Source organism: Curcuma longa, chromosome 17, assembly GCF_044706935.1.
Source record: "Curcuma longa cultivar G26 ecotype Majalengka, Jawa Barat chromosome 17, ITB_CL_G26_1.1, whole genome shotgun sequence".
Taxonomy (NCBI): domain Eukaryota; kingdom Viridiplantae; phylum Streptophyta; class Magnoliopsida; order Zingiberales; family Zingiberaceae; genus Curcuma; species Curcuma longa.
Genome location: NC_133877.1, coordinates 4120458 through 4175086, shown reverse-complemented (window position 1 = coordinate 4175086; position 54629 = coordinate 4120458). Strand labels below are relative to the sequence as shown.

At 38.1% G+C, this 54629-nt stretch overlaps 8 protein-coding genes and 2 pseudogenes across 10 annotated transcripts; 3 read left to right on the top strand and 7 right to left on the bottom strand.

Moving 5' to 3' along the window:
- The first annotated feature begins 9973 nt into the window (after positions 1 to 9973).
- LOC141811407 (uncharacterized) lies at positions 9974 to 11405 on the top strand (annotated as a pseudogene).
- A 1353-nt stretch (positions 11406 to 12758) lies between these two features.
- LOC141811765 (protein SOSEKI 2-like) lies at positions 12759 to 15190 on the bottom strand (annotated as a pseudogene).
- Positions 15191 to 16102: 912 nt separating this feature from the next.
- LOC141848211 (uncharacterized) lies at positions 16103 to 22150 on the top strand. Its single transcript, XM_074736273.1, has 9 exons — positions 16103 to 16357; positions 16506 to 17566; positions 18228 to 18286; positions 18464 to 18533; positions 19272 to 19359; positions 21119 to 21279; positions 21363 to 21506; positions 21582 to 21710; positions 21795 to 22150. Exons 1-9 carry the CDS (start codon positions 16159 to 16161, stop codon positions 21957 to 21959), a joined length of 2076 nt encoding a protein of 691 aa, XP_074592374.1. The 5' UTR covers positions 16103 to 16158; the 3' UTR covers positions 21960 to 22150.
- Positions 22151 to 23480: 1330 nt separating this feature from the next.
- LOC141848210 (uncharacterized) lies at positions 23481 to 29417 on the top strand. 3 transcript variants are annotated; one of them, XM_074736272.1, is made up of 7 exons: positions 23481 to 23530; positions 23772 to 23806; positions 23943 to 25233; positions 26333 to 26530; positions 26624 to 26775; positions 28651 to 29106; positions 29208 to 29417. In XM_074736272.1, the coding sequence occupies exons 3-6, from the start codon at positions 23961 to 23963 to the stop codon at positions 29101 to 29103; spliced, it is 2076 nt and encodes a 691-aa protein (XP_074592373.1). In that variant the 5' UTR covers positions 23481 to 23530; positions 23772 to 23806; positions 23943 to 23960; the 3' UTR covers positions 29104 to 29106; positions 29208 to 29417. The 3 variants fall into 3 exon arrangements, with proteins under 3 accessions (XP_074592373.1, XP_074592371.1, XP_074592372.1); XM_074736270.1 differs by having other exon boundaries at positions 28651 to 29417; XM_074736271.1 differs by having other exon boundaries at positions 23482 to 23530; positions 23951 to 25233; positions 28651 to 29417.
- Positions 29418 to 31026: 1609 nt separating this feature from the next.
- LOC141848208 (small ribosomal subunit protein uS9) lies at positions 31027 to 31716 on the bottom strand. Its single transcript, XM_074736269.1, has one exon. The coding sequence runs from the start codon at positions 31692 to 31694 to the stop codon at positions 31257 to 31259; it is 438 nt and encodes a 145-aa protein (XP_074592370.1). The 5' UTR covers positions 31695 to 31716; the 3' UTR covers positions 31027 to 31256.
- Positions 31717 to 32324: 608 nt separating this feature from the next.
- LOC141811406 (ent-kaurene oxidase 2) lies at positions 32325 to 36534 on the bottom strand. Its single transcript, XM_074699458.1, has 8 exons — positions 36390 to 36534; positions 36133 to 36293; positions 34408 to 34569; positions 34180 to 34320; positions 33421 to 33675; positions 33168 to 33326; positions 32896 to 33090; positions 32325 to 32817 (listed from the first exon to the last, which is right to left on the bottom strand). Exons 1-8 carry the CDS (start codon positions 36487 to 36489, stop codon positions 32488 to 32490), a joined length of 1503 nt encoding a protein of 500 aa, XP_074555559.1. The 5' UTR covers positions 36490 to 36534; the 3' UTR covers positions 32325 to 32487.
- Positions 36535 to 36894: 360 nt separating this feature from the next.
- Positions 36895 to 37936, bottom strand: LOC141811788 (universal stress protein PHOS32-like). The gene is made up of 4 exons (XM_074699843.1): positions 37718 to 37936; positions 37526 to 37635; positions 37295 to 37413; positions 36895 to 37136 (listed from the first exon to the last, which is right to left on the bottom strand). Exons 1-4 carry the CDS (start codon positions 37893 to 37895, stop codon positions 37064 to 37066), a joined length of 480 nt encoding a protein of 159 aa, XP_074555944.1. The 5' UTR covers positions 37896 to 37936; the 3' UTR covers positions 36895 to 37063.
- Positions 37937 to 39772: 1836 nt separating this feature from the next.
- On the bottom strand, positions 39773 to 40572 carry LOC141811559 (transcription factor ILI6-like). The gene is made up of 2 exons (XM_074699580.1): positions 40193 to 40572; positions 39773 to 40099 (listed from the first exon to the last, which is right to left on the bottom strand). The coding sequence occupies exons 1-2, from the start codon at positions 40316 to 40318 to the stop codon at positions 39947 to 39949; spliced, it is 279 nt and encodes a 92-aa protein (XP_074555681.1). The 5' UTR covers positions 40319 to 40572; the 3' UTR covers positions 39773 to 39946.
- A 2825-nt stretch (positions 40573 to 43397) lies between these two features.
- LOC141848496 (myb-related protein 306-like) lies at positions 43398 to 48511 on the bottom strand. The gene is made up of 6 exons (XM_074736528.1): positions 48108 to 48511; positions 47814 to 47964; positions 45703 to 45935; positions 44503 to 44669; positions 44264 to 44393; positions 43398 to 44133 (listed from the first exon to the last, which is right to left on the bottom strand). Exons 4-6 carry the CDS (start codon positions 44633 to 44635, stop codon positions 43554 to 43556), a joined length of 843 nt encoding a protein of 280 aa, XP_074592629.1. The 5' UTR covers positions 44636 to 44669; positions 45703 to 45935; positions 47814 to 47964; positions 48108 to 48511; the 3' UTR covers positions 43398 to 43553.
- A 116-nt stretch (positions 48512 to 48627) lies between these two features.
- Positions 48628 to 54389, bottom strand: LOC141848495 (defective in cullin neddylation protein AAR3-like). Its single transcript, XM_074736527.1, has 9 exons — positions 54175 to 54389; positions 53424 to 53508; positions 52819 to 52870; positions 52657 to 52732; positions 52480 to 52562; positions 50793 to 50889; positions 50628 to 50673; positions 49266 to 49357; positions 48628 to 49036 (listed from the first exon to the last, which is right to left on the bottom strand). The coding sequence occupies exons 1-9, from the start codon at positions 54230 to 54232 to the stop codon at positions 48714 to 48716; spliced, it is 912 nt and encodes a 303-aa protein (XP_074592628.1). The 5' UTR covers positions 54233 to 54389; the 3' UTR covers positions 48628 to 48713.
- Between the last annotated feature and the right edge of the window lie 240 nt (positions 54390 to 54629).

Here is a 54629-nt window from a genome sequence, read left to right as displayed (position 1 = left end):
GGGAGCCAAGGCCATAGAAGGAGTTCTTTTTTCCTTCGACCGACAATGTCATATATCATCTAGTACATCGTCTAATGGAGTCTGTAACTCCTTTCCCTCTATAGCAGGCTGAGATGTTAAAGCAACTTGATCAGTGATTTCATCCTATGTAAAAAATATTATTAATATCTAATTAACAAAACTAGTAATTGTTAAATGTGACCGGTAATTAAGTTTATATTTTTACGTCTATGACCTTTGATCAAGCATCGACAATAGTGTCATCCTTCTTCTTGTGTGTATTGCAAAATGCCTCAACAAGTGAGACGTACGTCTTTGTAAAGCATCAACTTGCATACACAACTTTTTTTATAAAATAAAAATAAGTTTACTAATAATAATAAATTTCTAATATAACTTTATGGTAGACTTATCAAGTCTATTGCATGATCTACAATAAATCGTGATCTAGACATATGTTTTGTGGATCAGGTGTTCGGGCCAGCAACCTCAGTATTCCTATTGTTTCGAGCAATCGATGAATTTTGCTATCATTTTTCTACAACCCAAATGGTCTTCTATTCATTCCAATTCTCATCTAGTACATGTGATGACCTTGTTCCCTTCCTTCTCCACTTGTATAGTTTGGCACAATAATTATTCTATATTTTTTGAAATTGTGTCTCATGTCCTAGCTCTCAAGTATATTTTTTCTGCAATAATATTAAAAAAATTAGTATAAAAGGATATAAAAGTATACAGTATCAATAATATTCAAATTACTTAAAAAAATTTTGATACTAAAATTCTTTCACATCTTGCTTTTATACACATCCATATAGTTATACCAAAAGTGCACTGACATTCTCTAAATTTTTTACTTATATAAACAGCTACACTATGACCATCGGAAATAAAATTGCATGAAAAAACTTTCATTTATCAAAATAATAAATAAATGATTAGATGTATTTGAATTACTAATTAATAACATCAATACTTACCAATTTCCAACAATTCTCAAAATAATCTGACCAACTACTGCAATATTTAACATGATGCAAGATATGTAAGATAGCATTATAACACATACACATACTAAATAATAATCAAATTAGAACATTAATGGCTTACATGGTAAAATTAGTGAGATTTTTATGTAAAAAGCAAGATTGTACCTAAAATTTAATCATTATTACAATTTGAATCATTAGCAACATTAATAGTTTCTAAGTCTTCATTGATAGACTCTATTAGTACATCAAACTTCTCATTGCTAGACATTTATATCTACAAGTAATTGGGATGTAAATTGAATTTGTGAATCAACTAAATATATCTCCACTTTCTCATTTTGAAATGCATTATAGTTTTGGTTCGTGATGGAGTTTGATATTTTTATGGTGGAGCAAGGCTTCATTCTACAAACTGCTAACTATTCACTATATCTTATTCCCTTCGTACTATTTCTTCTTTTCTCTATCGGGTATTCAAGATAGAAAACTTGACCAACTTGTACTGTAAAAAATGAAGGGTTCAAACTTGTTAAATCTAATTTATTTTCATGAACCTCAACTAAATTATAGTTTGAATGTATTCTGGTACCTATTCTTGGAGTCGGATAATACCATGAACATTTGAATAACATATACTTTTTCATGGATAAAGTAGGATATTCAACCTCAATAATTTTTTGTCAAGTCTTCCATAGTAATCATATTTAGTGTTAGTGTTGTTGATAGATCCTTTTACACAAACACTAGAATTATATGTTAGTGTGTGTGAATTGTGTTGTGTCATATGAAATTTGAAGCAATTAACATAGTAACCAGAGTAGACTCTTATATTACGGAGAGGTCCTGATGCAAGATCCATTATCCTTTCATCTTATTGGATTTTATAGTTATAGTTGTTATTCGTATAAGCTGTCAATGAAGTTAATTTTAAGATATATAGTATAACAAAATAAACATAAGGGGATAAATGTTTGAATATAGAAGTTAACTCATTTTATGCAGGATTAACCTCCTCACATTTCAGGAGTATATATGTAATTGTTGTATGATATTCTTTTGGATTTAACTATCTATAAACAGATGCACCCAAATACTTACTAAGAAACTTAAAAATAGAAAGCATTTCTGGGTCTATCGGTTGAGTATCATTAGAATTTTGAGGGCACTTGCGATGTCTAATTTCATATTATCAGCAAAATAATATGATAAAAAATAAGATACTTCGTGCCTCGTAAGGAAAATGAACCGACAGATGATCCATTGAAGAAAAAAATTAAGTGGGAATATACACTCAAGTTTATATAGTATTATAAGAGAAATGCCTATTTCTAGTAGAAGCATATCGACCATCATAATAACTCTCGATGTCAAATCTCTGAACCCCCAAAGAGACTTAATTCTGTAAGTGTTTGTCAAACATTATTTGAAAGTAGGTCATAGAAAGGTATAGGAATAAGTCTTTGCATGAACACATGACAATCATGACTCTTCATTTCAAACATTTCATATCCATATATCGAGTTTAAGGTATACCCATCAGGAAATTTGATTTCTTTCAATCAACTATATAAAGTTTACTTACCTTCTTTGTTTAATGTATAACAAGCCTTTGTAAATTTATTGGTTGTTTCATTTTGATGCAACTCAGTTCTACTAACTAATTCTTTCAGTTCCTCACGTAATTTTGTTGTCTTTAGTTTTTCCAAGAACATTCATCACAGTATTAAAAATATTATCAATTTTTTTTAATATGCATCACATCTAAATTATATCGAATGAGTAAATACTTCTAATATGATAGCTCCCAAAATATGATTCTTTTCTTCCAACCACACTTGCACACCTTAACAATGTATGTATTTAAATCATTAGAATTGATATGAGTTACTAGTACGAATCCATAGTTGTGTATTTTCTCAAGTATTTACTCTCTTAATTGGATTATAGGTGGAAGTTTTCTGACCACTTCATTTTTATGAATTATTTCTCATTATGTCTAAAAGAGTGCTCTTTTGGTAAAAATTTATGATGATTATCAAACCATGATATCTTCCCACGGTAAGGTAATGAAAATGCATCAAACTCTATCATGCAATGTGGAGAGCTAATTACCAAATGTGCTCCATCTTGATAATCTTGAGTATGCTGAAAATCACTAATCATCCATAATAAAGCAATATGCAATGTAAAATTTATTTTACTTACAAGAAAATCGGTAATTAACAACACTCAAAAGACATCGATTTTATGTCAAAACCGATATCTTTTATTTTTTTACAACGATTTTAACAAAAACCGATGTCTTTGAGAGGTTGATTGGAGCCTACGACAACGATTTTTGGAGGCTACAACAACGGTTTTAAAATTGTTGTCTATGTCCGTTATTTTGGGACTACAACAACGATTTTTGAAGACTACGACAACGGTTTGAAAATCGTTGTCTATGTGCGTTTTTTTGTAACGACAACAACGGTTTTGGAAGCTATAACAACGATTTAAAACCGTTATATATTTTCGCTTTTTTCTTTCCCTCTCTTCCCCTAAACCCGACTTCCACTGCGTGCTTCCAAAACCCCTTAATATTTTTACATCCCGCTGATCTTCCACTGCGCACTTCCAAAACTCCAAAACCCCTAAATCGTTGTCATTATTACTTATGTTTATATAAGCGTTTTTATTATATTTATAAATTAATAAATGAATAAAAATTCTCTTTATATAAATATAAATAAATATTTATAAATTAATAAAAATTTTGTTTATGTTTTTAAAAATTTTATTTTCATTTACATTTTATAAAATTATTTTAATTAAATATTTTATAAATATTTAGTTTATAAATAAATAAATAAATAATTTATTATAAGTTTTACCTAATTATATTTTTATAAATCAAATACTAAATAACATTTACCCTAATTAACTTCCGCACTGCATCCTTCCATGCCGCATCCTTCGACGGCGTCTGCTCCTAGCTTCCCCACCGCATCCTTCCACGCCTGCTCCTTCTTCTGCACCGCATCGCCGCACCACCGCACCACCGCCGCTTCACCACCGGCTCTGAAGATAAGAAGCCTGCTTCACCACCGCCGCCTATCACAGCAACAAGCCGCCTCTTCACCACCGGCTCCGAAGATAAGCAGCCTGCTTCACCACCGCCGCCTATCACAGCAACAAGCCGTCGCTTCACCACCGGCTCCGAAGATAAGCAGCCTGCTTCACCACCGCCGCCTATCACAGCAACAAGCCGCCTTTATTTAGGGTTAGCAATTTCACTGTGGTGTCTACTCCAAAGTTGTGTTTATTTAGGGTTTACCAATGTGCAGGTGTAAATAGGGAGCCATTCTTTTACCTTTGATCATGTATATGGGAGTACATGTTCTCCATCCTCTGCCATGTTTGATGAATGTGTTGCTCCACTTGTTGATGGATTGTTCGATGGCTATAATGCTACTGTTCTCGCATATGGGCAGGTTCAGTAGAACAATACCTAAAGCTACTTACTGTTTTCAAAGATGAAGTGGCATATTAGAATGCATACTTAAGATGTTAGCATTTTGATATTTTTTATGTGCCACAGACTGGATCAGGGAAGACATATACCATGGGAACTGGATTCAAGGAAAGTTCTCAAACAGGCCTTATCCCCCATGTCATGAATGCACTGTTTAGCAAGATCGAAACCTTGAAGCATCAAGCAGAATTTCATCTTCGTGTTTCATTCATTGAGGTAAAACAATAGCTTGTTTATCTGCTTTTAAAGCGAGGCTTAAGCCAGCTAAGAATTGTTTTTCCAGTCGATAAGATCCCACTTGCTATTCTCACTGACATGTATTGTGTTTGTGCCAATAGTTTTACTTGTTATTGATTGGTAAACTAGTTGTTCCTCTACACGAGGTTACCTTCATGAATTTGTACACTGTATGCTTGTTTTCCAACTTCCATTTCTGTTTAAAATTCACTTGCCTATTAATTAAGATATCTGTCATCTTTAAAATATTATAAATGATTACAGAGTCTATTAATTAAGTTCTTTAATTGTAAATTGTCTTGATTGCTTCTTTTTCCAACATTGTAATTATCATTATTGTTTCCTTTAACGAGTGTAATCTAACTTCTTTTCGATTTGCATGAATATATCGAGTAGCCTTTCATTACTGATTTAACTTTGAAGCACACTTTCATTTGATATCATAATTTTGACTTGGATTCTCAAGATTCAGAAAGAAGAAGTGCGAGACTTGCTAGATTCTACAACTGTATGCAAAGTTGAGGTTTGCAATGGACACACAGGAAAGGTGGCAACACCTGGGAAGTACTGGAGTACAGACAAATTTCAACTATATTGATACTACAAATTTCAACTATACAGACAAATCATTACTAATTTAACTAAATGATTTTGTGTCTTGCTAAAATAGACACAGACAAGAATGAAATGGAAATACAAGTTTAAGAGGGTCCTGATTACTACACCGGTAAATAATTTCTCTGATTTTGTGTTTATTTTGTATCATTTTTTATTGAAAAACTTTGTGGGGCTTAGATAAAGCTTGATCTAATACATTGCTTTAGTTTGATTTGATATATTTCACTGTTTTGTTACACTAAAGGCTTCATCCTATGTTCAATCGCATTGTTTCTTTTCAGATGGTGGCTTGAGCAAACCTTCAAGAAAAACCATGAACTAATATGATACACTCCACTATTTTGTGACCCTAAAGGCTTCAGCTTAAGTTAGACTATATTGTCAACACAATGGTCAAGAAAATGTATTGTGTGGCATGAGCAATGGATGGTTTTTCCTTGCATGGAGGATGCATACATTTTCATGGAATGTAATTTGTGGATATTGACTTGATGTGTATTTCTTATTAGCTTTTTTCATAGAATGTGTAATATGTTGCAAAAAGAATATTTGTGTTGATTACTTTTGGTTATTTGTAAATATTGAGGTGATTAAATACATCGGTGCTTTTCTATTTGTTATTTGTTGGGTGAATTTATAATATTATGATAATTTTGTACTATTGAGAATTAGATTGATGTCACTCTTGCTCGATCATAATTTACAAAACAACATAAAAAAATAAGTGTTATTACAACAGTTTTAGATTCAATGACATCGGTTTGGAAGCGTTGTCGTTAAGTATTATTACAACAGTTTTAGCATCAATAACATCGATTTGGAAGTGTTGTCGTTAAGTGATATTATATCGGTCGAAAATCGATTTGAAATCGATGATGTTAATTGATACTACACCGGTTATAAACCGATGTCTAAAATGTCAGACCTTTTACAGCGCCTTCATAGACAGCGGTCGATTTCTATAGGCACCGGTGGAAAACCGATGTCTATGACTATTTTTCTGTAGTATATCTATCATGCAATGTGGAGAGCTAATTACCAAATGTGCTCCATCTTGATAATATTGAGTATGCTGAAAATCACTAATCGTCCATAATAAAGTAATATGCAATGTAAAATTTATTTTACTTGCAATATTATAAGTTTCCGATCCTACATTCCATAATTTATTCAGCTCGACAATCAAAGGTTACAAAAAAATATCTATTTTCTTTTTTAGATTCTTTAGACCTAGAATAAACACAACTAGGAACATGTGTTTGATCTTTCATGCACATCCATAACTGCAAAATATATGATTTTAATATAATTGACCAAGATGAATATTACTATCCAGATTGATCAAATAGTTGAAATCCATCCACTTAAAATCTCAATCTTATATTACATTGTTCCATTATAAAGAAGGAAAAGATTGTATCAAGATCTTTCCATAAGGGGAGTCAGAAAGATGATACATTATATCTCCTTCATGTACATGCTCATAATGTCACCTCATGTGGCTTGTTGTTGTGGCAGAAGTATACAAGCGTTGGTGTTGCAGTTCAACCGACAAGTAAACATAATTTTTCATATTAATTCTCTTCCTTGATATGCGACTAAGCTGCTTATAACGAGAAAGAGTAATTATACATTCTATATTTAATAAGTTCATTATCCTTATTTTCAAGAATTATGTAGTTATTTATATAATAATTTATTTTATCCACAAGTAAACCTAAATTTTTAGCCAATTACTTTGTACTATAGGGCGCGTTTAGATTAGGGTTTTGATTGATAACCTTAGTTATCTGTCAAGTTTATCAATGATAACCTTGTTTGGTCTAGGTTATAATCGATTCTCAAGTAATTAATGCAACATCATGAAAAGTCCTAAACTAGGTGTCACATTCTCACATATCAGAAACTGTCAATTGCTTGTCCACTTGTCCCAGAAGGTGATGGCGACAATGGTAACAATAAAGAGGAAGTGAGCTGCATAAAATCGTATGTGGGATGGAAGTACTACCACCAATAGGGAGGTGGATGACCGCTGTGTGCCATCGGATCCTCCAAATGGAGCCTTGTGTCAATCAATATTCTATGTGATATGCTACCCCTCCCCCGCTTAGGTGCACTTCCATTTGCTGTTAGAACTCCTCAAGGAGGATCACGAAGTGGCTCTTCAATTTGCTAGAGATCTAGGGTGGCATCATAAGTAGAACAACCACAGTAGAAAATATTTTCTCTATAAAAATTTTCTTCAAAACATATTTTCCACGTGCAAGTATTTTCCAGCTCACAAATGAGTCCTAGGCTTTTCGTGATTGTAGAGGAAATGGACTATCTCTTGTTTATGTTGCATACCAACTACTGTGTGATTGGTTACAATTATCTTTTTCCCATCATAGCGCTCTTTAGTGATGATCCATGCCCTGCTGTTCTGTCTCACCTAGAATTACACAATTTAGGAAACCAGAGTTATTCTGAGATTTGACTCTTGTGGTCAAACTCCAATCAAGAGAATGGCACATTACTTGAATACCTCATGCCCTGTGTCTCCAAAACAATGCTATTAAGGAAGAGTGCCTGACTTTATAGATTTTCTTTCATATTTAGTTAAACTGATCAAGATTAATGAATGTTAAGATCTCAAAGTAAGCTTTAAAGCATAATTAGGAACTACTACTTCCCCGTTATAATGGTAAGATTAGTGTATGCTAAGCTGATGATTCTACTGCTTTCTCCACTGAGATATTTGTCTGCATGCTTCTTAAAGCATAATTAGGATCTACTAAACTACTTCCCTGTTATATGAGTTCTTAGTTCTAGATTTGAAGATTTAAGATTATTATATGTGAATTTAAGGTACATATAGCTACAAGATACACTGAGATTGACCTCCATAGGCCAGATTGGATGGCCAAAAAGGAGCCCTCCATAGGATTCACATCCATGAAACCCAGCATTTGATGCTTCAAGCTGTACTACAGTAGTGTTCATAGAACTATAATCATATTGGATAAACTAATGAGAATGGATAATTCTACCGTAGCATAGTACTTTTTTTTCAGTTTCAAACTGGAAGAATATCCTCATTTCTACATTCTCCTTATAGTCATGTTATTTCAGTTCACAGTTTATCATCCCCTAATGGAGTCCATATTTTGCAGGGCTTGGACCTGCCTGCTCTTCAGAACTCTGAAAAGATGTAACATACCAATGGTCGCTATTGGGACTGTATGTTTTCCTTTTTCTCGTGCTTTCCCTCCTAGTTTAAGTATTTTGATTGCTAGCTCTAGTCAATCACAAGTTCCAATTCCCCCCCAATCAATGACAGTTTCCTACTGGTCTTGCGTTGCTAATCGAGAAGAAGAGCCGAAGGATTGAGATTTCTCTATATTGCCTAGCTCGAGCCATCGAAAGCTTCTCCACCTGTTTGGCTGACGCCGGACTACTCCCTCAAGCATCCAAGTTGAAGCGAGCCGATGTCGTCGTCTTTAGTGTAGCTACAGCCATCATCATGCACTGCTACGCACAAGAAAGAGAGGTGTTTCGCTCAAAGTACTTGAATGTGCTCGACTGGGTCTTCGGCGTGCCCCCATCATCCGACGACGAAGATCACAAGAAATCCTGAATGACTGGAATGATGGGCACTAGTCCATCCTTCACAAGGAAACAAAGCAGAGTTTGTAGCAGAGCAGTTCCTCGAGAAAAAAATGATGTTTCAATTCATTGGAACATTGTATTCTTTTGATTACTTTTTATTTGATAAACATCTATTTTTGTTGCTACAAGTTTGTAGTTATTATTTAAATTAAATTTTATCACTGTTACTCTTTTGCAAAAAGATGAATTCACCACCTTAGCGGTTTCATACGGTCGGTTTCACGATCATCTGTGAGAAGGTAAATTGAGAAATTACAGTTGATCATGACGCAGGAGGGTATTATTTAATTTCGTCAGGATTTGAATCTTTATCTTCTTTTACAATTTTACTGTGTCGTAATCAACTCAATTATGCCTGAAATATTGTTACTTATGTATATATCATATTTTGAGTTGAATTAAATTAAAATTTCTCATACTGTCGATCCCACGATCATCCGTAAGAAGGTAAATTAAAAAATTATAATTGATCATACAAAAGATATTACTTGATTTTATCACGATTTAAATCTTTATCTTTTTTTACAATTTTACTGTATCATAATCAACTTATGCACAAAATACTGTCACTTATGTCTATATCATATTTCGAGTTGAATTAAATCAAAATTTATCGTCAGGTCAACAGTCGTGAAGACGTTTAACCACCGTGACACTTTATGAGGTGGAGACAACTCGCATCGAATTTGATAAACCGTCACCTCAAGAATTAAATGTTTTTAATTGATCTTGGTGTGACCACATCGCCCGGTCTAAATCAACTCCACGTCTCCGGTTCGGTCCGGCCATTTTTTTAACCATCGGCCAATTTTTCTTAATTTGTCGTCCCCAACTTTTCCCCCACACCTTGTACTACCGCGTGTCGGCTGTGCCTGAAGGCTTCGACGGTGGGCTCCAGCGGTCAGAAAGAGTGCGGGTAAAGGAGAATTGCTTAGAAGAAGTTATGTAGAGGCGGAAGGAAGGCGTCGTTTCCGTGGCCATTACGATGGCCTCCCGCCGACCTAATCGCCGCCTCCTCTATGCGACGCCCGGCGACTGGTTCCCGCCTACTACTCCGTCCGCTCCTTTTCCTCCTCCGCCCCCTCTCTTTTCCGACGAACCCACCACCATACGCTTCCACCGCTCCAGCTCCCTCCTTCCCGCCCTCCCAGTCGCCGCCGCTTCCGTCGTCGCGCCGCCGCCGCAATCATGATCATTTTCACTTTATTCCTAATCCGCCTCCGCAGCCGACGCCGTGCTGGCGCCGCCGAGCCGCTCGGGGACGACGATGGCGCAGATGGCGGAGATGGCGAAGAAGTGATGCACCACGTGTGGTACATACGCACCGTCGGCCTGGATGAGTCCGCCATCGAGTCCATCACAGCGTGGGCCTACAAGTCCGGGGATGGCGTCCTCGGATCCTCCGCCACCGGCTGCTCAGTGTGCCTCTCGGAGTTTCGCGATGGAGAACTCGTTCGCCTCCTCCCAAAATGCGATCACGCCTTCCACCTCGGTTGTATCGACACATGGCTACGGTCCCATGTCAATTGCCCCCTTTGCCGAGCTCCGATCGTCGCTCCAACCTCCGTCACCGCTGATTGCGTTCCTGGAACAAGCACTACTGCTCTGCCCTCCTCTTCTTTCCCCCCACCTGAACCCGGACCCAATACCATCACCTCAGCGGACAATGATCAGATGGGCGGCCGGCAAATTGAGCTTGGTCCTGGTGCCTCAGAAGAGGAATTTGAAGCTGAAAGATACGAACTTGGAGCTAGAAATCAAGCTGTAGCAGTTCCCATCTCAAACGCCGAGTTGCAAAAGCCTATTGACATTGGGGAAGATGGATTCCAGCCCATCGGGAGATCGTTCTCCATGGATTCAATTTCTCTGGAGTCGGAAGGTCTCAGGAACTTCAACAACAAGAAAAAACACACCTTGGAGGAAGATTCGAATGCTCCATCTACAACCAAGGCAGACCATGCTTACCATGCCAACTCTTTCCGCAAGGAAAAGGGTAGATCCTTAGCAAGCGCCAGTGAGAGATTCATCTTCTCAGTCAACGGGAGACCTCGGAACTCAGTTTGTTCACAGTAAGGCCAGCAAACTGTACCAGTAAAGAATCCTTCCCAATCCCAGTCATAAAAATGACAACTTTCTTATACATGTTTGGTTCTCAGCAAGTCGAGAGCCACTTTTGGTGTTGTTTGTGTATATAGATGCAGAAACTTGGAGCAACAAACAAGCTGTCACTCGTGCTGCATAAGTTCTTGTTAATTATGTGGATGCATATTTGTGTTTCCTGAAATCGTGCTAAATTGAGTTTTCTGATTAGTTTTACAAATGTTCTTAATTGTCAATATATGTTCAGCTTATAAACATCCTTATATTAATGGTATTGTGAGTTTGTCGATCAATATCCCAACTTGCAGAAGAGGAAGAGATGAAAGAAACTTCCACACTCTTCATTTTTAGCTTTGTTTAATTTAGATATATTCAAAGATGACAATAGGTATTCAACTTAGTTTAATTTAGATACACTCAAGGGATAATATTATATTTATATTAAATAGAAAGTGGAAAGATAAAAATATTAGTTAGTAAAAAAGAATCTCCATGAAAAGCAGGAGAGAAGACGAAGAGGACGTCAAATTGCACTCTAATGAATAGAATCTCGCATCACACACACGGTAGATAGAGAAGTTAATTGTTTAGGGTTTAGGGTTTAGGCTCGATTTACTCTTCTGTATCGTGATCAACTGTAATTTCTCGATTTACTTCCTCATAGATGATCGTAAGTCCGATCGTGTGGAGCCGTTAAAGTGACGGATTCTACCTTTTCTTGCAGAAAAGAAGTTAATTGTTATGAGTGTTATGATCAGACATGTAAAAATTAAGTTTTAGATTGGGACACATTTTATTAAGATGACTTATCCAGGACAAATTGCACAGGCGGAGGGAGACTCAACCGGCATGGTTAACTTGATTGGTTGACTGGATCCCATGCATTTCACTTAGAATCCCTATTCGGTCACTCGTCCGACTTAGCCCTGATCCATCCTATTTCAGACTCGAACGGTCACGGTCTGCCTAACTCCCAGTTCAGCTTCTCATCTTGTTCGAACCAAAAGTGTTGAGAGCCAGAGTTCTACGACTCACCAAGTCCATTGCTCTATACTCAAGCTGTGCCTATTCCGACCCTCCTTTCTTAGCCCGCCAAATTTCTCAGTCAGTCACAATCAAGTCTGTCAAATAGTAACATCACCGCCGCCAAGAAGTTATGAAACATGACAATCTAATAATGCGAAGCTATGACAGTGAGGGGGCATTCCATATCGTAATGATCGCAATAAGATCTTGACAGGACATTTCCTCTAACAAATTTGCCGATATTACATCTCCTGTGACATCTCCTCTGATAAGATCATTGCGTAATATTCTCTTTAATTAACGAAAGATATTTCTTTTGACAAAATCTCACTGTGCAAATACTTTTCAGACCAATTGATATAATTTTTTCCCTTCTCCGTCTATATAACTTCCTTATCCTGCATATAAGTACGTGATAATAAAATTTTCAATCAACTTCTTCTTTTAAATTTATTTTTCTTCCTCAATGATTAACTTGAGTATCGGAGTGATCAAGCCAGAGGTACCTCTGACATTCCTTTCACTGTGTTAATACTTGTAGGTCCTAGAATTCATCATCTTGGTGTTGCATGCCTAGTGATGGGTCCATGATCGCTTCTTCCTCACAAGGACAACTTGGTGTTACGTGGCTGGTGAGGAGTGCACGAGACGATCTCAACCGGAACATTAATCAAATTCATTAACAGTACAGCGGCATTAATTCATTGATGAACAGAGACCTCGCAAGGCAGGACATGCAAGCTTCTGCTCCGCTTCCCCTCTCGTGTCAGCGTTGCTTCACAGAGGACTTCCTCCTCCCAGGGATGCACTTTCCTCTCATACCCTCTCCTCCTCCTTCTTCCTCCGCCTCTAACTTCCTTTCTTCAATCCTAGCTTTTGAGCTCCTGCTCACCGAAGAAAGAGTAATGCTATGTTTACTTGGTTGAGCGGATGAAGAAAAGAAAGGAATCTTTAGGGAAAATAAATCTCGAGGGGGAGAGAAAGAATATCCGAAGGATTACAGAGTAAACGGAGGGAGAGGAGGGAGAGGAAAAGCGGAAAACCTCACGAGGGAAAAAAATAGATCACGACCGCCGGCGTTCCGAAGGAAGCATCGGCTCAGGCTTCCTCCCTCCTATGGCGCGGCGAGAATGGAGCAAAACAGGGGATGAAGGACCCTTGCCTTCGCTCTCTGCCTGGGGTTCGACTGCCCTATTTCTCCTGCGCGGCGAGCAGAGAAAAGAGCTGGCGGCCGCGCGAAGCGGAGAGGGAAAGGGAAGCAAGAGCCGCGGCCGCGCGGCTAGGGTTTTCTTCTCATCTTCTTCGCCGTCGACTAGTGCAGACTCCGGAAGGGCCGCTCCGCCACAGCAGCGTCTCCGAAGTGCCGAAATCGGTGCAGACTCTTGTCGAAGACTCGACGGCCGTCGGCGCTTCCCGCTCCTCCTCTGCCTTGACCCGCCTCGTCGAGTACCGCCTCGCCGCCTTCTCGCGATCGCAGTCGCCGGCCACGTCTCGGAACTCGCCGTCGACTGCGGCAACTCTGGAAGTCTGTTTGGATCTTCGTCGGCCACGTCCGCGTTCCGCGTCCGCCAGCGTTCCACGTTCCGACAGCGAGAGAATTTTTTTTTATTTTTTTTTTGTCCGTCCGTCCGTCGCGTTCCGCCCGATTTCGGGGTGATAACTTTTGGGTTGAAAATGATCCGCTGATGGATAAAGTTTCTATCCTTCCTTAAAAATTTATAAAAGTAAACAACGGATGCATGCATGCAAAGGAAAACTTTCCATGTTTTCTTTTTCCGCACCTCTAAGTAAACTGGGCATAAGTGCAGCAGGAGCTACAGTTTGAACGGTTTTATTGAGGAATAAATGTTGAAAATTAAGGGTCGTGAATCCGTAGAGTAACCTTTCTTCGTTGCAGGAGGAAGATTTCTTGAGAGAAGGATGGGCGATGCTCCTGCTGAGGCGCTCCTTTTCCTCCACCAGGCGGTGACGTAACCGGGCGATTTCCGGCGTGCGCCGCAGCTCCTCCTCTTCCACGACCGTCGTCCGGCTCGCAATCCGGCTCACGGCCCCTCCGCTGCCGGTCTTGCCTCCTTTCATTGCTGGCTTGCTGCTGATCCGCAGGCGATAATCTGCAGCAGCAGCAAGCCCCGAGCCAGGAACGGTTGGCGATCAGCCTCCTCGATCCGCTGGGAGGCGTTCCCGCCTCCAGGCTTGTCGGAGGAGGTCGTGGACGGCGGAGAGGACGAGTCGTCGAGCAGCAGCTCGGTCCGAGTCCCGACTCGCTCGATCTCCTCCGTCGACACGCCGCGGGAGCACTTACTGTGCCTCGTGCTCTCCTCTTCCGCCGCCATCAATGCCGCCTCCTCTTCCAATTCCAAGCGAGGCGTGTCTGAGTCGGATACTGGGAGTGGCTTTTGTCGCCTGCCGCCGCCGATAGGAACTTGCCTGAAACTTTCTGCCGCATAAACAAGCTAAATCTCTCCCTGCATCAAGAAACTCGCAGTCTCGAGAAAGATTCAAGGCTAACCATAAGCGCCTGGGATGATCTCGGAGCCCTTGAGGACGTACTCGACGCCGTCAGTCGGGTAAATAACGTCGTCCTCGGTCAAGTCATTCCACACGTATCCATTCTTGTAGCGCCTTAGTTTTCCATGACCAATCAAGCACAAGAAACAGAATTAACAAAGACGCAACATCAAGGGAGGCGAATCGATAACTACCTACTTCTTGCAAGACCACGAGAAGTGAGAAGGCATGGCTTCTCCTCGAAGAAGAGTGAGTCTTTCCATCACATCTCTGAGGCGAGGCTGGTGGTTAGGGAGGTAAGGAAGCTCGATGAAGTGGGGGTGCTCCAACTGGCCGTTCCGGCTGAGATAGTAGACGACCTGAACCTTCCTCAGCGACCTCTCCAACCTCTGTTGCTGATGATGTGAGTTGCTAGGCCTCCTCGCTCTCCCGCCTCCATCTCCATCAGTCTCCATCTCCAACAACCCTGAACTTCTTCGCGAGCTCGATGTCTCGAGCAGTGCTTTCAGAACCGAACCGAACAGAAGGTTGAACAAGCCAGTCCATGTCGACGTTTGTGATCGAGACGCAAGAAAGAGGCCAAAACATCTCAAATGATGATCGAGAATCCGATGGAGAATTCGTTCTCCGATCTCATTTTGATAGCGAAATTCCCGAATCCGAGAAAGCGGGTCAGCAGTATGAATCTCTTCCTGGGTCGAAGTTATTCCAAAAATTCCCCGTTCCCATCCCCGAACTCGACTTTGATAATTTCATTCATTGAGATTCATTAATTTGATTATATCCTTATATCAAATGAAAAAATAAGTCATATTGATAATTACTTGTTTGAATACTATAGTTTCATTATTTTTAAAATAAATAATATTTTCTTTTTTTAATTAATAAAAAAGTAATAAATTTTAAAAAATATTTTTTAAATATGTCATGACGGGGATGGAGATGGGTATGAGTTCTTGATACAGGAAAACTTAGAAAACCACCTTCGAAATATGTGAGGATCTCCGAAATCCGATACAAATCAAGAATTAAGGTAGGCTTTCAATTAAACAATTTTTAACTTCTTGTGAAGCAGGAAGTTGCATGGTCACACTCAATTACTATTTCTATAAAAAAAAACATTATTGAATGTGATGTCGAAGCATCAAATGTAGATCAGATCGAGTTTTATTAAAATTTAAAATTAATAAATGATTGAGTTGTTAAGATGCGGCTCATTTCAGACAGCTGTTTCTTCTCATATATTAAATTAAATTGGAAGGGGATGTGTGCATTTTTTGTGTCATGTGCGAGGGAGGTTAAACCTGGGACCACACGTGCCAAGGAAGGGATTTGGATAAGGCTGGTAGTGGGGGACGGGTTTCCCCGGCACGTGTCCCGCTGCCCCTCCCCATCTTTATCCGCTCCTGCGCCATGCTCCGCGGCGATGGTTACCGAATAAAACCGTCTCCTTCGGTATCTTCACTGCTAACTATGTGGAAGCCAATCTCCACCGCCGGACGCTGATTGTTTATGGCGGAGATCCCCTTTGCTGGACTCCTCGACCTCCGCCTCTCCCCTGCGTGTTTCAAGCTCTCGCCGCCCGCGCCGCCGCCGCCGCTCCCACTGCGCCGCTCGCTATCCGGCCCGCCCATCCATCCGCCGCCTCAAAGGTCGAGGATCGCCCCTCATTCACTGTCGAGGTCTTCGCTGGAGCTGTTGTCTACTTCCGGTACTGAAGATTCCTTTGACTTTTGCTTTTTGCTCTTCTAATCTACGAGGATCGGAGGTCGGGGCCGAGTTCTGACGCCTTAGGGGTATTGTGTTATTGTCCGTTATGCTGGTTTTTTTTATTGGGGTTTTGTTGGTGGTTTCCTCAGAGTGTTCCGACGGCAGCGTCGTTTTCAAGTTTGGTGATGCTAGCGAGGTGAAGAGGGAGGAGGTCGCTGTTTCTGAGAGCTCTGTGCTCGGGAGGGATCGGGAAATTTTAGAGAAAACGGAAGCAAAAGATTCCAAGGAGAACGATTTCCGTCAGATGATGCAGGAAACAACTAAAAGGTCTGGTTTCGAGGCGCAGGAATCGGATTCGGTGGCTATAGGTGAAGTAAGAGACGAAGGGTTGGAGCTGCTTGACGCGATCGCAAAAACCGAAGTCGGGATCTGTCTGGAGGAGAAAGGAGTGATTGAGATGCAAAAAATGGACGAAGACAGCGAAGCATCTAGGACAGCTTCAGAAAGTTTTGTGTCCTCAGGAGAAGATGTTGAATCTTTGATCAAAGGTCAGGAAGAAAATGTTGGTAGAAATACTGAGGAGGAGTTGATCCACGACTTTGGAAAAGACGATGCTTCCAGGAAAGTAAAGGTACTGGAAGCTATTGACTTGCAAATTCTTGCTCCGCAAGAAAACCAACTGGTTGAGTTGGCAGATAGCAATTCTGATTTGTCTGTTCTGTCGTTGGAAGATCCCATCTCTCTAGATAATGGAAACAAAATAGAGCTGAACTTTGTTGGTGAAGCTTCACAGTTATTCTGTTCTGTTCGGGATGAATCGGGGGAAGACCCTGTAGTTGTAATTGCTCCAGAAGAACAGTTGGAACAAAGTGAAGAGAGAATTTGTGACAAGGATATTAAATTTGGAGAAAACCACCCTAGTAGAATAAACTCCGAATCAATTCAAGATTGCAGCCAATTGAGTAGCCCAGATGTGGACCCTGAAACAAAAGAGGATTCTAATGGTGGAATGCTTCAACATACTGGTGGCACAGAGGCTCTAGAAAATCCAGATCATGAGAAACTTCAGCCTTTGGAAGATCAAATTGAACATGCTGATGATTCACAAGTTTCTAGTGACTCCGAGGACATCAAATATGTGGCTTTGGAAGAAATTCCTTCCTGGGAAGATGATTCTGACAACAGTGATAGCAGCGAAAGTGTAATTGAAGTAATCCTCTCTTAGTTATTCATCCATGACTATTTTCAGGAACATACATAACCTGAAAAATAGTAAGAAACATTTGTCAAACAATTGTTGAAACAATCGCCCTGTGGTTGAGTCAAATATCCTCAATTACAGTTATCCTACCTCTTGATTTGGTCATAACAAACCCCTAACTAATTACTTGCACAAGTTTTGCAATATGACTTCTTTGACTTCCATTCAATTTATAGGTTATGGAAAACATGTTGGTGATAGGACAAAAAATGCTTATGTAGTAGCCATGGTTTGATGCCGTAGGAATAAATAGTTGCTGAAAAACAGTTTCCTTCCCTTGTTGTTAGGCTTGCTCACTTTTTACTTGGTGATGGTACTCTCCACACTGAGTTAATAAACTTTTTAAAATTTCTTCATAGTCTAAGACAATTTGTTGCCTTGTTTATACAACATTGTTGCCTCTTTTGTCCACTCTTATATTTTGTCAGCTTACATAAGTGAATTAAAATAGGTTGTAGATCTACAAATATAAGAAAGTGATCACTTGTCTTACAGAAGTATTAGAAGAATGTTTTTATTAGTAAGCTTAAGTTCATTGTTTATTTGCACATTTCATTGGCATGTGATTATCTCGACATGTAAGCTTAATTTCAATATTCTGTGTGTAAAGGCTGAAACTGCGGTAGAGGGAAAACATCAGGAGAGTGGTGCGGATGAAAGTCCGGATAGGTACAGTAATCACTTTTCGTTGATTCTGAGTTAATACAATGAGATCATAGACTGCAAGTTTGTGCATGTGCATAAAAATATATATGTTCTTTCTAGTAAGTACCTTCTGTTAGATGTTCATGGTCTATACATGGTTTGGCTCATGCATAACACTATTTTTATTTCTATTCTATCCAGCGTGGACCAGGCAGCCACAGATTTACTTTTCTTGTCTTCAGGAGCTTCAATCTTACCCCATCCTTCAAAGGTATTGAAATAACAATTACATGAATTAAATCCTTTACAAAATTGGTCTGTTGTTCATGAACTATTTGGGAAAAGAATGGAAAAACTGTTAGATTGGCAAGTTTTGTTCTTGACGTTACCTCTTCAACTGCTTCCTCTTGTATTTGGTGCAATATTCTATCACTAATGTCTTTTATGAGATTTCTTGATGAAACATCTTGTTGTTGCATCGAACAAACAATGAACCTTTAGTTTATCAGATACTTGATTCTTTACTGCATTGTGCTCAATTGATGATGCATCGCAAGTAATTTGTTTTGGTGTGGATCCATCTCTCTCTCAGATCTCCTGCTATTTTTTCTCCATCAGAGATTTTTCCAATCGCTAATCATTTTGATTGTGTGTGAACATCTGACCTTTTCATACATTTTAATAAGTGAATTCCAATGGCAGATCTGGTCTTTTTACAAAGCGAATTACTTCAGGTCAAGTATGGATAAAAGAACTACTTTCCTTGCTTTTGATTAACTCGCTGCTGGATGGTCATAATTGGTGGGAATAGACAGAAACTTAGGATGTGTTACTGCATTTCGGCATTTAGTTTTGAATGTGTGAAATATCTCTTATTCACTGTTCTCAATTTTTCTTTCAGTTGTCTGTTTTATTTTGTTATTATATTTTTGAGCATGAATGGCTTTCATAATGTTTCATTTGCTGTTTTGAAAATATTCAAGGTAGTGATTTAAAATTGTAATTTCAGGCATTGACAGGTGGTGAAGATGCATATTTTGTGTCATCAAATAGTTGGTTTGGTGTAGCTGATGGGGTGGGCCAATGGTCCCTAGAAGGTGTTTCCCTTTCTTTGAGGAATTTTTTATTGCTTGATCATTCTAGAATCTACTATTGTTTAGCCATACATACTCCAATAATAGTTTATACATTTAACCTTCTCTTGGTGAACACTATTATCAATCCTATACTTTACTGGTTAACATATGAGGATTGAGTTTGAATCACAAATATAGATCTTTTAGTTTTAATGTCGTAAGGTATCATGCTGTCGTGGTGGTGGTTGAGGAATCTTTGAAGTAGTTTCCTTCCTGACAAAGTAGTTTAAGCTTTAATTTGATATGTCAACATGTTGTATCAACTTATTCAAGTGTAACTCGTGTTTAGTCTGGAGCCTCACTATATTATTCAAATTCCTTGAACTAGAAACTTTTTAGACACTTCAGCAATTAGCATCTTTGATGTGAGAGAGACTTTTGCTTGGTTAATACAGGAATTTCTGTTTGCAAATTAACTGAGCACCGGATTGTCGTTAGGTGAACCTGAGATAAAGAGCCTTGGTTCAGGTTTTTCACCACCCAAACTGATTTTGGGTGCCTATTGGAGTAGATTCTGCTCCATCCAAAAGTCTGCAGTTCCCTTGCTGTTATTGTCATCTATAGTCCATATAGAGAATAAGTGAGCACTTATCTCATGATTTCCGCAAGTAACCCAAAGGTGGATTATCTGCATTGGCATAAACCTTGGATTCACATGCGATTGAGCTTCGGCATGGTTCTAAAGCTAGTCCATCTCTTGCAATGTTGAGACGAAGGGGAAGAGAGACTAAGAGATGACTTCTTCTCAATTGCCCCACATCAAACTGCCTTACCATTTTGGAATTAGCTTGGGCTTCCCCTTGGGCGTCACAGGTCTTACAATAAGTACAATATTTTAGTTCCTTCTATGAGAAAAGGATTCCTGAGAAATGCCATTCTGAATTTTATATTTGGATTTAGAGTGTAGAAATAAGAAATATCGAGACCATTTCTTACTAATCCATCCATGGGTATGAACCCATTGGTTGTTGTCCAGTTGAAGAGAACCTGATAGTTCTTTACATTGTTCTATCCTATTGTATTACATAGAAAAAGAACTAAACTGTCTAAACTACTTCTTGTGCTATGTCAAGTTTAGGATTGAAGATTTAGTAAAATAATTTATTCAGAACTACCTCTCAAGGTTAAGGACTTTGAAGTAATACAAGTTCCTGCTCCTTGAAGGCGTGTACGTTTAGCTTATGATTGGAATAAATTTGATCGCAAGGGATTTTTTTTTTCTTTTTATAGAACAATGCACGTTACCTCATGGCTACACCCTGTGTGCTGACAACACCTACTTTTCTTGTCTAGTGAGGATGCATAAGGCAGAACAAAGATGAACAGACTAATTTTAAGTATAGCTGGAGGATACAATTATTCGGATTAAATTTTAACCCTAAGAAGCATGGTCGTAGAGCCTCTTAAAAAAATAGAGTATGTATTAAATACTTGAACATATAATCAGTGCACATAATTTTGTCCCTTAGTCATAGGATTCTGTAATGGTTTATAATTTCTTCTTTTGTTTTATTATTGTAGATCTCCTGTATATAATAAAGGCATCATAAGATACCAATTCAATGAAAAATTTCAGACTTCCTACGAACATGTGAAACCATATTATTTTGAAATTATCTACCAAAAAGATAGGGGCAAAAAGATCTTTTGTCATAGTTTTGCATGTGTCCTCATTATGCCTCCTCTAAGTTTAGAACTCGTATTCAAACTTATGCTTCAGGAATCAATGCGGGGCTATATGCCAGAGAACTGATGGAGAGTTGTCAGAGATTTGTCTCAAAATATGAAGGATGCAATCCAAATGAAATTCTAGTCAAAAGTGCTGCTGAAGCAAGTTCTCCAGGTTCCTCAACAGTTTTGGTTGGCTACTTTGATGGACAGGTGTATTTTCTAGAGCATTTGTAGTATTTATTTAGGCACATTAACAATTTGATCTAATATTCTATCTGATTTGTGCTCTATAGGATCTTCATGTTGCCAACATTGGAGATTCTGGGTTCATTGTGATAAGAAATGACACCGTTTTCAGAAAATCCACTCCAATGGTTTACGGTTTCAACTTCCCTCTGCAGATAGAAAGGGGAGAGGATCCTACAAGATACATTGAGGTAATAATCTGTGCTTTTCTCCTGTCAAGTAACCATTTCTTCTATACTACCCTTGTGCATCTTCGCGAATCGCAGACCTACAAAATCGGCCTGGATGAAGGCGATGTGATCGTGACCGCAACTGATGGCCTATTTGACAATCTGTATGATCAAGAAATAGCAGCCATCGTGTCCAAGTCACTGCAAGCAAGTCTAAAGCCCAGGGTCAGATCCTAACATGAACTTATAAAACCAACCTGTTTTGATCAACTTTTCATGTATTTACGATGATGATTTTCGATACTTCAGGAGGTTGCAGAATACCTGGCGAAGAGGGCGCATGAAGTAGGGCGATCCGCAACAGCCAGGAGTCCATTTGCAGATGCAGCCCTTGCATCTGGATATCCTACGTTCACAGGAGGCAAACTTGATGATGTAACTGTCATAGTGTCCATTGTACAGAGAACCAACTGATCCTCAAAGAACCCTCAATCCTGTAATTTCCAGATTTTAATTCTGGAAACCAATTCTCTCTGCATTTCCAGAGCCATGATTGAGTCAGTGGTGTTGTATCTTTTTTTTTTTTGTTGCCTTTTCGATCTATTGTGCTTGATTAATGAAAACGTTTGTATGATAATTTGTCCAATTAAGTTGAATTGGATCTATATTTGGATATCACACGGCGATATTCCAACAAACGCCATATTTTTTGCACCATATATGTTGTTGTTTCCGGTCACAAGGTGTCGTCGAGGTTAGTGTTCATATCTCAAACGATTTGCTCCGAAACAATTCGTTCCCAAGATACAACGACGAACGTCTCGGAATAGTAGCACTCAATTCCGATGGCTTTTTGGACTCTTTATGCAGAGGATGCTAATGCTATGCTATGGATTGCAAAGATTGAATGAGATGAGTTTCCAATATGTATATATACTTGGTGAAGAGGTAAGTATCCTTTGCTGATCTGGATCGTTCATTTTGAAAGGGTATAACCCTTTAAAGATCTTTTAATCTCAGCCATCAGTTATAACTCTTCAAATGACTTTTGAATCCATTGATCTGAAGAGTTTTATCTCTTCATATTTATAATATGATCTCGTCCGTTGGAAAGTAACTCTTCAGCCTAACTTGATACGTCAGATTTACTCTATTAATCCGACGCTTCAGATCAAATCCCCTCATCAATGGTCAGATTATGACCGAGCCCTCTCGCATCCACTGCGATCTATTACCATCTTCGATCCGACGGTCGATCTGTCTGCCCATTATTTTGGTAATCGATTTTGAGCAAATTAATAGTCTAGATTTATCTACGGAAACATAGATTTCGATTTTGAAGTCATATCAGACTTCCAACGATCGATGGCACCTTAATTTTGCCTTGCAAAATCATATCCAACATATGTTACTACAATCAAAGATTAATTCTCAAAGTAAAAAATAAGAATGATATCCCGAGCCCTTTGAGCTTGACGTGACTCCTCCACACTCTTTGACCACGGTTGATTTACCTCCGGACCGGATTTGACCCGACCGTCCTCCACACTCTTTGGGAACCGGACCGGATAACGTTCGGTTCGGATCCTCATTTGTGTACTGCGTTTATAGACGTACGGGCAGTATAAATACCTGCCAGCTATGGCAGCCGTCGTCCATTCCGACCACAAACCCTCGCCCTTTCCTCTCGCCTCTTCGCCTTGCCTATCGCTCCGCCTCGCACCCGTTTCTGGAGCCAAATCGATGGAGAGCGCGAACAAGCCCTGGAAAACGACTATTTTCTAGCTCTCGGTTGCTACCCGTAGAGATCCTTCTTCATTCTTCATGTTCTTCGTGGATCACAACCTTCATTTTTATATATATTTTTTGTTTTTTTTCCAGGAAGAAAGCAGATTGAGGTGGCTATTACCTTCCTCCCTGAGATTCGTTTTTTTTTTTTTTTTGCTTTTACGATTTAATGTCTATTTGTATTTCTTGTCCTGAAACTAGGGTTCTTCTTCTTCTGAATCCTCGACCGTTTTGCTTCTCGGATAGCTGCTTTCCCGGTGAGTTATTGGTTCTGGATGGTGTTTGTACGGAAGTAAATATTTTGGAGCTCGCATTTGAGTTTTGGTTATTCGTGACCTTCTTGTCGGGTGAATAGGTTTTGTAGTTCGTTTTATGTCTGTGCATTTCTCAATGTTGCCCAAAAAGTCAAGCTTTACCTTCGGTTTTGTAAATCTATCTTGTTGCCTTTTGCAGCTTGGCTGATGTTGCTAATTTCTGCTTTTTCTTTGACCATTGCAGATTCTCACTTCGAGAGCTAATTTTTCTTATTTCAGGTTTGATCTTTTATGTTTTAGTGTGTGGTAGTTGCAAATTTTTTCTAGATTTTGTGAATTATTCTCTTCTCCTTTGTTGGATAGTTCTACTTCATATTTTTGCAATTTATCATTTGAAGAAAAACGTATGTTGTAGGACTACAGCTTAGACAGTATGTCATCGCCATATCCTGTGCTCAACAACAAATCCATTGACCAATGGAAGGTTACTGAATTGAAAGAAGAGTTAAAGAAAAGAAAGCTACCAGTAAGAGGTTTGAAGGAAGAATTGGTAAGGAGGTTATCTGATGCATTGGACGCTGAGGTTATGGAGAACAAAAAGAAACTTAATGACGAAGTCAAAGAAGATGAGCCTAAGGTGGCAGAAAATTCTGAAGTAGAAAGTGCTACTATGGTTGGCAAAGTTAAAGTTCCAAATGTGCAAGATGACTTCTCCAGTGCTACTATGGTTGACAAAGTTAAAGATCCAGATGAACAGGATGGCGCCACCAATGCCACTATGGTTGTCAAAGATTCTGACATCTCTGGCGTTGTGAAAACTGACATCTCTGATGATCATTCAGATGTTGGAAAAACTGATGTTGCAACAAAAGCTACTTTGGAAGTGACCAACATAGACATCAACCAAGATTTGAAAATGGAAGATGCTGGGGCAGTTATATCAGGATCGGATGCATCCATTTTAGAAACAGAAGCTCAGGTGGAATCTTTAGAAGATGGTGCAACTGAGAGCCACAATGTGACCTTGCAGTACGTTTCAGATGCAGTTGTAACAAATTCTGAAGCAAAGCTCGATGAACTGATGCAGGACGATTCAAAGCTGCCCCTTGAGGATATCAAAGCCAGCCCTGAATCAAACAACCAGGTATCTGTGTTCAGCCTAGACTTAGGATCCCAGGTTAAGTGTGAATCCCTTCCTATTGATTCTGTGTCAATTATTGAAAAGAATAAACTAAAGGATAATTTAAATGCTGATGACTTTTATTTAGAACAAGAGGTTGTTAAGCAGGAGATGGTTCAGCCATCATCCAGCATTGTTCCTTCACTAGGTGGCGATCTGCAGATTGTGCATGATGCCAAAGAGAATGTTAATCACCTGGTCTCCGTGGAAGATACAAATGTTAAAAAATATATATTTGTTGATGAAGGCAAGAAAGAAGATAACCTTGATGAAGAGTCTCCAGAAAAGCTGAACTTAGATAGGAGTTCAAGTGATGAATTGATGGAGGATGATGTATTGGAAAGTAAGAACATTGATTCCAATATCAAGTCTGAGGAATTAGTTGAAAAAACTGAGGTGATACAAGAGCTTGTTGTTAGTGATACAATAAACATTGACGTTAAGCAGGATGGGTTAATTCTGGAGGAAACTATTAATGAAGACATCAAGAAGCCAGCACTTCTTAGTGAAAAGAGAAAATTAGAAGGTACTCACACTGGATTGGAATATTAATCCTGTTAAATCATTTGATGTTATTTGTTAATTTTTCGTGAATGATATTTATTTCAGTACTAAGTGTGATGGCAAATATTTGCTCCATCAATATGGTATAGTCATAATCCTAAGTCTAAGCATCTTTAATGTGTTCTATTTTCATAGAGTCAATGAACTCATATATAAAAAACATATGGGATAAACTCCCTTCAAACAAATCTCTTTCATTCTTTATGACCCCAGGTATGAAAATGGCTAAAGTTTTATAGGTCTACACTTTCCACTTGGACCTAGTCAACTTGAATCCTATTTGCATTTAACAACTTGCTCATGTTTTAATTGTTTGTCTGTCTCTAAGGTGGACTTTGTATTGCTGCAATATTAAATTTTTAATGGCTAGATTCTTTTGTAGTGCTCTGGAAAACTTATGTTTTTTTCTACCAGGCAGCATATTGATCTGCTAATATGCTGCACATTGAAGTTGATATGCTACTTTAGGTGCTCAAAGTCTTTCATTTAATCATGTCGATCTTGGAGGAACTTTTATAATTAGATAAGATAATCTGGTTAGAGTACTAGAAGATCAACTTGATGTGCTCATTAAACTGTAGATGCAAAACAGTTATCTTGATATGCCCATTTCTTTTTCATTATGGTAAAAAGAGATAGTTTATTGAATTTGACTTTCAATTGACAAATTTCTTTGTGGTCTGCTTCTTATCTTTGTAGTTCAATGGAAACACTTGATGGATGATGTGCTGATGATTATCTGAATGTAGCATTTGGACATATGTGATACTTTGTTTCTTATAGTAGAGTGTCGAAATGGTACATTGGCTACATTAGCTTGTTATATAGAATTGCATTCAACTATTTCAAATCCTGTATACTTCCATATTCTTCATTTAGTTTTAGCTGTGTCTATGCTGCTATTTGTGAACTATTCATGGTTGCAATTGCTCTGCTCATCGTTCAACATTATATGCTACTATTTTGCATTTTATTTGCTTGTGCTTTTCCTTTATCTGGCATGTCTCTCCAAATGGTATATCAGTAGCGAAGTAATCAATTTAATGGGCCTTTTTGGTCAGACCAAGAAGCTGCTGCAAGCAATGAGGTTCCAAAACGGCAGCGGCGCTGGAGTTCAGACACTGTTAAACTTCCAGAACGTCAATCATCTAACCTCAGTACATCAAGTGCACCTAAGAATACATTTGAAATTACTTCTAGACGCACATTCAATAAACCTGATTTAAAGGCTGCTGGAGGTTCTCAGAAGGAACGGATTGGTGAGATTAAGTGATCTGTTTTGTCTAATTTTTTTTTTTCATATTTTGAATAATTTTGTTTGACTAGATGCTGTTCTAAAAAAAATTATGCAGTTCCACCATCACAGAAACCTGCAACCACTTCACTAAGAATTGACAGATTTTTGCGCCCTTTCACTCTGAAAGCTGTGCAAGAGCTGCTTGCAAAAACTGGAACAGTTTGCAGTTTCTGGATGGACCACATTAAGACCCACTGCTACGTTACTGTATGTTCTGCATGCTATGTTATGTGTCCTTAGCTCCACTTTTCCTTGTGTACTGTATTGAGTTTGCAATGTTGTTGTGGCAAGTTTCTTCTTATTGAATTTGATTAGTATGGTAATTGTTCTTTGTATCTAATTTACTTATAGATACTCTTACATTTTAAAATTTAAAAATGTAGGAATTAACACAATCCTATTATAATAATATGGAGATATAGATTTATGAGTGTTCAATGATCAATCCCTATACTGTAAATTTTTTAGGAAAAAAAATTGATCTGTTGTTTGCTTCATTATGTCTCGACTTGGCCTCTGTGGTCCATTTATTGATCAACACAGGCAGATATCCAACTTTTTACGCAGTCTAAGCTGGACTTAGTATGGATGTTTGTTGAAATTTGTTGCATGTTTTTGGCCATCATGCTTTAATTCTCTACTTGGAGGTAAGCCGACCAAGAATTCCCTATAGGATGATGCTACAGACATGCTTGATAGTAGCACACATGGCAGATTTGGCTTAATTGTCCAAATCTAGACTAAAGAAAGATTTTAATGCTTTATCAACCATAATATGCTTGATTGGTAGTTGGTAGCAAAGAAAATGAAACTTCTTTATTCATGAGGAGGACGTCATATGGAAAGTTTAGTGGAACCTTTAAAGTGTTTTGTTCAATGAGGTGATTATGGAGCTTACTAGTGATAGAATGCAATCAAGTTAGAGTTTGTTGCCTGATGCAACTGAGTATAGAGTTCAATACTTAATAAAACCAAGTTTGATACTTGCATTTCTCTGCTGATTTCCATTTTTTTTCATTTCTTGTTCCTTGTATACCTTATACTTTCATCAAAGATTGAAGTGGGAAGGAGAAGATGAAAGGAGTGAGGATAATTAAAAAGTTTGAGGGGATATATTTTGCTTCGAATAAGCAATCATGCATATTCCTCAATCAGTTTCATCATGAACTTTTGTTGCTAAATGTTGCTGGCTGTACTTTTTGTTCACTAAATGCATCCGTGAACATAATATTATTTATGGTGATTTAGTTGAAAATCTTCAAGCTGCGGGAGAGTGAATTTATTTTTTGATGCTTTGCTCACCGATATGTGATAAGGTCTGAATAGCCAATAGCTGACCCCAAATATCAGGACTTAAACTTGGCTTGTTATTCTTATCTTTGTTTCTTAATTTTAGGAGTTCAATGTAATTCCAGCTTGATCCTGCTAGTTTTTCACTAATTAAAAGTAATAATATCAGGTTAAACCATGGTAAAATCAGGAATGATTTTGTTATTCCCTGTGATATCATGTTAAGCACCACTGCAGCTTTTTATTTGTTTGAAATCTTCTGTATGGTCAAATCTATGTTTTATTCTTAATAGTCATAGTTAACTCTGTTTTAAACACATGCTCTACTTTTGTATATATTATGTTAGTGATGTTATCCACTTATTTAATAGTTTCTTATATTATGTTATCTACTTAACAGTTTCTGGCAAATAAGCTGCCTATCATAACTAAATCCATGTAATTCACTCTTCTTTATCCAGCTTTTGTACATGCACTTTTTTTGCTATATAACTCCCATCATTCACAGTATAACACTGCGGTAGCAGCATTAGCATCAGCAGCCTCCTATCTGATGAAATCATTTTTTCCTCTTCTAATGTTGGCTCTTGTTTTTGAGTGTTTGAAGGGGTTAACTGGTTTTATGGAACATCATCTTAACCCAATTCAGTTCCGATCATCTTTTTGACTTGATTGGGGTTTTCAGTGTTGAACTATGTATTTTCATTATTTTACCAAGTGATGAAAATGGAAAGTTTTCTCCAATTGGATGTTGGTCAACTTTTACAAAGCCTTACCGGTTATGTTTTGCAGTATTCTTCAGTGGAGGAAGCCACTACCACACGCAGTGCTGTTTACAATCTGCAGTGGCCTCCAAATGGTGGGAATCTTTTGGTTGCGGAGTTTGTTGATACCCAAGAAGTCAAGGCACGAACTGAGGCACCGCCACAGGCCCCAGCTTCAAACCCAAACACACCCAAAGCTACAAACTTTCAGCAACCTCAGGCTGCTCAACTTCCAGCTCATCAGCATTCTCTGAAACAGCACCAGCCATTGCCTCCCATCACAAGACAACCTGATCCACAGCCTGTAAGAGACCGACTTCCCCCACCGCCCCCACCTCCAAGGGAGCCCGACCCACCTGCTCTGACACTCGATGATCTGTTTAAGAAGACAAAGGCTACCCCAAGAATCTATTATCTGCCTTTGACTAAAGAAGAGGTGGCATCAAAGCTTGCAGCACGTGGTAAAAGCACTAAGAACTAGCAGGTTCAGCTCTACGCTACACTGGAAAATATTTTTGTGATGGGCTATGTAGTTTGACAGAGATCTTTGATGCTTTTGTTCAAACACTTATTTTTATGTGACAGAACAAGGGATGAATCGAGGGAGGACCGTGTTTCAGATTGATTAGTTAGTTGTATGTTATCTTGTAACTCCAGGAACTAACCAGCAGGAGAGTAAACTCTGTAGGTATCAAAAATTTGTTGTCTTTTGATTGCCAGGAAGAAACACTTTGTGGATTTAATCAGCAGTAGCTATTCATGATCGTCCAAATAGCTACATGTTTAACCTATAAATGGTTTTGAATGGTCGATTATTCATGTGTGATATGGTGATATGATCAACCTTAACCAGGTTCACTGCGTTTGAATGTTCCTAAATATTCGAGTAGTTGATATCAACTGGTGCAATAGAAAAGGTTGGAAGTTTGTAATTTTAGTAAAAGATGAAATCTGTTATTTTAGTGGTTTTATATGATCGATTTATAATTATTTGTAAGAAGGTAAATTGGAATGTTATAGTTGATCAGCACAGGAAGGGTAGTGTTTCGGTTCGGTTGAGATTTGATTCCTGTTTATTTTAATAAAGCTATTTGTAGTAATTAATTCAATCTTTCGTTGTCAGTTTGAATATCTTTTTTAGCCAACTAATTCAATCATGTTTCGTAGTCAGTTTGAATAACTTTTTTAGCCAACAACTTGCATGCAAAGAGAAGGAAGTTGTCTAATCTAGATATATTCAATTCTTGCTAGCTTAATAATCTTAAAATGACCGGTCCAAGCTCATATTTCATCTATCAAATAAATTCACAGTCCGATCTTTATACTTTGTCTATCAAATAAATTTAAAAAGTATTATAGTAGATATGCCTATCTCTTACCACTGCATCCCTGCCTCTGAAGCATGCAGGGACGAGTCCAGAATAAAAATTTTAGTTGTTTTACAGTTTTGCTGCTAAACAGTTGCTGTTGATCTAATTTTTAGTTGGATGTAATTTTAAGGAATAGAGTGGTCAGAGGAGGAGATTTTATGCCTCTTTAAGATGTCATTTGGATAAGGCTCTTGTGACGAACGCTGCACCTGCAAATTCGACTGGAATTTAATGGCAATAAAGGATTTGATAAGAGAAGCATCAGCGAACATTTTTGACCGAAGAGTCTCAAGTGAAAGAAAGAAAAATAAATGAAGGATGGGACTAACGATGTATAATAAAATCATAAAAAATAAAATTTCTACGTACTAATGGTGGCCATAAATTTATGCATTAATGGTAGAAAATGATTTTCGAGGATATAGTGTGTAGTATAAATTTAGAGAAAATGAATTTAGAAGATATATATATATATACATTTTAAAACTAGTAGTTAAAAATCAGTTCAAAAATAAACGCTAATTATTACAATAAAGATAATTTAATCGATTTAAATCACCTAATAATAACCTTAAAATGATAACAATAGTGAAGCGAAAATTGCACCAAAAAAATTAAGCAACAAGATTTATGAGGAAGAACATAACAAAAATTTGAGGAAAAAAGACTAACAGAGAAACAAAACATGCAATAGAACAAAATTTACCAGGAAAAGCTCAAAAATGAGGGGAAAAACAGGCGGATGAGAGAGAGATCTCACTGTAGCATCTAAATTTTAAAAAGTAAAGACAACAATCATCGCCGTCAGGTCATAGATGCTCTGATCGATAAAGTATTATAGATAACAAAAGAATCTTATCAAATTTCCCTCAAAATTATTCAGAAAAAATGGAACACCTGACCATGAAGACCAATTCATACAAGTATTGTTACAATGACACATTCATTATCGCTACACAATTGTGCAAGCATTAAACTACAATCTATCGAGATTTGCCATCAAAACGGAATCGAATCACTCAAAAACACCATGATGCCAAAATTATTAATCTTAGACCAAAATAAATGGCGAGCAACAGAAACAGTTTTGCATATTCCAGACAAAGATCGATCTTAATCAACATAATCGAACCTCTCTTTGTTTCCAAAGCCACAATAGAAACTAAAACTAAAAATAAAACTATGTGATCAATATGATTAAAAGTTCATGCTAAAAAAACTAGCAAGCAAAGCAAGGTTGGAACTTTCCTGTGAAAGACAAGCTCTAGCGGTAGGACTTCTGGAACCGAGCACGAGCACCACGGCCACCGAACTTCTTTGGCTCGCACCGGCGTGGGTCGGCGACGAGGAGGGTGCGATCGTAGCGGACGAGGATGTCCTTGATTTCCTGCTTGGACTGCTCGTCGACGTACTTCTGGTGGTAAGCGACGAGAGCCTTGGCGATGCTCTGGCGGATAGCATATATCTGGGAGGTCTTGCCACCCCCGCGGACGCGGATGCGGATATCGACGCCCACGAAGCGCTGCCGGCCGAGGAGGAGGATGGGCTCGAAGGCCTTCAGGCGGAGGATCTCCGGCTTCACCAGCTCGATAGGCACGCCATTCACCTTGATCAGTCCACGTCCGCGCTTGCAGTGGGCCACCGCCACCGCTGTCTTCTTCCTGCCAAAGCACTGCACCGACTCCGCCGCTGGGGTCGCCATGGTCGCCGCTCGAGCACGGGGAGGGAGATAGGAGAGATGAAACCCTAGGTTCGGGTATCTATCGGGTTATATAGCGGACCGGGCCGGCAATTGGGAAGTGCCTCGGTCCGGTTTATTAAAGTTCATGATCCGGTTAACCTTTTAAACATTGACAGAGCAAATAATCCAACATTTTTATACAAAAATCTAAATACATTAGAGATCTTCGTGCACTTCGTAAAGTAAATAAATTATTTGGAATTAACAGCTCATATAATTATTAGCGAACCATTTATAAAATGGTTTAGTTAGATGACTAATCATTTTCTTCTAATAAAAAAAAAAAGGTAAAATTCATTCCAACAATCTCACACGGTCGGTCCTATGATTATTTGTGAAAAAATAAATCGAGAAACTGCAGTTGGTCACGACGAGAGAAAGTATTCCTCGACTTCGTGAGATTCGAACCCTTGTCCTCTTTTGCACGTCTGCTCCGTCGTAACCAATTCAGCTATGCTCCGGCGGCTAGATGACTAATCCTTTTCTGCAACTCTGCTGCGTCATAACCAACTCAGCTATGCCCCAGGGCTAGATGACCAACCCTTAAGGCATGGTATGGTGGTTAAATAGAAAGGTGTTTTCCCCTAACAATAAAGTTCAAAACAATTTAGACTAAAGTTATTACAAGCAGCCAAAGTATGCTATTATTTATATTCATCATCCATCACCAATGTCCTTTGGAGTCGCATCTCAAACACACATATCTCGACGTAGTTTAACACATGGGTACGGAGGGAGGTAAACGCTAAGACTATCAAAAGCATACATCGTTGGTGCTTCTGGGCTTTATGTATGCAAGCATAGGTTCGAGCTTAAGGTTTGTGAGTTGAACAGTGACGACATTAGCCTCTTCTCCTTCCTTCAGCCTCCACTCGAACTCCTGCACTAAACGCCCGATGGCAGTGCATGCAATCGACGATGCCTGCAGAGATCCGGCACAAATCCTCTTTCCAGCTCCAAAGGCCATTGTCTTAAACATGTCCATTTGCTCGTATTTGCTGTCCATGAACCTCTCAGGCTTCCATTCATTAGGTTCATCCCATTGCGTCTTGTCCATATTGCATCCGTAGAGATTGATGGCAATCTGTGGTTTGGAAGTGAGCTCTGTTGAGTAATAAAGCAAAGCGATAATTTAGAGGATTCATAAGGGAATTTTCATCACCTCAGATCCCGCAAGGATGTTGAATCCTCCAATCTGGGTATCTTCATGGGCATACCGGAGAGGTACTATCGGAACAGGAGAATGACGCCTTAGGGTCTCATGGAACACACAGTTCAAGTAGGGCATCCGTGACAAATGCTCATCGGTAACCTTTTCAGATCCACATACTTGTTGAATTTCTCGGTAGAGACGTTCCTGTAGAGAATTAGTCTCATGATTAAGTGCTAGTGATTCATACATTTACATTTTGCCAAAAAAAAAAAATTCACTACCTGTTTATTTGGATTCTTAGATATCTCAAACATAGCCCATTCTGTTGTGACTAGAGTTGTATCCGATGCCTCAATTACCTCTTCCCATACTAATGACATGATCTCTTCGTCAGTCAAAGTGCTCTGAGACAGCAGAAAGTCCAAATAGCAGCTTATCTCCTACAGTTTGAATATTCAGATTCTGTGACATTTGATTTTTAAAAATAATAGTCACAAACAAATTCTGTGCAAAAAAGAAATAGATAAGCAGGACCTCTTTGGATTGTTTACTGTTCTTTCTTTTTGTAATCAGAACCTGCATCACTGCCGCCCTGCGCATGAGCATTCTCTTCAGCTTAATTTCAAAGGTTCGATTAGGGACCCATCTCAAGTAAGGGAAAAAGTCCCTCCAGTCCACCTCTATGGCACCCATCATAGGGTCTACCACCAACACATTGAATATTTCTTCCTTTGAAAGTTCCTTCCCAAGTTCCTCTACATAAATGGATTCTGGTTCCAGATTCAAAGCCTGCAAAATTTTTGGTTAATACAACAAAGACTTTTCTTTTATACTTAACATATAGCATATACGATGCAGATAGCAAAGTAGCAGAGCACTGGGAGATATGAGAGAGATGCGGCAGCTAACCATAGTACAGTGAAAATGGTTCGAGATTGGCTTGCAGAAATTCCATTACTGTTACTTTTACATGGTGGCATCTCAATTTTCAATTGGTTTGCAGTCATATTGGCCTCAAAATTGTAAATAAGAATGCCCATACTCTTAAAAGCAAGAACAAATTACAAGCATAAATTCATAAATATGTTCATGTTCATAGTATACAGATACTATTTGAACTCTTTCAATCTTACTACGGGCTTGCAGGAATTCTCATACTCTTATGGATAAGAATAAATTACTAGCACAGCATTCATAAATATAATAGAAGTGACCAGTGACTGCACATGTTACATCAGAAATGCACAGGCCTTTTACATTTCTCAAAATAAAAAACGAACCAAATGGACTTACTTGCTTCATGGCTAATCGGAATAACTCAGCCTGAAATGGCTTTCTGAGGTTTACCGCATCATTAGGGTTATCTTTCAAATCCGAATACAGAAGTTTTACCACATTATTAATCAATGTCTCCCTGATACCAGAGTTTCGCTTCTGATGTTTCATAAAATAATAAGTTAGAGCACATTGCTACTAAACAGAGAATTAGAAATTATACTTTGATAATTTTGGCTTGTATACCTGAGCATTTGCACCTAACAAACTAGTCATCACATAGCGTTTCACCATTTTGTGGAACTCTCCATAGTCACTCATAGCAACCATACGTTTATTTGAAGTGAGCAATATCAATGCCTTCGACAATTTCCGATTTGAGATGGATGAATATTTTGCCACCATTGCCTGAGAAGAATTCATAAAACAGCTCAGGAGTACTATAACTGGCAAGAAGAAACAAACTTAGTTAAGCAATGAAGAAAAAACTAAGAAAGGCAAGGTTTTACAAATTGTGCCATTTTATGCATGCAGGCATATCCATACCTAGGACCCAAATCCCTTTTATCAGTAAAACATACTATCAACATTAACCTCACATTCAGCTGAAATGTAAATGTCATTAACAAGTGCCTCACCATTCCTAGCTATAGGAGTAATATATCTGCATATCCTCAATACCAATGCATCAATTAGCAAAATCTATTCTTATGAAATTGACCATTGGTACGTTCTCTTGTGATCGGTAGCAAACATCTTGAAATCACTTATATGATGACTATAAATCTCTCAAATTAGTTCGATTTTATTGCTTGACATTCCTTATGTCTACACATTTGACATCAATATTAATTTGATAAGATTAATCCTAGTTTTTTCCAACTAGGCATACAATATAATTATGATAGGTTTAAAAATATTGGTAAGGATCACAAATCTTTCTATTACAATTTGATCATGGAACAAAAAAGCCCTAGAACTCCTGAGTAACAATTTTTTAATCATAGGTGGACCATCATTACTAATCAGGACCTAGCAACAAGATTGGAGTGGGTATGCACAACATGGAGATAATATGAATATAATTGATGAAACGTTGTGCCGATTTCTTTTTGGTGTCAAAATAAAAAGGGAAAAAAGACTCAGAGCTAAGAAATTATTACTTAGATCGATGAGTAAATGGATAAATAAGGACCATGCCATTTTTTCACCTTAATTATTACTTAGATTAGCTAAACATCATAAGGAATAAGATTGTTAAATAACTAGTTGAATCTTACCAAGAGCTAACCCAAAAGAGAGCTAATACTCAATATTTAATCACAAAAAATCTTGTACCATTATTTTGAAACTTCTGGAAAATCAATTTTTCATGATTGACTGGAAGGTACTTTTACCAGACGATCTACTTGAAAGATCAATTTCTCAGGTCTGTTTAAAGGATAAAAAAGGTGGATGGATGAATAAGCATGAGTGGATGGGAAAATGAAAAAAGATAATTTAGATAATCTCCATCAGTTCTGTTTATCGATCCATTCACTTGTCCATTTTTTAGAGTAAACTGACCCTAAAAGAGATGCAGATGATCCCACTTAAAACAAGCTCCAACTTTTTATTCCCACCGTGTGGGGTGGTGATCTGCTCTAGAGGTTGACTTTTTCACTGAAGATGAGTCACAAAAGTAACACCCAGGTCAAATATTCTCTCCTATATTAGGTTTGACAGTGACAAAGAAGAATTCAAATTCAAATGCAAATGGAGGTAAATTCATCAAATCAATCAATCAAATCTCCGATATTTAATACAGAATACTTCGATTATTAACTCCTATTTAGTTTATACAAGTCATTTCCATCAAATAACTCTTCCCCATATGTCTATCACCCGTCACTTCAAACCTCCAACAAGATTTCTAAACTAGCATTCGAACCAAAACCTCAAGAGCGAAGAATAGTCTATTTAACCAAATACCTCTTTGGCAACGCTAGTCGAATTTAGGACCACCATAGTGGAAGCGCCCGTCTTGATGGTATAAATCGGGCCATAAATCTGCGCCCATTTCGTGAACGTCCGGTGAGGTTTCTTGTCCTTCAGCTGGAGCAAATTCCCAATCAAGGGCAATCCGGGGACAGCTACACCGCCACACATCTCCGAATCAATCCACAAACAAGCACAAAAGAAGAAATTGAAAATGCTAAAACAGCGGAGATAGAGGGTTAAGTTTATACCCGGCGGAAGATTGGAAACGCGACTGCGGCGGAGGAACTTGAAGAGGATGAAGACCGTGAAGATGGCGGCAGCGACACTGGCGAAGGCCGTGAAAGTCATGGCTCCGGCGAGGATCGGATCGCGCCGTGGGCTGGTTGCCCCAACTCTGCCTGCTCGTGTGTTTATTACATCGGGGAGGAGAGAGACATATAGAGAGCGACGGAGACGGGCAGTATCGTAAACACGTCACTCAAGCTCTGTTTACTTATTTTTTTATCACTCATTTATTTATTCAATCTTTTAATTTATTATCTCAAAAGGAAAATATTCTAATTTTATAACGGGACGATACGCTACAAACAACTGAAACGCCAAATCATTGAGATAATCTTTTAGCTACGGTACAAAAGAAGATGCATGGCACCATTGCTATAGCATCCCTGCTATATTCCCTTTACTATAAATTATATTTTAAACAATTGCTATAAATGAGTAAATTCATAATTATTTTTTTTCTTTCAGATATAGTAAAAGTTGTTTTTCTATAAACTAGGTATATAAACATGCATGGCTCATCAGTCGCCACGTACACACTTTTAAAAGCTGAAACTACTGACAGCACCAGGAAACTAACTATCTGAAATATATTACATACGTATCGTTATCTAAACGATAACTGAGAAGAGAACTCGCTTTACTTCTTAACAACAGTGACAGGGCACAGAGCATTGGCCACCAGATGGCTGCTTACGCTTCCCAGAAGTGCCCTGCAAATCCACAACCAGAAAGGTACGCGTCAGCTGCTGGTCAATTGATGTCCCAAGAAGAAAACGATGCAACACAGAAGTGTTAATTCAGTCTGTTCTACAAACAGAGTGATGGATAGCGACGGTGATTGATTTTATCCAACGGGGTTATAAGAGACCTCTTGAGTTTGCTGAGTCCTCTGCTTCCGACGACGAGACAATCCAACGGGATCCTCTCGATGGCCTCCAAGAGCTTGGCCTTCGCATCGCCGTAGTACACCTTCGCCACCACCTCAACCTTTAATTTACCCCGTCGAAGGGAGCGCGAAATCATACATACATAACAAATTAGTCAAACTGAGAGCGATAGAGAAAGATCGAAAGTGTCTAAATAGGCTCAATTTAGTTACTGTCTTCTGGCTGGCCATTTGATCGAACAGCTTCAGGGTTTCAGAGTCCGGTTCCACGGCGTATTGCTTGCAGACGTTGGGAGTGCACAACTCGTTCAATGGAATGAGAGCTTATATATAACGATTATTAGTTGATTAGCTAAGAGTGTAGATCGATTAATTATAAACAGATGTATATATATATATACGTACGCGATCCGGATCGTTCCCAGAGGTTAATAACTCCCTGCTCGCTTTGGTAGCAGGAGACGGCATGGACGAGGACGACGCGATCGCCTCCTCTCACCAGGTTTTCTGACGCCCAGTGCACCGCCGCCTGGCTGCACGGAGAGAAGTCCACTGCTATACCTACATTTCTCTGCCCCGCCATGCCAATTATCGCTTACTGAATTCTAAGTGCACTGATTAGGAGTAGCTTCTCGTTTATATATACAGACATCGATCGATCGATCAAGCTCGCAAGGAATCAAAAAAGAAAAAGAGGAGGGATAGAGATGTGTAGGAATATTTGAGCTGGATCCTTTCGCATTGAGATTGGTCCCTTTTAGCCTTCTTTAGTTTTATCGCATATATTCCTGCATGTTGTTAGGTCTGTGGGCAACAAGGAGAAAGCGTTGGCCCTGCTCGAAATGCAGAATGACAAGGAAGCATGAGAGTGCAGTAGTGCCAATGAAGATGAGAATATAAATGATTCGGAAACGACACATGTTGAACGAACGATAAGATCTCGATCGACTTGGGAGTGGTTGTCTACATCTTCCCCGCCCACTGATTGTGAAAACTTTGTCTGTCTGCTACAGGATTTAATAAATTCTAGCTTCAGTACTATTGTTTTCTCAAATTAAATCAACTATTCTTTGCATGTTCTTGTGATGAATGAGGAGAGTCATTTATGTCACCGTCAAGTTTTGTTCTTATTATCTCAATTATTTAGGGTCGTTGCATGAAATTATATCTTTTTTATCTCTAATATAATCTATAAAATAATTGTATTTCGATTTCATAAGCAACCCATGACGATGACTCATTTGTAATTAACTTATGCATGTACACGTACACACATCATCATAAATACTTTTTACCTAAAAAAACAGCAAAAAAGATATTGCAATGAACAGGAAAAGTATACTTACTAATTTCTCAATTAATTTTTTCTAAAAAAATTAGGACACATCAATTATCTTAATTGATTTAGTTACATTGAAGTCTTAGTTATCATCTGTATATTTTTTCCCTTCCTTTTAGATTGAGTGATTCAATGAGAAGACTTTAGGGTTGTAAATGAATTGAACATTTATGAATAAATTTAATATTTGATTGGGTAAGAATTTATTTATTTTATTTAATATACAAGATTAATTAAATAAATAAGTTCGAATAACTCATTAAATTGAACAAATAACTGAACTCATTAATATTTATGAATCATATTCATCAACAAAACTCTTTAATATGCTCTAAATAAATAAAAAAATATATATTATCAAACTTAATAGCAACTAAATAACCAAAATGTAAAAAATTTAAACAATTAAACAAACTTGAATTGAGAGTTCGATAACATTTATACAAACCAAGCTCAAACCACCTTGAACCAAACTTAAAGTTTAAACTAAGCGATCATAACAAAGACACAAAATCAAACTTAACAATTATTTCTATGGTTTAGTTTCTTTTGAATTTTGCTTAGTTTGATTTGGTTGATTTATCAAACAAACTTGAACATCACATAGCTCGCCTCAGATTAATTTGTTTATGGCCCTAAGTAGACTAAGTGAGATGGGTTGGGTAGACAAAAAGGGTTGAAATAAAAGTCATTTTCTTCCTGAAAACATGCTCATCTTGTTTATTATATATTATTAATTACCAATAGAATGGATGATCAAAAATCTATTGACTATCATTTTGCACCGCACCAACATTAAAGATATTTTAGTTTATTCAAGGCAATTAAAACCTCATGTTGAACTTTTTTAATATACAAGTACAGTTTTAAGTGTTCTCATTTTAAAATATAAGATTAAAGAGGTAGATTTTTTTTTTTTGTTTTGTTTTACTTGATGTTGTAACGTCGCAAATGGGCATCGTCCTTGAAATTGTGATGCCCTATGGAGCTCTTCGAGGAATGAAATGAGAGAGACTGGTCGTGATCGAGTTCTTAATTTTCTCATCTTTCAGTTCACAAATCATCATCGAGCTTCCTTCTTAGCTTGTAATAGAATAATCTATTTTGGCATTGGAGCTGGGGAGAAGCAACTTAATTTACTCATCGATGCGAAGAAGAAGAAAGAAAAATCAAGCAGCGCTACATCGATCGAAGAACACTCAGGCATTAATACGTAGAAGAAATCTAGGAGCTAATTAATCCAATCTAGTTCTCAGTTTATTTGCTCGATCTATCCTCAGAAACTAACTGCATCATCACATCAGTAAACTCCGAACGACAGCGGCCTGCGCGCTGCTCATCTCTGTGGTGGAGAGCAACTCCGACAGCCTCTCACTCAGGTCATCCATCTCCCTGTGCAAGCTTCTGATGTAGCTGCAAGTCTCCTGCAAGACCTTGGCCGCCGACACCTGCATCCACAATGCAACACTAGTCTTTTAACTGATCACCGATCGAGCTAGCTCGCGAATTCAAGATCCCCGAGTTGCCTCGCATGCACCTACCCTGTCGTTGCGGCCGAGCCGAGCTTCAGGAAGAATAGCTTGGAGCTTCGACATGAGGTCGTCGATCTGCTCGTCGGTGATCCTCGCCGCGCCCGCCTGCCTCGAACGCGACCTCCTGGCAGACATCTATACGAGAACGTGCAGAAGAGGAACTCGGGAGGCAGGGGCGGCAGTTAGTGTCTGTTGGAGGCGAAGTTAATGGAGGATACAGAGAGGATCGGAGGCGTTAATGGGGAAGACAAGGCTGCATGGGAGGAACAACTGGACGAGTGCCGAGTATAAATAGCGAAGTAGAGAAGGAGAAGACCAAGGATCCGCCATGCTGTCCCACCATTTTTGTGCATCTATCTTCGAGTAGCTAGGGCTCTTATGGAGGCCAAGTGCATGCCTCAGTTAAGGGACAAAGACGAAGGACTTGTGTCAGGAGAAGCCACGCAGACCACGTTGTGTTGAGGTTTAAAATATTTGCACCAACACACATGGATCAAGGAGACTTTAGAGGGCTCGTCCCTTGTGGGAAGCAAGCGAGCAAGAGAGCTTGGGACCATGGCAAATTGCAATAGAAGTAACCCTAGTTGTTGCATTTGAAGAAGAGTGTAAGAACATCCAATTCAAGCAAAATCTTCTTCGCATGCCCCACGACATGACAGCTTGTCTGTCTTTCACTTGAGATGTTCACAAGTTTTAGCATGCAAACCATATTGCCCTGTCCTCTTCCAGTATGCAATCGCATGTGCCAAGATAAGCAAGCATTGAATACCATCACGCTGTCTTTATGGTTTTTTTTTATGTCTTCAAGAAAGTAAAACTACTTCGAAACCAAATGCGAAGTGATGTTAATCAAGAAAAGCAGAAAGGAATTAAGATTGTTAAAGATCTGCAGGTTTCTTTTTTTCCTTGTAGATTCTTCTGTTCTGATCCTGAGAAAAAAGGAGACTTCTTAGGATTCGATCTACAAGTATAGTTAGCCAAGCAAAATACTTAAACAATGGACCTGCTGATTTCCAAAAAGATCTGGAAAGCTAAACTATCCTGCAGATCCACAAGAGAGTGAGGAATATAGTGTTAATAACTGATGTACTTCTCTGCTAGCCAGCCAATTGCGGCAAATAAATATAGGAAAAAAAAGGTTTGGTGTCTGCATCTCTGTATCCTTCGAGATTACTCTGTTTGACTGAGCACGCGTTTCCTTTTAGTTTGAATATTGATAAATATCCATGATGAAACTGGCTCTCCTGAGTAAAATAATGGTGAACTATGTCCATAGATGAAGAAAGCCTTTACTATTTTTGGTATTCTGAGTGAGCTGATCAAAGGAAGAGCATTTTTTCTGAAGATTCTTGGGCAGCAGCAGCACATACCAAGGAGCACATGAGCTAAATCATACTGCAGCAAGGTCTTTACAGAAGGCACGAGGATCATTGATTAACATTGGGGGATAAAATACAGCTGATGCAAGAAGATGAACACTAACATTTGCTAGTTAAAAAAAACACATCTGGGGATATGTTTATTTCTGAAACTGCATAATTCCAAGCAAGATCAGTCATTCAAAGGTTCATGACTAGGAGGAGTAGAAGACCAAGGGAATCTACCAACATGGAACAGGAACACACGATCACTGAGCTGACCTTGTCAGCTACATATTAAACTCAAAAAGAGTCGTTAACATATGGAGGAGCAATGAGACAGCCTGCTAATATCAATCAGAATCTTAACTTTTGGGCAAAATTTGAGCCATAAGATCAAAGCTACAACTCCCAGAGCCTAGCTGACCAATGCATGATCTGGAATCATGTGAATACACAGTAAATACTCGAACTGTTGCTGTTTGGACATGGTCATTCATATATCACATAGCCCTGACCAACAAAGTACAACCGATTTAACAAGAGGCCAGCAGATCGTCTTATAGCTAATGGCTTCATCAAGCGAGAAATGAATCCTTGTGAACACCCTATATATTTTATAGCATAAAATTCAAGCTTGGAGGGCACTGATAGGAAGTGTCAAAGTTCTGTAAGCATGAAGGTTAGTAGAGGCATGTCACTTGATAGTAGTATATCTCATTTGCTCAAGGTGGTTCTTGTAACAAATTGAAGCAAGAGAATTTATTTGCTAAGAAAATAACCAATACAAACCTCTCAGGTGTCAGTAATATAGCCTCATCGATCATCCACAGAGACAATCTGGATTGTTCGAAGAGAAAATTCAGTTAAAACATACGTTTTTTTTTCTACAAATCAAAGCTAAGTTGTGATCTCAAGGAATGAACTCTAGTAATCTTATAGATCTCTAATTTAGTTCTTGAAATATTGGTGAAGGTCAGCTAGCTAGCTGCTTGTTTGCCAAGTTAAGTTTGGACATTATTAATATGATCTAATCCTATTATTATGAAGGATTTTTGTGATTATTTGATTTGTTATTGTTTTAGATTATCCACTTCACAGTATGTATAACGGGACGTTGCTGTTTGATTAAGGGTATTTTTTTTATATAAATAGGGTATTTGGGCCTTGGGTTCAATTAGTCTCGAGATGGACAACTTTCTCTTGATTCGAACCACTAGATAAATTTGAAAGTACAGATGACTCCTCATCTAATAATTAAAGTTTTAGATTTAGGATTCGAACGAGTACTTAGATATCTTGTTTCCGTCGTGATCAATTACAGGGCAACATTGATTTACCTTTTCTTCTGCAAAAGTGGAATCTGCCACCGTATAGAGCCACATGTTCGGAGCTACGACCACTTTTTATAGAAAAGTTCTAGAATTTTTCATTATAACTAGGATTCAAACCATAAATGAGTACTTAAATATCCTGTTAAGTGTCTTGCCGCTGCACTGTACGGGGGCAACCTACTAATACTTTTGTATCATATTAATCAAGGGGTAAATATTAAAGGATAATTTATTATTTTGGAAAAAAAAGAATATAGTTATCCTGCAATATTATAGCATGTAAAATTCCAAATATTAGATCACAAGACAATTGTCTCTTAGCTTGTTCATCTTCTAGAATGAATTTATTTGGCCGACTTCCACGTGGAGTTGCTGAAGTGTCGTGATCAATCAAACTCATTTAATTAATTGGACCCTCCAATTTGCTTCATCATTTCCCTCTCCACTTGGAACAAGCTACAATCACTTATTAAATCAACTTCTCAATATGGTTCTTACAATCTAAATTTTAAATATTTTCAAGAATATTCATGTAGATCAGTAACTACATAATTGACGCATGAAACAAATCAAGATCCAAATCAAAGCTATAAAAATTTCTCTTTCGACAGTCGTCAAAATTCCAACTTCAGATTTTGCTTCGATACACATTAAAACTAGTATTCTGATCATTTAAATTTAGTCAGTTTGATCCATCACTATGCTGAGGAAACTTTCTTGGTGCTCTTCGTCGCCGACATTTGCATCAAGCAGCCACGACTTCAGCAGCTCTAATGGCGGCGTTTGGGCTGTCCCCTCCGGCACAGAAGTCGCTTGATCCTCCAACCCAAACGAGTCGAGTGACTCCAACGACGCCAAGTAATTGGAGGCACTACTTGCACTCATCTGGCTCAGCGACGCCGAATTTGGCGATATAGATTTTAGCATAGCATTATTGCTGCTGCTATTGTTACTCTTCGTCCACCCCTCCAGAAGCCGCGCTATGTTCTTGGCGCTTGCTGCATAATTGCTCGCGGCATCACTAGAGGAGTTCTTCTCCAACAACAAGGCCTCTGAGAGCGCTCGCTTCGCCATTTGGGGGTCGGCCTGGACACACATCTCCCACTGACCCTTGGCCCTAGGCGTGGGGTGGTGAGCAGGCACCGAATCCTGGCCTCCTTCAAGCTTGTCTTCGAGTTTCTTTTTCAAGTGCGTGTTCCAGTAGTTTTTGACATCGTTGTCTGTTCTTTCCGGTAGATAAGAAGCTATGGTTGCCCACCTGTTTCAAATAACACCAAATCACTTCTTGTTTCAAACAAGCAAGCAAACAAAAAAAAGCAAGATCCAGTTTTTTTTTTCTTAAAATTTAAATGTTTTGGATAGAGCTGATACAGAAGTGACTAAATTACCTGTTGCCTAGAAGGGCCTGTAAGTGGATGATAAGCCTCTCCTCTTGATCAGTGAAGTTGCCACGCTTGATCCCTGGCCTCAGATAATTAGTCCACCGAAGCCTGCAGCTCTTGCTGCATCTCGACAGACCTATAGATATAAATTAATTTTCAAAGCAAATCAAGATCAGCTAGCACAACAAAAAGGAATTAATCATAGTTTTCCACAAAATAAAATTTAGAAGGAAAAAAAAACAGACCAGTGTTGGTAGGAACAGCCCTCCAATTGCCTGGACCATGCTGTTGAATGTAAGAGACCAAGAGGATGTCCTCTTCTGGTGTCCAAGGTCCCTTCTTCACACCATCTTTGTCACAGCAAGGTGGCCTTCCCATCTTCTTCTTACTTCGTCTTCGTGGAGCTTGATCTCTAAATCAATATACATATATATATATTCTTGCGCAAAATGTAAAGAAAAGATCAAGCTTTAACTCAGTTTGTGGAGTTATAAGGAGAGGGAATAGGAGTCAAAGAAGACAGATGGGCGCATTTAGTGAGGCCTTTGGTATCAATATCTCAAGATAAAGTCAGCTTGAAAATTGCAATTGAGGGAATGAGATGGGTATGCTGCCTCAAAGAACCGCAGCCATTCAATGTGGAATTGAAGAGCTCTGATTTAACAATTCTGCAGTTAACAGTGCCACCAAAAATGATGAAGCTGTAAATCTTTCCTTACTGCTACTCTTCTAATTTCTCTTAGCGGGACAGATTTTCTGTGAAGCCACTCTTCTAGCTTTCTGGTAATTGATTATTAGCACATTCATTAATATATATATATATATTAATTAATTAATTTCTCGTGTAGTTTTCATATAAATTTATAAAAATGCAACATTCATAATTGGGCGTTTCCCATGTCGTCAATTTTCTATGCGTTATCTCTCTGGTTATAAAGTCACTGACATTTACAGACCATGCTGAGTTATTGCAAGCTTCAAACTAGATCATGGTTGTTTGTTTAATAAGTTGAATTAATTTGGGGGGAATTTACTAGATCACACTCTAATAACGAATCATGCTCCAATTTTCTAAATTTACTGAATCACACACAGCAAGTGTTTGGTAAAAAGAAAATCAAGCATAATCCAATGAACTAAAACTAAGTTCAGAAAACTAAGACAATTTGATAAAAGTTAAAAATAAAGGCAGTGTTCGGTAAATTATTCCTTTTTTTTCTTTACCAGATGCCTTTAAATAATCTTGAGCAAGGACATGTTTTATTATCAATATCTCTGTGGTAGTGGAATCAAAAGAAATCTAGGCACTACGCACAAGAACATGCATGCATTAATCTTCAGCGCGTGAGGAAATTAAAGAGAGCTCATTTTAAATATTTCGGTCATAAATGTGTATTAAATTCATTAACTTTGAATTGTGAAATTTTAATTAAGAGAGGACCGACCTGATGGAACTGAGGCACGAAATGTAATCTTTTTATTTGAATTAGCTGTCAGTTCCCCCAAGTTTATGCATGTGCCCCGCAGATTAACATTCTTCACCTAACCACACATGTTGCAAAATTGGGAGTTGAATTTCACTCCTCGTACAACCATTACGAGCGTAAGAGGATATTTCAGATATGTTCAAATCTTTGCACGCTTTGATCAATTCTTCTCCATCCTTTTGAGCAGCTTCCTGCAATCAAATACCAGTGTGATTATAAGAACTTGTCAAACAACTCAAGGGGTCAAACATAGAGACAGTAGTACGAAATTCAATGTAACAAGGTCTTTGGATTTTCATCAATGCATCATAAAAGGCTCAAAAATAGTAACTCTGTCTAGATGAGTCAGTTGAAGTATAAAACAGTACAGGGCAACATGAACAAACCACAAAAGATAGCAAGCCAAGATCCATAGGATTGCATGAGCAGGTCCATAATGTGAGATTCAACAATGACAGATAACAAAGAGGTGATAGCAAGAAAAGCTGTTGATTAAATCTCATGACATGTGCTCCAACATAGTATCTACTATAACATCAAGACACCATACATCTTAAAAATCTTAAACTATTCTGAAAGTGCACCATCCAAGGCGTAGCTGAATTGGCAACCAAGTGGTAGACTTGCATCAATGGGCAAGAGTTGGAGTCGCAGCTGCGGCAAAAAACCCTCCCATTTAGTGGGTCGCTCAGTATTTGATTTACCTCCCTTCATCTCACCGTGGGGTCAGCGATGAGGGGCACTTGGCATGAGTGTTATCACGTTATTGTCGGGATCTATATGCGCGAAAAACCGATTAAACCGCATATAACACAGCGGAAAACAGGATCCCTCCAGAAGATCCATGCGAAAAACATACTCGTTTGACGATTCTACCTACTAGAATCGAGTTTACCTTCGATGCGTGTCCTTCGCAATCCCGACAGCAACTCTTTGCCTTCAAGGTCGTCGGATCTCAGCACGATCAGAGTGTTCGCGCCTCCACGGTATCCACACGAACACTGAGATGGAGAAGAACCAAACTGTGGTACTAGCCACAAGAGGAGGTTCGGCCAAGAGGAAGAAGAGAAGAAGAGGAAGAGCAAGAGCATCCAACAACCCTTTCATCAAGAGTCTCTCACCCTCTTTTATATCCCACCATGAGATATAATGGATGAAAGGGGAAATTAATATAATATTAATTCCGAAATTAATATTTTATTAATTCCCATGCATCTCATGCAGAAGATCTTTCTCCTCTTTTAATGAAGATCATGCATCTCATGCATGACAATCTTTCTCTTCTTTTAAGGAAGATCATGCAGCTTTTAATGATCATGCATCTCATGCATGATAACCTTTTAATCAAATTCGAATTTGTCTTGTGTGACTTGAGTCCAACTCGAGTCTCATGCAATCTGAGTTGACTTGAGTCCAACTCGAGTCCAACTCAATCCGAATTGACACTGAGGGCTAATTTTAACAGTTATGCATCAATGTTTCTAAAGAATCATTTGTATATCACCCTAGCTAATTCCAGTGCAAGATGCATAACGTATAAATTAGCTATCCATATTGTCTAAAACCTTGTTCACGTACTAAATATCATGTAACCTTTTGATCCCACTGAACGAACACATTGAATTATCACCTCAACGCCTGCCATAATGACAAGATTAGTAAAATTACAAAAACATAGAACCAGTTTCATACAACGTACTTTACTTTTTCAACTATCTTCTTAAATAAACAGTAATTTCACGAGTCATGACCAATATTGACAATATTGACTAGTATTCACTCTTTTGACTCAAAAGATCAAACTAATGGGCATAAGGCCCTTGGGAAATAGCTGCTTTAAATTCTTTTCCATTGCGTAGTAAGCATTCTTCTTGTACTCCATTTGCTTTAAGGGAATAATGTTGATTTATTTACATAACTTAATTGTGGTCCTGTTTAGTGTTTAACTATGATACAATAAGGAAGACTGCAGCCATGAACATTAATGAACAACAAAAGAGTCTCCCTAGAGGAGTGACTACACAATGAATTCTCAAGGGAGGCAACCCATTACAATAGTGTTTACTTACAATGTTGGTACATGGAGGATCTTCCTGAATCGATTTCTGCAATGTGCTGTCGTAGAAGAGAATCTTCTTGTTTTGATCATCGACCAGCATTGCATACAATTGTATGTTGGAGAAGAACACAGAGCCTAGGCTTCCTAGCAGAACCATTGTACTTCACAAAGGGCAAAAAAATCCATCAGAACCATGTTCTAGTAAATAAAGTAAAAGGAAATATATCGAAAGCATGGAAAATCATCATAAGAGATACTAACTTGATCTGCAGTATCTGAACTAACGGAGAGAAAAAGTGCATACCTTTCTCTGCATCCTCCAATTGCTTATCTTGGCACTCTATTCCTGAACGTTATTCCTTGCTTCAATCCCAAAAATTCCTCGCTGACAAGGCACTGCTTGACTAAAATTTCAACACAAACATACAAATTTATACCGTAACAGGTGCTTGCAATGTAGGAAAACCTACCATGGCAGATGGGGAAGGCAAGGCGATCATCAAGGACTGTGGCTCATAAATCCTTGGGAGAGGAGACTTGAAGGAAGCACTAGCATAGACATTGCTCATTCAAAGGGAAACAAAGGTTGAATCGGAGGACAAATATATCAAGCCCTAAAGCTGCAAGACGTGCATGTGGGTTGGGCTGGTCCAGAATTTAAATGGGTTTCTAACATCTATCTTTAATATAAAATAGTTGCGTAGTTTAAATATGTCGTAAACTATTCTGTTAGCCAGGCATGGTGCAGATAAATGAACTAGTTTTGGGTAGTTCTAATAAATTGTGCCACTGTTCTTCAGACATTAATTACAACCATGCAAACAGATGTTTACACCTTAAATAAATTTACCAAAAAATCGAACATAGAGTACAATGTAATATGGTATATGATTAAATCTAGAAAATGATCTCATATGTAAACCCTCGCTTTTGGATCAAAATGAAAATTGCAACCTAAAGAGATGGATCCTGCTGATGTTTTGAACAGTTTCTCGCCCACTGCACAAACCAAAGTATGAATATAATTATGTGCACTGTGTTTACTCGTGCCATCTTGGTTGTCCAATGTACCATTACTCATACCAACAGACAGACCAGAATCCAGAAGACCAAGGTTACCAGTAAAAGAAGTCTGCTTTATTCGCTTAGGTCTCACCAGATAGTCATAGTCTGACCTTTTAGAAACCTCTAAATATTTTGATTTCCTCCTCGAGCCAGAGTGCAAATTCAATCCTGCAAAACATGGAATGAGTTATGATTACCAATGGCATCAGAAGATAAACATAAAGATAAAGAAACGTTAAAGTTTTTGTATTGGTTTCGGTGGTGGTTAGTGTGGTGTCAAGTATGTTTGCATATGAGGTTGAAACAGAATTTTCTATTCATTCTTAAATATAAGCATAACATGAGCCTACTATTTTTGCTAAACATCTGAATTCTGCTTAAAAATTGGGGTTATTACCACTGAAAGATTCAGAGATGCCAGATTGTCTGTCTGCATCGGCAGAAGTAAAATCCTCAGTGCTGCCATGCTGACCACTTGATTTATTGATTCTGCATTTTGGTATGAAATTGTATAAGCCTGAGTCATCTAAATAAGCACTAAAGCTAATAATCATTGATGAAAGTAACAGAATTTAATATAAGAATTAACATAAAACTTGAACGACAATGTTTGCTTCCTCAAGATATTAATAAAGCACAAAAAACTCCTTAGCAATTGAACGATTCAGGATAACAAAAATATCATACCAATTGCTTCCTAACAATTACTTGATCAGGTAAAGAAGTAATTTAAAGTTCACACATTAATCAAAATCTATGTTGTTTAAAAAATTTGAATAAATTTGCTATGTTTTAGAATCACATTATCAATGCATGCTGCTGACGCCTCTTTTATTGGTTAATTACTTTTTACCAGCTCTATTATGTTGAATGTCCAGAATAAAAGGGTAATTTTTTGTGGTAATATATTGTCACTCTTAGATTTTGTACAAAATTGTCGTTTCTGTGCCGATGTGTACACCTGGAAAAATGTAACAGATTTCCATCAAATTGATCATTTCTTCACCAATATGTGAATTCATATCATCTGAACAATTTCCTATATAGACATTTTAGTTTTCCAACAAGATCTTATGTAAGAAGGCCCTTGTGTTCACACAAAAAGAACCAGCATAAACAATGTCGACCATCTAGATAGCAGCCTCAAACATTAGTAGCCAAATCAAAAAGAAAAATAACTTTTCAATCACCTAGTAGTAAATATATATAAAAGTTTCCTACCAGACCCACTTTGTAGAAAAGAGTCTAAATAAATGCACAATAAGATGGGCAAAAACAATTGAATGCAAGTAGAACAATAAAAAGACAGCTCCTAACCATACAGATGATTGAATATTACTTTCTGTCATTGTAACGCTACCCTCTAGATTTCTCAATGTCCAAATTTCTAATTTTCTTCTATGGAAATCCTAAATAGGAAGAAGAGGAAAAAAGGCACTCTAAAATACAGGTAACTTAGTATATACCCATTTAAAACAAAAAACAAAAATTCCAACAGCATATACCCATTTAATGACAAAAATCAAGTTGTGGTAGCAAAACTTAGTTTGAATTAGATAAAGGGAAATAAATTACAACCAAACTTGCCACCTAAACCAGATCATGCAAATCAATAACTTAGTAATAGGTAAGTAACATGCAGAAAACAAACACCAAAACGGGGGAAAATTTCAACCTTCTAATAACATGACATGAGAGCAAGAATTTACTGATGTATAATTTGGAACCATCACAAAGCAGGTCATATAAAGTAACAAACCTGTACATGTGTTGAACAAAATTGTCTATAAGAATAGGCCAAGCACCTAAAAGAATAAAGACAAAGATCAGTCATACTAAATGAGGTCTGCAGCATGCACATATGATATGCACTCTTAGTGGTACCTAAAGGCCCATATCAAGATATGAGTTATTTAATGATTACCATTTGGATCATAGCCTTCAAGATCTTCATTAACACATTGGCTGAAGGCGAGGAGTTGTTGCCAAGTATCTTTTGATATACTATTCCGTTGGTGCATCTGGGTTCAATCGAGAAAATTATTTAAGAGCAATAAAACAAATTTATTTGAACTAGACCTAAATAAATAAAATTAACCAATGAACTTGGAATTACAGCTTTGTCTACTCAAAACTTTTAAGATTTGAGATCTTCTTCTATGGTGAGAGAATAGTCCTCCTAAAAGGAAATTAATTCCTCGTGACTATTGCTTATTTGCTGCGAACATTTTAGTTTCAGATGTGGTGATCAGTCCATCAATGAGGAACAGAAATAACAGCATGGGCAAAGAAGTATTGGCAAGTGGCCTAACGTCTAGAGGCCCAACTGTAATTCCATAAATTGAATTCTATAGCTCTATCATGTTCAGCTATCAAAGGCTAATTCATGTGACAATGAGGTAAAGCCAAAGAAAATAAATAAATGGTTTCTCAATCATGCAGTTGCCCTATAGCTCTTAATATTACTAATGCCATCGTTCATAGCCTCATTGGTTCTCACTGTTACCATGATATCTCTCCATGGTTCTAGAGTTGTTGGAATTAAGCAAGAAAGCAGTTTTCACTCCTCTTAGGTTTCCATTTTCCAGCCTCATTTTGGAACAAATGTACAAACTAGGAAATTAAAGGTGGTCACATGATTAGTTCGTATTTGTAGGTATCTAACATTTTTCTGTAAATAAGTGTGATAGTAAACTTTGTGGAATGCACATATACTGCATAATTATACTTCCTCTAAGCTAAAGAGTAGAAAATATAGCACAAGGCATGACCCCTGACCATCACATCAAGTTGCTCAGCCTTAATCATTCGGCAGCAAAGGAAATGACACTTTCCTTTGTCCTACCATCGCCTCCTACTCCTGTCCAGACTCTTGTCATATTGTTGTTTGTTGCTGTAAGACACTTTCCAGTTTCCATTGCTATCCAATTGCTCTACCATCGCCTCCTACTCCTGTCCATTTGTATCCATTGGCTTTCTCTTGAAAAGGAAATTACAAGGGGAAATGGAAGTAGTGGGTGTGGGTAGAGATCATCATTACTAAAACAACCTTTTAGGTCAATGCTGCAAACAATAACACTTTAAACATCTATCAGTGCAGAGATTAAGAATTAATAGTACTGATATAATTATTAAAATTATTTAAACTGGAAGTATATGTGAACCAGTAAACTATATACTACATGTACTAGTATCCTAGGAAATGATATATTAATTAAACATGAGTATGATAATTCTGAAGCACTACATCAATGCCAGATAAGGATAATATTAAATTGGAGAGATTTAAGGTCTCATCCTCCCCTAATCCAATATTGCTTGAAGAAATGTGATGGCTAACATGGTCTTCTTAATTAGGAGTTTAGAATAAATAGTTAGCTAACAAAATTTTAAGGATCACTAAATAGAGACAATGTGTATAATTAATCCAAATTATAGAGATACGTGTCCTATTGACTCTCCATCTAAGATTCGAGAGCAATTAGAAAGATGCAACAATATGTGCCTCTTCGAGTTATTAGATGAATCTGGAAAAAAAAATAAGCACATTTGCACAACTCATAAATCTGGTATGCAAATAATTAGTTAACTAGTATACAAATGCCTCCTACCTCAACAAAATTACACCACTGGTCCAGCAATCGAAACCTTCCACTCAAAACTAACCTCCATCCTGCTATCGCCCTATTTACAGCTGAGGATATAGAAAAAGGAAATATATGATCTTTAACGTCATGAAGAAAATAAAAAGTATGAAATACAGTAACTAAATGTCTAGCTGATCTTACTGAGATTCTTCTGCCCATCTCCACGACAAATGAAGAAGACAAAATCATAAAGCAAATTGAACTGATGGGAATTTCCCTACAAAAAAAAATACTACCAACCATTAATAGAAATGTCAAGCAGGATATTAGCTGGTGATCATATATTCAGTTATCTACACTTACAGACAAATCTAGACTTGACATAAGCTTGTCGATCTCATCCAATATCATACCCCTGGATCAAATCAAACAATAAATGGACTATATAAAAAAATGAGTACATCAGATTAAGGCATTGCAAATAGATATCTATTTTTTGCAAGGAACAATGAACAGTCCTTTAGCATTTCTTCTAGAGTATGTCTGACCAAGAAAGAAAACAGTGGTTTTAACTTTGAGAAGCACTGTTGGAAAGATTTTCCATTATTACTACTCGTATTTTGAGAGGAAACTGACAAGGTCTTCAGAAGAATAGTCACACAAATTTCAATAGACAAACAGATGTTGCAAGATATTCGTTATCAATAAATATCGAACCATAAGCATGTTTTTTTGCTGACAAGCCAAGTAAAAAAAGGTTGCTTTGCTTTAAATAACGTAAACTTTCAATAATATGAAATACAAGATGATTCATGTTCACAATTCCACAACTGTGTTCACTTTAACACATTAATGCATTGCTAGATATGAAAATGATTTATAACTAATGAGTTAATCAAAGATAAAGGAAAAGCAAGTAAAACAACAAAGATGAGTATGAAAATTTAAGCTATCCAAAAGGCACAAACCCTGATTGACCTCTAGATTCCAACAATTTAGAAAATGCAGCTAATCTTGCCTTTTCTCCAGAAGGCTGACTCTTTGACATTATATCTGCACAAAAAATTAAAAGGTACACTGAAATTAGTTTGACATAATTCTCTGATGTCACAGAAAATAACAAGATAGCCACAAATGCTATGAAATTCTGTCACCAATGGCATTAGTGAATCCAATTTCGTTCAGGTTTTTCTACTGAAAAATAAAAGTCCACTGCAGCAAAAAAACATAGTAAGACTAATTATATTCTCAGTGCATGAAGAGTCAACCAATGTACATGGAATTGTCTAGAGGCCTATATTCAAGATAAAAACTGGGCATAATTGGACAACATTGCAACACTCCGATCAGAATGCTAAGAAGATCGAGTAGAGACTGATCGCTCCCTTTCATGCCTTGCAACGTCATTATAAATGAGGGCTGAAACCGATGACTCGACAATCTGAAATGTGAATTCCCAGTGTACACAATGCATATTATGTATACATAAACCCAAAAGACCAAATTCAACATCATGAGAAACATGATTTGCACAGACGGCACGCTCTTCCGCGCTCAAGGATCCACAAATAATAATTTTCTCATAAAGAAAAAATATAATTATAGAATATCTTCTTACTCAGCTATGACGTCAAAAACAAAAATTGAAGAATTTAGTAAACCAAATCCTTACAGATGTCGACAATCGCCGATCCGACGAGGAGGACTTTGTCCACTCACCAGAGTACGTGGAGAAGACCTCGAAGATATCAAATGGCTGCGGCGCCGACGATTCCATGGTCCCGATCCCCTAGGGTTGACACAGATACGATCCCGAAAGCACGAACCTCAGATCGAGCCCGTGGAATCGAGGGCTGAAGACGCTCAATCGCCTCGCCCGATCGCCCCTATCCCTCAAAGAAAGAAGGAGAGGGAGAGAGACGACTTCCAGATTCTTCCCGCACCCACCGCTTTCGCTTTCCCTACGTTCGCTTTCGCTTTCGTTTATAAACTAAAGTCAAAAGAGGTTGCTTTGTTTTTTTTCACACGCACACGCATAAAAAAATCCACAATTTGCTCATTAAAAAAAAATCTAAATTTTTATATTTTATTTTTTAAATATAATATAGTGGGATTGGGCCTACTTTTGTTTCACTGAAATTTGACTACTTCTACATCAAAATAAAACTAAAACT

Coding starts and splice junctions, on each gene's coding strand:
- LOC141848211 (XM_074736273.1), top strand. CDS start 16,159: ATGGCGGAGATCCCCTTTGCTGGACTCCTCGACCTCCGCCTCTCCCCT. Junction 16,358..16,505: donor GGAGCTGTTGTCTACTTCCG/GTACTGAAGATT, acceptor TGGTTTCCTCAG/AGTGTTCCGACGGCAGCGTC. Junction 21,507..21,581: donor ATCCTACAAGATACATTGAG/GTAATAATCTGT, acceptor CGCGAATCGCAG/ACCTACAAAATCGGCCTGGA.
- LOC141848210 (XM_074736272.1), top strand. CDS start 23,961: ATGTCATCGCCATATCCTGTGCTCAACAACAAATCCATTGACCAATGG. Junction 26,531..26,623: donor TTCTCAGAAGGAACGGATTG/GTGAGATTAAGT, acceptor AAAATTATGCAG/TTCCACCATCACAGAAACCT. Junction 26,776..28,650: donor AGACCCACTGCTACGTTACT/GTATGTTCTGCA, acceptor TATGTTTTGCAG/TATTCTTCAGTGGAGGAAGC.
- LOC141848208 (XM_074736269.1), bottom strand. CDS start 31,694: ATGGCGACCCCAGCGGCGGAGTCGGTGCAGTGCTTTGGCAGGAAGAAG.
- LOC141811406 (XM_074699458.1), bottom strand. CDS start 36,489: ATGACTTTCACGGCCTTCGCCAGTGTCGCTGCCGCCATCTTCACGGTC. Junction 34,321..34,407: donor TGTTAGGTGCAAATGCTCAG/GTATACAAGCCA, acceptor ATGAAACATCAG/AAGCGAAACTCTGGTATCAG. Junction 32,818..32,895: donor ACATCCTTGCGGGATCTGAG/GTGATGAAAATT, acceptor TCCAAACCACAG/ATTGCCATCAATCTCTACGG.
- LOC141811788 (XM_074699843.1), bottom strand. CDS start 37,895: ATGGCGGGGCAGAGAAATGTAGGTATAGCAGTGGACTTCTCTCCGTGC. Junction 37,636..37,717: donor CTGGGAACGATCCGGATCGC/GTACGTATATAT, acceptor GTTATATATAAG/CTCTCATTCCATTGAACGAG. Junction 37,137..37,294: donor GGACTCAGCAAACTCAAGAG/GTCTCTTATAAC, acceptor GTGGATTTGCAG/GGCACTTCTGGGAAGCGTAA.
- LOC141811559 (XM_074699580.1), bottom strand. CDS start 40,318: ATGTCTGCCAGGAGGTCGCGTTCGAGGCAGGCGGGCGCGGCGAGGATC. Junction 40,100..40,192: donor GGCTCGGCCGCAACGACAGG/GTAGGTGCATGC, acceptor TTGTGGATGCAG/GTGTCGGCGGCCAAGGTCTT.
- LOC141848496 (XM_074736528.1), bottom strand. CDS start 44,635: ATGGGAAGGCCACCTTGCTGTGACAAAGATGGTGTGAAGAAGGGACCT. Junction 44,394..44,502: donor GGCTGTTCCTACCAACACTG/GTCTGTTTTTTT, acceptor TTATATCTATAG/GTCTGTCGAGATGCAGCAAG. Junction 44,134..44,263: donor CAGGCCCTTCTAGGCAACAG/GTAATTTAGTCA, acceptor TATTTGAAACAG/GTGGGCAACCATAGCTTCTT.
- LOC141848495 (XM_074736527.1), bottom strand. CDS start 54,232: ATGGAATCGTCGGCGCCGCAGCCATTTGATATCTTCGAGGTCTTCTCC. Junction 53,509..54,174: donor GGTCTTCTCCACGTACTCTG/GTGAGTGGACAA, acceptor TTTTTTGTGCAG/ATATAATGTCAAAGAGTCAG. Junction 50,674..50,792: donor TGAAGGCTATGATCCAAATG/GTAATCATTAAA, acceptor TTATTCTTTTAG/GTGCTTGGCCTATTCTTATA.